This window comes from Solanum dulcamara, chromosome 8 (assembly GCF_947179165.1).
Source record: "Solanum dulcamara chromosome 8, daSolDulc1.2, whole genome shotgun sequence".
Classification (NCBI taxonomy): domain Eukaryota; kingdom Viridiplantae; phylum Streptophyta; class Magnoliopsida; order Solanales; family Solanaceae; genus Solanum; species Solanum dulcamara.
This window is the reverse complement of record NC_077244.1, coordinates 41,370,638-41,442,726: the sequence shown is the minus strand read 5'-3', so window position 1 is coordinate 41,442,726 and position 72,089 is coordinate 41,370,638. Positions and strand designations below refer to the sequence as shown.

At 35.3% G+C, this 72,089-nt stretch overlaps 2 protein-coding genes across 3 annotated transcripts; one reads left to right on the top strand and one right to left on the bottom strand.

Annotated features, from left to right (window-relative positions):
* Nucleotides 1-28,505: 28,505 nt before the first annotated feature.
* Nucleotides 28,506-44,172, top strand: LOC129901444 (uncharacterized). Of its 2 annotated transcripts, XR_008769837.1 has the most exons (5): nucleotides 28,506-29,009; nucleotides 29,892-29,961; nucleotides 30,037-30,129; nucleotides 38,887-38,982; nucleotides 43,844-44,172. XR_008769837.1 is itself a non-coding variant. In XM_055976620.1 (4 exons), the coding sequence occupies exons 1-3, from the start codon at nucleotides 28,614-28,616 to the stop codon at nucleotides 30,093-30,095; spliced, it is 525 nt and encodes a 174-aa protein (XP_055832595.1). In that variant the 5' UTR covers nucleotides 28,507-28,613; the 3' UTR covers nucleotides 30,096-30,129; nucleotides 43,844-44,172. The 2 variants fall into 2 exon arrangements, 1 of the variants encoding a protein (XP_055832595.1); XM_055976620.1 differs by lacking the exon at nucleotides 38,887-38,982 and having other exon boundaries at nucleotides 28,507-29,009.
* A 117-nt stretch (nucleotides 44,173-44,289) lies between these two features.
* Nucleotides 44,290-46,387, bottom strand: LOC129901443 (staphylococcal-like nuclease CAN2). The gene is made up of 9 exons (XM_055976619.1): nucleotides 46,132-46,387; nucleotides 45,928-45,983; nucleotides 45,708-45,822; nucleotides 45,526-45,639; nucleotides 45,250-45,437; nucleotides 45,121-45,177; nucleotides 44,875-45,034; nucleotides 44,728-44,796; nucleotides 44,290-44,655 (listed from the first exon to the last, which is right to left on the bottom strand). Exons 1-9 carry the CDS (start codon nucleotides 46,258-46,260, stop codon nucleotides 44,551-44,553), a joined length of 993 nt encoding a protein of 330 aa, XP_055832594.1. The 5' UTR covers nucleotides 46,261-46,387; the 3' UTR covers nucleotides 44,290-44,550.
* Nucleotides 46,388-72,089: the final 25,702 nt, after the last annotated feature.

Here is a 72,089-nt window from a genome sequence, read left to right as displayed (position 1 = left end):
TGGCATCATTCAACTTTCTGTAGTACATGCATATGCGCCACCCAGTTACTATTCTTGTGGGGATTAACTCATTCTTCTTATTAGTTACCACAGTCATTCCCCCTTTTTTTGGTACACACTAAACTAGGCTTACCCACTTGTTGTCAAAGATTGAGTATATTATGCCAGCATCTAGCCTCTTAATTATCTCATTTTTCACCACCTTTTTCTGATTGGGGTTCAACCGGCATTGTGGTTGCGCACTAGACTTATGTCCTTCCATGAAAATTCTATGCATGCACAAAGGGGGGCTGATACTATGAAGGTCAGCCATTTGCCATCCAATTTCTTTCTTTTGCCTTTTTAATACCTCAAGTGCTATTGTAACCTGTATTTCAGACAAAGCAAATGAAAGAATTATAGGTAAGGTATTATTCACTCTAAGAAAAGCATACTTGAGATGTGCTGGCAATTTCTTTACTCCAAGTTAGGAGCTTCTTCCAGAGATGGCTTGGGTGAAGCACCCAACTCTCTATTCAAAGATTCCACATTCATTTTTCGCATGCTGACATTTGGCATATCAAGCACACTAGCTAACTCTTTAGCTTTCATGTCTTCTTCAATATCTTGACCCATCACGACTCTTTTCAAAGGATCTTTTGCTAAAATACATTGAGTTGAGACTTCTTCATCTATGACAATTATAGCAGACACCTCTTCATAGACTGCAGGCAACTTCAGTGCTTGATATACATTGAACACCTCTACTTTATCATGTACTCTCATAGTCAATCTACCTGCAGCCATATCAATAAGTGCCCTTCCTGTTGCTAAGAATGGACGCCCCAAGATAAAAGGAACATTGGGGTCAGGCTCAAAATCTAATACGATAAAATCAATAGGAAAGATGAGGGATACCACTTGAACTAACACATCTTCAATGATACCATCAGGTCTACCTACAGAACGGTCAGCTAATTTTAACAAAATGGTGGTTGCTTTAAATTCTCCCAGACCTAATTTCTTAAGCATCGATCTAGGTATCAAGTTTATACTAGCACCTAGATTACAGACACCTTTTGCATTACTGTACTTACCAATAGTTACTTTTACTATAAAACTACCTGGATCTTTTTGTTTAGTTTGAAGCTTAACTTTGTTCAAGATTTGAGAACTACACTCTTTAGTGAGTGCCACTGTTTCAAATTTAGCTAACTTGCTCTTGTTGGCCACAATATCTTTGACAAACTTGGCATATTTTGGAATGCCCTACAACACATCAATCAAAGGTAAGTTAATTTGCACCTGTTTAAGCATGTCTATGATTTTTCAAAATATTCGTCCTCTTTCTTCTTTTTAATTTTTGTGGAAATGGGGTAGGTGGTTTTATTTTTTGCTCTTGGTCCATCTATGGTCAGCTAGATTCACTAGCTTTAGTTTCCACTACTTTACTTTTACCTTTACTATCTTTACTTTTTGGTGCTAGCTCGACTAATGCTCGTCCACTTCGAGTGCTCACAGTATTTACCTGCTTGGGATTTGGATTAGTGTTACCTGGTAAACCACATTGCGGGAGTGAATTATGTACACTAGCTAGCTATTCCACCTGTTTCTCTAAATTTTGGGTAGTGATTTGGTATTGACATACGTCTGCAGCTAGCATAGCTTGGTCATTCATGAGTATTTTAAGCATGTCTTCCACACTCATGTTTCCTGCGCTGCTTGATTGTTGGTTACTCTGGTCTTGCTGGTTATAGTGATGACCTCCTCTTTGTGGTCTATATGGACTGTGTCCTTAATTGTTGTACTGTTTCTCGCTCTCTTGTGGTCTGAATTGTGTTTTCCCTTGGTATTAGTTTTGCTGATTTTCACCCCATGAGAAATTCGGATGGTTTCTCCAATTTGGGTTTTAAGTATTTTCATAGTTCTGATTACCACCACCCTTTGGTACATTTCCCACTAAATTCACCGACTCAAGATTAGCTTTATAGTATTCTGCCACATGCTCACAACTGCCACATACCTCACACCACATGTATTATTGTTGAACCATATTCACTGAAGCTTGTTACTGTCCTTTTGCTAAAGTGTTGAAATGTGTTGTCATCATATTTTGCATTGTTGCAATATGTGCCATCAAATATGTTACCGCATCAAGTTCCAACATGCCTTCTTGTTTATGAACCACAGGAATTTCCTCTATTCCACTCAGGATTTCCTTGAGATATACGATTAAGCAACGTATATAGCTCATCATAGGTTTTATCCAATGCATGTCCACTTGCAGCAAAATCAAGAAGAATTTTTGTGTTGGGTTCCAACCCTTCGATGAAGGTATGGACCAACACCTCAGTATCTTGATGATGGTGAGGATAATTAATGAGTAAAGATTTAAACCTGCCCCAAGATTGGTACAAATTTTCTCCAAATATTTGCTTAAAGCTTAAAATTTCAGCCTTCAACTTAGCTATCTTCCCCGAAGGAAAGAACCTGATACGAAACTTACGCGCCAAATCATTCAACTAAGTGATTGAATTTGGTGGTTCCGACTTCAACCACCTCTTAACTTCCCCCAACAAATAAAAGGGAAATAATGTTAACCTCACATAGTCAAGAGATTCCCCATTAGGCGTATAAGTGTCGCTAATCTCCAAGAAGTTATGTGAACTTGGAGATATTCATGAGGCAAATCTGTAAACTTCCCATTAGAGTGCAACAGTTGCACCATGTTCTATTTTAGTTCAAATCTTTCTTCAGCTGGCAGTTTCTGAATATTGGAGGTGACGTTCACTGTGATTGGGACTGCCATACCTCATATTATCCTGGCTACCATTTCCATAAGTATCTCTATCGGAACTTTATTAGTATTACCCAGATTTACCTATGGTACAGGATATAGAGTAGTTGCTCTCCTTCATTGCTGATGCAGAAATCTTGCAGGCTCAGCGAGCGGCTCTACAATATTTCCACTTCTATCCAGTGTGCCTTTTTGAGTTCTTCTACCAGAGCTAAGATTAAGTTGTTAACACAAACTCAAATAATAAAGAAACTTCTCAAAGAAAACTATTTCCAAATTAAACGATGTCCCCAGCAATGGAAAAACTTGTTGCGTCCAGATGCACACACAAGTGTACGCGGTCTTAAAAGTAATATAGTGACCCTCTTTAGTACCAAGATATCGAACCCACAAGTAAATGCAATTAGGAATTAGTTATCTTTTCAATGAATCAAATTATACGTGTGTATTTTCAAAGAGTTGAGTTTATTTATGTCTATAAAAATAATTATAACAATACGATATAAAAAATGATTCAAAGATATTAGAGGAATTTTATCAATATGAAGAAGAGTCCTTGAGTTGTAGCACTCATAGATTTCCAGTCTAAAATCCTTTATCTTGGTATTCAATGGGTTTTTCAATTACTGATTTACAAGATTGATTATACAATTATGATCTTGCAATCTGTAACTGCCTACTCTTATTGACAATCTAACTACGTAGTTGAGCGAAGATAAGCATGAATCAACAAAAATGCATTAATCTTATCATCTTGTTTAGTAACCAAACATGGTGTATAGATATGTGGCACGGTCATTCTATACACAAATTATTCTAGGCAATTCTAGAAAAAACATGCTTCTTATATTTTAATGTTTTATCCCCTTTTCGTCTACTGAGTTCCAGGTGGACAACAATTTTTTTTCTAATGGTGATCAAGCATTAAAACAATTAAACCAAGAACATAAGAGTAATCACATACATAAACCCATTTTTAATCAAGGCAAACAAGATTCAAACCTTCATCTTTTGGCTGCAACCCAAGAACAAGGGGATTTAGCCACTCAAGGTGTATAACATACTTACATAAATCATTAATAACATCAAAACTTAGATTCAAAATAAAAGAAAAGAAGAAAATATCACCAAAAGTAACTCTTCCATCGTCTTCTTCAACTTCAAACCCAAGAATCTGATCTACTTTTTAATAAAATATGTAAAAGTTCTATTTATAGCACCAAAAATGCGGAATTAAAGTAGGTACACTGAAGTCCGCAATGCGGACTTGGTTTAGTTCAGTGTAATTTTTCATTTCCTATGTCGGCAAGAATTTGTGCTATCCAGAACCAGGTCCGTGATGCGGATTTGGCGCGCACCACACTGCTTCATCAAGTAATTTCCATGTTTTGGAATTTAAATCTCAGAAGCAACGTGCCGACATGGACTTACTTCCTTCTAGTGTATTTTCTTCACATTGTTTTCCCAACTTCTCCTTGAGCTCCACTTTCTATCCGATCATGTTTTAAATGTTTATTCTTTCTCAACCAGCCCTAAAAGTATTTAATCACATTGGTTGGTTACAAAAATACAAAAATGCAACAATATGAATTAAATTTTAGGAATTTGCTCTCGACTTGATTAATGAATTATGGATTTTATTTGTTATTAGGAATATAAATGTACCCAAGATCAGGCAGGGTGGTTTAAAAATTTATGGGTCGAGCTCAACCCACCCCGCACCTGCACCACCTGCCCTATTGCCACCCCTAATCACAAACATATTCAAATATTACTTGAACACCCAGTTCATCAAATCCATAAAAGCTGCAGGAGCATTCGTTAGTCCAAAAAATATAATCAAGAATTCAAAGTGACCATACCAACTTCTAAAAACTATCATTGGAATATCACATTTTCTTACTCGAAGTTGATGATAACTTGATTAAAGGTCAATCTTTATAAAGTAACTTGCACCGTGGAGTTGATCAAGTAAGTCATCAATCTTTGGGATGGGATACTTATTCTTAATTATGACCTTGTTCAATTACCAGCATTCAATACACATCCAGAGAGAACCATCCTTCTTTTTAACAAAGAGAACCAAAGCACCCCATGGAGAGATACTCAGTCTAATTAAACTATTATCCAACAAATCTTTCAACTGATCCTTTAATTCCTTTTAAATTTTGCCGGGGCCATTTGGCAAGGTGGAATAAATATAGGTTGGGTATCATGGAGAAGGTCAATACCAATGTCTATTTCCCTTTTGAGAGGGATACCTAGGAGGTCATCGAGGAAAACTTTCAAAAATGATTTAATAATCGAGATTGACTCAAGTGTAGGAGCTTCAGAATTGGTATCTCTAGCTCGGACTAGATGACGAATACAACTCTTGGAAATTATTTTCTGAAAACTAACATTTAAACTAACTCTATTGGAAATTATTCTAGGACTGGCTCATTAGGAAACTAAAACCTGGCCGCATGGGTTCTATAATATATAGAAGCATAACATACAAGAAACCATTCCATATCAAGAATAACATTAAAATCGGTCATATGAAGCTCTACAAAATCAACTAAGGTGATTTTATAAAAACTAAAACTGCAAAATTTCTATAGACTCTTTTAGCCACAACCGAATCACCAACAGGAGTACAGACCAAGAAAGGCTCTAAAAAGATCTCAAGACTATTAATAAATTTGATAAAAAGATAGGGAGTAAAAAATAATAGAGTATTATCCCGAATCTAACAATGCATAAACATCAAATTCAAAGACTTTTAACATACTGGTCACTACGTCGGGTGAATCCTCTAACTCTTGGTGAGTCTGAAGGTTATAAAATATATTTTGGCGCTGACTCTACTTGAAGTAGTACCGCACTGATCTAGTCAGACTGTAGTAATCTAAGTCTGGGCTAGGGTCAACCACCACCTCTACAATCCTTCACCTGATGACCCAGCTTACCACACCTAAAACATGTATTTGATCCTACCAAGCATTCTCCTATATGGTTCATTCTACACTTCTTACATGGAGGAATGAGTTGACCATTCGGAGCTTATTCTTGAACCTTAGGGTTTGATACCCTATTCTTGTCGAACTTTTGCAGCCAAGGTGTTTGAAGAATTTTGGCTGGAGAATTTGGCGAAATTGAGAGCGGCCACCATTTATGGATTTGCCGTGAGAGTATCCACCATTATCGGTTCAAGTCCTCTTAGACTCCCTTCTTGACTTCTCTTTCAAATTCTCCTTTTCTGTTTGTTTGGCATGTGTTATAAGCCTCGAGATGTCCATGTCCTTAATTAGCATGGTGGTTCTACATTCTTTGACCACTAAGTTGGAAACACCTGAAATGAACTTGGTCATACGAGCTCTAGGCTTGGTGATCATAAATAGAGCATACTTTGACAACTTAGTGAACTTGAGGGCATACTCCCTCACACTCATGCTACCTTATCCCAAATTTATGAACTTTTGCACCATCGCTTCCTTAAACTCCAAAGAAAAGAAGCGTCCAAGGAAAGTGATTTTGAATTCTTTTCAATCAACAAGACTATCATCTCTACCTCTCCCTCTCTTCCATTGATCATACCAAACTTGAGCCAACCCTTATAGTTGATACTCTGCCAATTTGTCTTCTCCACTGGACTAAGCCATGATCTCGACAATCTTACCAATACCCTAAATAAATTCTTTTAGATCTTCATTTACTTTAGAGCCACAAAATTCGAAAGGGTTCATATGGGTGAAGTCACAAACTCGGCTAGCAGACATACCCACATTTGGGTTCACTAGAGCTACCACCTCTCTGTTAGCTTGAGCCTCCATGGCTTTAGCAAGAACTTGGAAAGTGGCTTTGAACTCTGTATGAGAGACTTTCTCATTCAAGGGATTATTTAGAGGTTTTTTCTCCTCCTCAATATTCCTTCTCATAAGGATTCTTCTTGTAGAAATATTTCTGTAATCGCAAAGAGAAAGTGTTAGAGGGAGAAGCCTTAGAGTTCAACTCTATTGCACGATATTAGAATGATGACACAAATTATTTTTTTCCTAAAACAACTCATACCCTCCTATTCATATATGTGAAAAGCTTCACACTAATGAACAAGACTCTACTTTATATAACATGTTACACTCAATAGGACACTTCAAATCTTGTGCTTTGATACCAGGTTTGCCACGACCATAGCTAGAACTTAGGCTTGACACAATAGTTAGTATCTTGAAGGACTACAACCAAGCCTCTTAGTATATCATACCTAATCATACATAAGGTAAATAAACAAGAACAAGAAACATCATAACCATAGAATAAAGGTCTAAACATAGATGTCTCAATAAATGAGGAATCAAACTAAAACTCTAATAGAAAGAAGACAGCATAGACTTCATAACATCTAACATACCTCTACTATTCTAGATGGGGGATTAAGATAAGTTCGTAGCTCACCCATAATAAGAGATAAAGTCATATGAACAATAAAAGATAAATGTCTCATCCTCGAATCATGAGGAATCACCAACAAAGAGGAGAGTAGTAATCAAACTCTAGCCACGAGTGGGAGGTGCATGATCATCGAACCCTACAAAATGATATAATATAGGCAAAAAGTATGTGTTAGTACATAAAATGCACTAAGTTGTGAGATGCATGCATGAACAATGATAATAGGGCATGAAAAATATGAACGTAGGATGTATGATCAATATCTTGAAAATATGAGTAAAACTTGAAAACATTTGAAAATCATATCATCATGTGGTCAATGCATCATAAACATCATCATGAGAAGTTATATCATTTAGTATACCTTTTTGTGGGATAGGAATTTAACCGACATATAAGACCATGCAAGCTATAACATGGAATCTCATGTAACTTCCACATATAGAAAAGAGAGGCTACTTGCCAACGTAGATTCCGTGGGAATCTTCTTTAATATTGAAATATTTGTGGAATCTCTAGCAAGTCCATATTGGAAAACCTACGTGGGCAACGTAGTTAGGGACTAAAGGTTGCTACTAGAATTCTCTTGGGTCGCTACTAGAACTTCTACACCAAGCCCCACCTTAAAATTTTCTCTGTGCTTACTCATTATCCCAATGGAATTCATGAAAATATAGTCATTAACATCATTAAGAAAAGCTATAATAAATACCAATGCAATTATCATAAAATAGTCATAAGAGTAGTTCATTAACTTGATTAATTCATACAAGAATGAGAAAACCTTTCAATCCTTATGAATCTCTGAATCAGTGAGAAAATTCTTTCACCTCTTTAACATGAATGTGTGAGAATTACCTTTCACAATCATAGATACTTGCTTGAAACATCATTCATAACTTTTCATGAGTCATTCATAAGCCTTGATAATCATTCATAGAAACCCTTTATCAATCATGATCATAATTCCTTAAAATTATATTTGAAAATAGCATAAAGCATGGGCTCATGAAAATCAGTCTTGAAATCATGCAATTTAACTTAATTCATGTATAATTAAATCAGTGATAATAAATAAATCATAATTGAGATGACCCAATGCAATTTCATAAGAATTAGGGTTTAGAAGAGGAATTCATAAAGGAGAATTTAGAGAAAACCTTGGACTCCATGGATGGAAATACCCATGAATGAATTCTCACATACCTTAGATAATAAGAGCCCTAAATGCACTTGAATTGGAGGCTTGAGATTGAATTTCCTTGAATTTGCTTGAGGTGGAGAATGAACTTTTGAGAGAGAATTTTAGAGAGATGATTTTTGTTTAGGATGTTAGGGTGAAAATTAGGAAGTTAGGAGGGTTTAAAATAGTTAATATAATAGAATTTTGTACCTAAAAAGCATCTAAATACATTAATGAAAAATCAAAAAAAACACCTAAACACCCTTAAAACTTAACTGAACGGACCATTGGACGGACCAACTTCACGATCCGTGAAAAGCTCTACGAGTCATGGAGTGGTGCGTGGAAACTGACTTAGCCAAGGATGGCAGGGGAGACTTTGATAAGAGGGACTATGGTTTGTAAGGATCTCGACGGGCCATAAAGGCCCTCATGAAGTTGATTGTTTCAAGGGTTCTGAGGATTGAGTTCCACGAACCACTTTCCGGTCCGTGAACATTTCTATGGGTCGTGAACCCTACCTTATTCCTTATTTTTCTTTGTCACTTCCATGGGACACCTTCATGGGTCGTGGTTCCTTTCATGGTCCATAAAAGGGTCCATGAACTTGCTTCCTTTTGACATTTTTTCCAGATGGCTTCCACGACTCCCTTCCACGTGTTGTGGTTCTTTGTACAGCCCGTGAAGGGACTCGTGAACTTCATCCAGTGCAAATTTTTCTGAGATTTCCTTCTTAAACTCTATTTTTTGTCTTTTCAATTTTCACAGTCTTACATCTTCTCTCTAAAACTTTCTCTAAAGATTAAGGAAAGAAGCTAGGGTTCCTAGAGTTTCAAGTCTTCATTGATAGAGCTTGTTAGGGATTTGATTATTCAGGCATGTGGGAATTCACCAATGGATTAGAGAGAACTTATGACCTCGCGGATGGAGAGGGATTCGAACCCCCGGTATTTCAATCCTTTCATTTATTGGGTCCCAAAAGATCTCAAGTCTTTAAGTACAACTTCACCCAATATAATGCGAATTTCATGCCAATTCTTCATGGGTCTTTTCTATTTTGATTCAATTGATATTATTCCATATTATTATGCATGAATTTACTAAGATACATGATTTTTAATTAATTTTACATGGACCCATGCATTATGCCTATGATTTTCACTATGAACTATAAATTTATGATCATGAAATAGATGAAGGTTTTAAGAATGTTTTCATGAAAATAATGAATGATGTTTCAAGGATGTTTTCAAATATGTGGCAATGAATTGTGAAATTTTTTCTCATAGTATGAATGAAATCGTGATTTAGATGCATAGAAAGGTAAGTGTCTATATGAACGATGTTATGAAATCATGATTTAAGGAGGTACTTTTATATAATTTTTTTGATGTGTATTGGTATATGTTTATTGACTTTTTAATGATATGTTGATAATCGATTTTATCTATTTCGTTGGAATTTAACTTAGAATCGAGAGGGATTGAGATGGAGGCTTGGTAAGGGAGCTTCTAGTAGAAATTTCTAGTCCCAAACTATGTGCCCGTATAGGTTATCTTAAATGACTTAGCTAGTGGATCCAAAAAATTACTCATGATGTTAATGATACAGAGTCTTCCTTGGCAAGTAGCCTCTCGTTTTTTGGTCTAAGAGTTACACCGGACTCCATGTTATAACTCATATGGTTTTATTGTCTGTTACGGTCCATATCTCACAAAATAACTATGTTTTCTTACAAGATCTTAAATGATATTTTTTATGATGAATTGACCTTATTATATGATTTCATGATTTACTTTACGCCTTTCAAGATACATTTAGTCATGCATTTCATATTCATGCTTATTATGTCCTATTCCTCATATTATGCATATATCTCACATACTTAGTGCATTTCATATAGTAACACATACTTTTGTATATATTATTTTATAATATAGGCCATGACGCTCATGTCCATCCACGTGGCTAGTTTGAACATCTACTCAGAGTTTGCTATTTTGGTGAGTCCTCATGATTCGAGGGCTAACCTATTATGACATTTCCTTTATATTCAGACTATTTCACTTCTTATATTTTGGGTTAGCTAGGCTTGTCCTGTGACCCCATCTATATAGTAGAGACATTGTCAGACTAGAAGAGTATGTTTCATTCATTTCGAATACTATGTTTTGAATTCTCTTTTTTGAGATTATATGTTTTGAGACTATCTTCCGCATTTAAAGTTTACTTTCATTTTCATGTTATGTATGTCATGTTATATATGCTAAGAGGCTTGATTGGAGTTCCTTGGAATTCTAATCGTCGTGTCACGTCTAGGGTCTAGCTTGGGTTGTGGAACATTTACATCTCTTGTATGAGAGCAAAATAGGAAAAACTAGATTTGATTAAATCCTAACTGTAAATTCAGTTTGTAGAATGCTTCCTACTCCTCTTAACCCACATTATATCCTAACTTCCCTTATCTCGAGTTCCATTAGAGATTATATATTTATCATATTGGTCGCAAAGTAATATAATAGTAATAACAAGGTTAAAAGAATAATTTATAAGATAGAAAATACATAAAAAAATTCTATATAAATATATAATATTCATACTTGGACCTAACCCTAAAACTAGATTTTAGCATCTCATAATATTACGACGATAACAAAATATCATGTTTTGAAAAATAAGTAATGTTAAAGAAAAAAAAGGAGAAGTAACCTTGAAGAAATAAGTCCTTGTTCTTGCTCTATACTTCCATAATAACCAACTCTCCTAAAAATTGACTAAGACTAAATGTTTATAATAAGTGATAACACCTCATCTAGCCTACAAAAACATGTGAGAAAATATGCCAGATGGCCTTGTCATCATGACTACGCCCGCAAGGGGTACCTCTTAGCCCTGAGCTTGATGCTCGAGGCAATTTTCTTAGCCTTGAAATTCCTTGTGTATGTAAACTTTTAGGGGAGTGCAAATCTTTGCTCTCTTATAATATACTATACGATTTGAACTATTTTACCTTGTTTTGAGCTTGGCTCAGTGAGGCACTGCTTTTCATCCATACATCATTAATTTTTGAGCCTTTTTCCTACAATTCATAAAATATATTGGATTAGCTTCAACGCATTTAATTGTGTAATAATCAAAAGTATTTAGCATATTTAAACTCAGACAAGGTACAAAAATATGGAGAAATAATTTTTAAAAAAGCGTAAATACGCATGTCATCATCTAGCTCGATCTCCTAGGTGGTTGTCATGATTCAAACTATACCTAGTTGTGACATGGTGAATAAAATCCTGAGAGACTCTAAACAAACCACTTGGCATAAGCTTGACACTAAGATAAAGAACATAAGCAAGTAAATCAAAATGCAGAATATAAGTCTCAAATGATAATCTCACCATAACGTAAAAAATTTGTAAGCAAGACCATAACACAAAATCTAAAATCTGAAATTGAAAAAGAAGTACTAAAAAATAAAGATAACATAGTCCTCGAAATATGAGGACGCACCAACTCTTGTACTAAGCAAATCGATCTGTACTAACCCGGGTGTGAGAGGGAGCGTTAGAACCTATATTATGAAACAATATAGGTAAATGTATGTAGTCAGTACTATGAAATGTATTGAGTATGGAGAATGAGCAATGCATAATATGAAACATGATAATGTAATAACCAAGCTAAAAACATGACATAAATTCCTCAAGCATTTTTTAAAATATGATACATGATCAATACAATAATCATAATAATATAACTTAGGTGAGAGATACTGTTAATCAACATAAACCATGTGAGCTATAACATGGACTCCGGTGTCTTACTCCCACACCGAAAAGAGATTGTCTTACTTGCCAAGGTAAAGACCATAAAACATGAGCTAATGTGGATCTACTAAGCTAAAGTCAATTAAAACTTAAGGAGTCAAGCCTCAAATAATGGGTGACCCTTGAAATTGTATGGAGGCACATAGTTATGGGACAAAGAGATTGTTTCTAAAGAACTTCGCCTCTGCTAACGGTTGAGCTTTCATTCCAAAGTCCACTCAGTGCTAAGTAGTCTCTTAATGGAATATCATACATAAAACATATCATAGTCTTTCAAATAGTAAGAATCTAGTAATACCAAGTCCATCATAACATACTTAAATCATAAGAGTAGCTCATTTCAACATATCATGATTTCATACTAATAAGAGACACTTATCTAAAACATCTAGATCATAATAAGTTTTTCATAGGAAAATCACACTTCAATCGAAAGTGTCAAAATCATGGAAATATTTCATAATGAGAATACTTCAACCTGAAGCAATCTTATTTTTATAAAAATAATATTGATACTTCATTCAAAAACATCCTTAAATCATAGTTTCTTAAATTCATGATGCATGCTTAAAGTCTCAAAATATGATTTCAAAATCAATATATTCATATAGTATGGGTTCATGTATAAATTCTTGAAAATATGTTATTAAGATCAAATCATCCATAATAAGATCAATAGAAATAAATAAAATAATAATTGATTGAACCCATAGCATAATCATAGAAACCCTAGATTTTGGATGAAATCATAAAGAAAATTTGAAGGTTCTTGAGGACTCCATGAATGAAAAGGAAATCATGGAAGAATTTTCATTTACCTTGATGATTCTCCGATTTGGAATTGAAAGAGAAAACTTGAAGCTCGAAGAGCTCTAATTCACCTTGAGAGATTCCTTAGAGAACAAGACTTGAGATCTTTTGGCGTTTTTGAGTGAATGAGAGGAAATTGGAGAATTTTGAAGAGAAAAATTAGTTATAGGACTTAGAAATAGACTTAAAACGATATGGTATAGGTATTAAATAGGTAGAAAAAGACCCAAATACCTTTTGTTAAAAATTGTCGAAAGAGACTCTACGAACCCACTTTACGGCGCATAGGTCCTCTTACGGACTGTCTTGTTGGTCCATAGTCGAGATATTAGGGTCAAAAGCTAGCCAAGTTCCATGAGCCACTCCTATGGTCTGTAGACGTCTTTAACAGGCTGCAGGCCCTTTCGTCCTGCCAACCATTGTTTTTCAACTCTTTGAATCTCTTTTACGAGATCATCTACGACTCGTAACTCCTACCGTAGGGTCTTCTCGTAGAACCAAACTACTGAAAATCACGTCTAATACTTTATCCATGAGCCATGTCTACGAATCATAGACCCATTCACGAGCAATCTTATGGGCTTGTACAAAAACTTTTGAGACTTAACATATTTGTTTCCAACTTTTAGGACACATTCTACGGCTGCCTTCTACAAAATTTTTCTTTATTTTCTTTCCAACTTCCGAGGTGTTACACTTATTCAAGTAGATGATGTCTCTGCTACACCTTCATCATTGTTATCTATTTGGACCTTAACTTTCAAATCTATATGTTCAAAATACTTATAGGCTCCTCCTCGAAAGCCAATTTCTGATCCAATAGTAATGAATACTGTTGAATTAGACCAGAGTCATCAAAATGATACTTCTTCAATATAGACACATGAAATAGTGGATGCACAATTGAAAGACCCAGAGATAAGGCTAACTTATAAGCCATATCTGTAATACACTGCAGAATTTCAAATGGACCAATAAATCTTGGCTAAGCTTGCCTTTAATCTTGGCTAAGCTTGCCTTTCTTCTCGAACCTTATGACACCCTTCATAGGTGACACCTTCAGCAATACCATGTCTCTAACCATAAATTCCAAATCATGAACCTCTTGATATGCATAGATCTTTTGATTGCTCTGAGCTATAAAAAGCCTATCTTGAATCACCTTTATCTTGTCCAAGGAATCCATTAACAAATTAGTACTTGTAGTCAAACCTCAAAGATCACCTCACACTCATTTGACCATTGGAATATCAATACAAGAAAACCCATCCATGAACCACCTTAGTATCGTACCAATCCTATAAAGCTCTAAATCACAATGGGTAAAGTAAGCCTCATCCAATCTTGAACGACCTCAATCTTTGTCAGATCCACCATAATATGTAAGGATCCAAAAATTGGAAAGTTAGGACAAAGGAGAGATCTCAAGAAATGGAACCAATCCCAGGTCTACAACTTCTACTAAGGATCGTAGTCACTTCTACGACTCATAGGAACTAGTCGTAGAGTGGGTCCTTAATCCAGTGCAAGATAATTGTCAAGACAGACCCTACGAATAAACATGATGAGTCGTAGACTTATCAATAAGTCGTCAAATGGAGTCATAATAAAACTTCAGAGACTCTTAAATTTGCATGTTTTCAAGACCTGCAGGACGAATGGGTCTACGACCCGTAAAGACTTTCATGAGTCATAATTACGACTTGTAGGAAAAGATTAGGGGGCCTGAAATTAGGGTCTTCTCAGACTTGCAGGATGACTTATGACGATGAGTTGTAGGACTCATAAAGAATTGTAGAAACAAATCGTAGGTCCAAATTCAGTTTTTAATGAAAAGTAACATTATCTTTTTCCAAGTTCGGTTCAATGAACCTAGACACTATTATGGCTAAGTTCAAGCCTATAACTACCCAACCCTTCAAAATTCACCCTATTCTAATTCATTATTCTAAAAATATCTAAGGCAAGATAATCAAATTCCCTCAAAGATCTCTCAAGCTCTTCTCCAAATTCAAAGCTAGGGTTTCAAAAGCAATTAGATGCTTCTTCATTTTTTGAGTAAATTCCCCAAGGTATGTGGGAATTGATCCATGGATTCCTTTTACCCATGGAGTCCTAAGGTTTTCCTCAAAATATCACTCCAATTTCAATTGTTCTCTAACCCTAGACTAATGATATTGCATTGGGTTGTCTCAATTACATTTTTACTAGACTCCAAGGATTATTGTAAGCATGATTCTACCTTAATTGAAGAATTTCAAGTTGTTCTATAAGTGCTCATGCATGATGTTATTTTAAATGATGATTTTCATGAACTATGATTAGTTTCAAAGGATATTTCAATGAAGGCTTTTATAAATGACGTTTGAGACTTATGGAAAATTAGTGAAGATTATAGATGATGATTTCAATAATTTTTCTATGAATTTTCTACATTGATCTTTAGGGTTATGATATGCATTATGGTTACATTCAATAATGATTCAAATTGATGTCATCCTCATGAAATATGTGTGGGTTGATATAAAGTATATGATCATGCATGTTTTCTACCAAATTCTATGATATCAAGTCAAATTGACTATGTATGCATGCTTCACCTAAGTTACAAGTATAAGATATGATCTTGAGTTCTAAGTTATATTTGTACAAAAGCTTTATGAATGTTTGACAAGGTCTACGAATGAGTTTAAAGGTATTTTTTGCAAAGAAGTTTTATGGATGATATTCAATAATGTTCAAGCAAGTTAATGATAGGTTGAATTAAGGCCCTAAAGATATTTTACAAATAAATATATGTTATGATGGATGGTCTATACTCACATTATATGGGATAAAGTTAAGGAGCTATTCTATGATTATATTCTTATGAAGAGTGGACGGGTAGTAGATATGACCCCTCCCACATGATGTTGACTTTATGTCTTATGATTTATCTATTCTATGAAGAGCTTACCTAGCACCGAGTGGACCTTTGGATAGGCATTCTCTCCCGAAGTAGAGGTATGAGACCCGTAGTAAGATTTTATTATCCCATAACTGCGTGCCATCGTAGGATAAGGGATCACTCATAGAAAAGGCTTGATTCTTTAAGAATCACCCGTAGTTGAGGCTTGATCCTTAGTGTAGCTTAGTAGATCCACTTAGGCGTGACGGAGTCTACCTTGGAAAATAGTCTTCCCCTTTCTTTTGGTGTAGGGGTAATATCGGAACTCCATGTTATAAATCATATGGTTTATGTCCGTTAACGATTGCTCTCACAAGGGTACAAGGTCCTTTTCTCAATGTTTAAGGTATTTCTTACTATGCCTAATATAAGACCCCAGAATTCGAAAAGTTGGAGACAAGGAGAAACTACCCAAAATGTTGACTGGATGAGAGTTTAGGGCCTACTCCACGACACGTAGAGGTTTCTACGACCCATAGAAATGATTCGTAGAGGGAGCCTTTGTACTCATTGAGGACCAAACCTCAGGGGAGGTTCTACGACTCAATAGGACAAGTCATAGTCCTATTGACAAGTCGTAAGAACCCCTCGTAGTCAAATATTAGAGATTTAAAAAAGTTCTAGGTTTTGGGACTTACAAGACGGATAAAATCTATGACCCATAGATAGGTTCATGTGTCACAATAACGAGTCATTCCAAACTCCACAGACTCGATTTTAAGAACATTCCTCAAACCTGCAAGATGAGTCATCTTGAGGACTCACCGTTTCTTCTACGACCCATAGAAGGGGTTTCGTAGGTCTAAAAATCCGAAGTTTAATAAAGGATAATTATGTCATTTTTTAAGTTCAGTTTAATGAACTTAGACACAATTATGGCCAAGTTCAACCCTATATCTACCCAATTCTTTGAAATTCGCTCATTCTCTAAAGGTTTCTTCTTCAAGCTCAAGCTAGGGTTTCCAGATTTCTTCAAGGTTCTTCTTTAATTCTATGTGCATTCAGTCAAGGCATGTGGAGATTTATCCAAGGGTTCTGTTTACCCGTGGAGTCCCTAAGTTTTCTCAAAATTTCTTTCAATTTACAAGTGATTATGAACTCTAGTTTTGATGAATTATATTGGGCTGATTTAATTCCATTTTTAGATGTTATCAAGGATTATTATATGGATGTTTTTATATAAATTGCATGATTTTAAGTTGAATTATGAATACCCATGCATAAAGCTATTTCCAAGTTATGATTATGAAGTTAAAGATGATTTTCATGAATAGATTATGAGTTCAATGATTTTCAATGAAAGTTTTATGATTTAAAGATGAGATTATGATTTTATGATGAAAGTTATGAAGATGATATAAGTTAAGATCAAAGATGTTATTATGGTGTGATAAGTATAATTCTCACAAAATCATGTTAAAGATGGTGATAAGTACAATTCTCATCGAAGTTATAGATTCTTATGAATCACTAAGTTAATGAGCTATTCTTATGTTATTTTATAAAGATGGATCGATAAACAGTTACTATCTTTCCCCTATTATGTTATGATCATACTTATGAGTTTCCGTTGGGATATAGACTAAGCACCGAGAGGGCTTTTAGGTGGGGTTTAGTTCGGTAACGCAGTTAGTTACCCAAGGGAATTCTAGTAGCAACCTAAAGTCCCAAACTACGTCACTTGGGTAGGATTGCCTTTATGGACTAGATAGTCGATCCGTATATAGCACAGTTGAGTTGAGTTGAAATCAGTACCATAACAGAGTATACCCTGGTAAGGTATCCTCCCCCTTCTCGATGAGGGTTCCATCAGATTCCTTATAATAGCTCATATGGTCTTATATACCAATTAAATGTCTTATCTCACACAAGTTAAAGTTAAGTTATGAGTTCTATGATAAAGTTTTATGATATACACTAACCACGACTTTCATATATTTTCAAATATTTCAAGCTTTATTCATGTTCATTATGATTGATCATGCATCTTATGGCATATTGTTCACGTTCTTTCACTATGCATATCTCACATACTTAGTACATTCAAATATACTAACACATATTTTGCCTATATTATCTCATAATGTAGGAATGGAGGACACTCACGACCATCTTATTCATGGCTAGAGTTGATTATATATCAAGAGTTAGTCAGTCTCCATCTTATCAAGGGCAATGACTTTATTTCTTATTTTTATTATTTGATTTATTCCTATTATTAGGGTGAGCTAGGATCTTGTTCTAAGCCCCCATCAACGATTAGACTAAAGTCATGTTTAGATGTTATATGATGTAGTCCGGATTGGACATCTTTGAGTTCTTATCCCTTAGTCCCATTCCCTTTTTGATGATTACTTATGCTTACATTTCAATATATTTTGTAATCTCACGAATGCGATGTAAGATAAGATGGCTTAGTTGGGGTCCCTAGCATCTCGACCGCCGTGTCGCGTCTTGGTCCTAGTTTGGATCGTGACAAATTTGTTATCAGAGCATAAGGTTTAGAATAGTCCTAAAGAGTCTAACATGCTGAGTTAAGTAGAGTCTTATTCATTGGTTTGAAGCATGCCACATCCATGAATAAAGGGCTACGAAACATCTTAGGAAGGTTTCACTTCTTTTATGATCTATATCTTATATTAGAGTGGTCACTAAGTCTTTTTCCTCTAACGCATGTTCTTTGAGATTTTCAGAATATGCCTCCACAAAGATACTCCGCTAGAAGAAATGTGGTTGAAGAGGAGCAAATGGCTTCGAATGATCCTTTATATGATAAAGTCTCCAATTTCAAGTTTCGAACGACCTGTCAAGTACTTGCACAAGCAATAACAGCGCAAGCCAATTGTGAGATAGTGGCTCCCGTGAACCCAGGTATGGGTGCAATGGTGACAAGAGTTCGTGATTTCATGAAGATGAATCCTCCGGAGTTTTGAGGTTATAAAGTTGAAGAGGATCCACAAGAGTTCGTTGTTAGTATCCACAAGATTGTGAATATCATGGGGATTAGCCTAGTTGAGGGGGCAGAGTTGGCCATGTATCAATTGAAGGGTGTTTCTCGTATTTGGTATGATCAATGAAAGAGTGAGAGGCCTAGATAGGCAGATCCCATAACTTGGGATGAATTCAAAAGGGTATTTCTTAATCACTTTTTCCCATTAGAGTTGAGGGAGGCCAAGGTACAAGAGTTCATCAACTTTAAGCAAGGTGGTATGAGTGTGAGGGAGTATGCCCTCAAGTTTACTCAATTGTCAAAATATGCTCTATTCATGGTTGCCAACTCAAGTGCCCGTATGAGTAAGTTTGTGTCAGATATGTCGGATATGGTCACAAAAGAGTGCAAGACGGCCATGTTAATTCGAGAGATGGGCATCTCTAGACTCATGACCTATGCGGAGTAAATCGAGAATGGAAAGCTAAAGAAGAAGAATAGGGAGTCCAAGAGGCTAAGAACCAATGGTGTTGATTTCTCACATGATAAATTCGGAGATGGTGGATGTCCACATTTTCACTAATGATACTCAAACCAAGGATCTTCTAATGCCACTACTCTAAGGTTTGACAAGGATAGGGTTCCCAACCTTAAGCCTCAAGAAGGTGCTCCTATTGGCCAAGTTACTCCCGCATGTAAGAAGTGTGGTAACAACCACAAGGGTGAATGTCTAGCCGGTTTAAATATGTGCTACCGATATGGTAAGTCAGGTCATCATGCTAAAGAGTGCAAGGTCAAAGATAGTCATCCTCAAGGCCAAATTGCTCAGTGTGCCTAAGTGCAACCAAAGGGTGGTCAACGAAATAGTAGGTTTTATGCTCTCCATGGTAGGCAAGAGGTGGAGGGGACTCCCGATGTTATTACCGGTATGTTACGGATCTTTCATTATGATGTTTATGCCTTACTTGATCCGGGTGCAAATTTATCTTTCATTTCTCCTTATGTGGCCATGAGATTTAATGTTAGCCCCAAAACATTGTTAGAGCCTTTCTTCGTCTATACTCTCATAGAGGAGTCGGTTGTCGGTAAAAGAGTCTATAGAAGTTATCTGATTACGGTCTTCCATAAAGTTACTCTATATGATCTAGTTGAGCTTGAGATGACCGATTTTGATCTTATCCTTAGTATGGATTGTCTATATGCATGTTATGCTTCTATTGATTTTTGAACTCGAGTGATTAAGTTTCAATTCTCAAATAAGCCGATCCTAGAATGGAAAGGTAATAATACTATGTTCAAAGGTCAATATTCATTTCATGCCTTAAAGCTCAAAAAGTTATTTCCAAGGTTTGTATTTATCATCTTGTAAGGATTAGGGATGAAAATTCTGAAGCCTTTATTCTAGAATCGGTCTCTATTATTAATGAGTTTCTCGATTATCTACCTTATTTCCCTCCCGAAAGAGAGATTGATTTTGGTATAAACTTTTTTTGGGGTACTCAACCTATTTCTATTCCTCCTTAGCGAATGGCCCCGGCGAAATTAAAGGAGCTAAAAGACCAATTGAAAAACTTGTTAGACAAGGGTTTTATTAGACAGAGTATATACCCATGGGGTGATCCCATTCTATTTGTTAGAAAAAAGGATGGTTCACTACATATGTGCATTGACTGCTGGCAATTAAGTAAAGTAACCATCAAGAATAAATATCCAATTCTAAGGATAGATGACTTGTTTGGCCAATTGCAAGGGGCAAGTTGCTTTTCTAAAATTGATCTTCGTTCCGGTTATCACCAATTGAAGGTGAGGGAGTGTGATATTCCCAAGATGGCATTTCAAATAAGGTATGGCTATCATGAGTTTCTAGTCATGTCATTTGGTTTGACCAATGCTCCCACGACTTTCATGGACTTAATGAATAGGGTTTTCAAGCAATATTTGGACATATTTGTGATTGTGTTCATCGATGATATATTGGTTTACTCTCAGAATGAGGAGGAGCATGCTAATCACTTGAGGATTGTGTTGAAAACTCTAAGGGACAAGCAATTATTTGCTAAGTTCGATAAATATGAGTTTTAGCTAAGGGAAGTGGCTTTTCTTGGTCATATTGTGTCCGATGAAGGAATTATGTTTGATCCTAAGAAAATCAAGGTGGTGAAGAATTAGCCTAAACCGCTACCCCTTCAGATATTAGAAATTTCTTGGGCTTATCTGGATATTATAGGATTACCATTGACTAAGTTGACACAAAAGAAGGTGAAGTTTCAATGGTCGGAAGCTTATAAGAAGAGTTTCCAAGAGTTGAAGGATCGTCTCACTACCGCTCTTATTTTGACTCTACAAAAAGGGTCTGACTGTTTCATTGTGTATTGCGATGCTTTAAAAGTTGGTTTTGGTTGTGTGTTGATGCAACATGGTAAAGTGATAGCCTATGTTTCTAGGCAACTTAAGGTACATGAACGGAACTATCCAACCCATGATCTTGAACTAGCGACGATTGTGTTTGCTTTGAAGATTTAGAGAGACACTATCTTTATGGTGTCCATATGGATGTGTTCACCAACCTTAAGAGCCTACAATAAATGTTTAAGCAAAAAGACTTGAACCTTCAAAAAAAGAGATGGCTTGAATTATTGAAGGATTATGACATGAGTGTGTTGTACCATTCGGGTAAAGCCAATATTATTGCCGATGTACTAAGTAGATTGTCCATGAGTAGTGTTGCACATGTCAAAGAAAGCAAGAGAGAATTGGTTAAGGATGTTCATACATTGGCACGTTTAGGTGTGCGTTTGGCCGATTCTAATAATGGAGGTATTCTTATGCATATTGGTTCGGAATCATCTCTTGTAGCAGATATTAAAGCCAAACAAGACCATGATCCAATGTTGGTTGGGTTAAAGAAGTTGGTTGCCGAAAAATCTATTGAGGCTTTCTCCCAAAGGGGAGATGGGGTGCTACATTACCAAGGTCATTTGTGTGTACCCAATGTGGATGAATTAAGAGAGTTGATATTGAATGAGGCCCAAAGTTCTCAATATTCGATTCATTCGGGTTCCACCAAGATATATCGTGACTTGAAACTTCCAACAAGTCAAAGTTGGGTATCAAAGACTGGAGGTTTAGCCCAAGATATCGAAATTCCTACTAAAAAGTGGGAGGATGTGAAGATGGATTTTATAATGAGTTTGACTCGTACTAAGAAATAATATGATTCCATTTAGGTTATTGTAGATCGGATGACTAAGTCAGATCATTTTCTACTGGTTAAGGCTTTCTATGGTGCCGAAGATTATGCTAAGTTGTATGTTCGTGAGTTGGTAAGACTTCATGGTGTGCGCTTGTACATTATATCGGATTGAGGTACTCAATTCACTTCACACTTTTGAAAGTCATTTCAAAAGGGTCTTGGTATAAAGGATAAGTTAAGTACCGCCTTCCATCCTCAAACAAACGGTCAACCCGAAAGAATAATTCAAACTTTAGAAAATATGTTGAGGGAGTGCGTTATTAATTTTAAAGGAAGTTGGGATGAACATTTGCCATTAATTGAGTTTGCATATAATAATAGTTATCACTTTAGTATTCAAATCTCTCATTTCGAAGCATTGTATGGGAGAAGATGTAGGTCACTAGTGGGATGGTTTGAAGTAGGTGAGATGGCCCTAATTGGTCTAGATTTGATGATAGATGCTATGGATAAGGTAAGACTCATAAGAGAGAGGTTTAAAATGGCTCAAAGTCGTCAAAAGTCCTATTCCTATGTTAGGAAAAGAGACCTTGAATTTGAGGTGAATGATTGGGTTATTTGAAGGTTTCACCTATGAAGAGTGTAATGCAATTTGGAAAGAAAGGAAAACTAAGTCCTAGATATGTTGGACCTTATAAGATATTGAGACATGTTGGCAAAGTGTCTTATGAGTTAGATTTGCCACTTGAGGTTCACCTGGTGATTCATGTATCTATGTTGAGATAGTTTGTGGGTGATCCAAATTCCATTGTGCCATTGGAAGATGTAAGTGTCAAAGAGAATTTGACTTATGAAGAAGTTTCGGTGGAATCCTTAGACCAGCAGAAGTTTCTATGGAAATCTTAGACCAGAAAGTTAAGAAGCTAAGGAACAAACAAGTTGCGTTCGTCAAAGTATTGTGGAGGAATCAACAAGTAGAAAGTGCTACTTGGGTAGCGGAGGCGAATATGGTGAACGATACTCGTACCTCTTTCCCCTACTCAAGTCTAAAGTAGTAAGTTATTCTTATTCAAAGTTAATCGAAGTCTTGCATATTCAATTCCTCCTATGTCATTCATATGCATGCATGTTCATGAAAATTTGATTTTAAAGTCATGGTTTTATGTTAAGTTAAAGTGTTAATGTTCCATGCGTCTTAAGGTGTCATCATGTTCATATTGTGTTGCTAGTCCTCCTCTTTCAGTGTCCTTCCTATGATAATTTAATCTCACTCGAGGTTGAATGTTCCCAAGGGAGAGATATTGTGAGACCCCGAAAGTCAGAAAGTTGGAGCCAAGGAGAAATTTCCAAAAATGTTGACTAGATGAGAGTTTAGGCCTACTCTACAACACATAGAGGTTTCTACGACTCATAGAAATGAGTCGTAGAGGGAGCCTTTGTACTCGTTCAGGACCAAACCTCAGGAGAGGTTCTACGACTCAACAAGATAAGTCATCATCCTATTGATGAGTCGTAAGAACCCCTCGTAGTCAAAGATCAGAGACTCTTAAAGTTGCAGGTTTTGAGACCTGCAAAATGGACTAAGTCTACGATTCGTAGACAGGTTGGCGAGTCGTAATAATGACTCGTTCCTAAACTTTAAAAACTTGATTTTAAGCCCATTCCTTAGACCTGCAAGATGATTCATATTGACGACTCATCGTTTCTTCTACGACCCGTAGAAAGGGTCTTGTAGGTCCAAAAATCTGAAGTTTAATAAGGGATAATTATGTCATTTTCCAAGTACGGTTCAATAAATCTAGACACAATTATGGCCAAGTTCAACTCTATATCTGCCCAATTCTTTGAAATTCCCTCATTCTAAATTCATTCTTCTAAATTCCCTAAGGCAAGAACTCAAAATCTCTCAAGGTTTCTTCTTCAAGTTCAAGCTAGGGTTTCCAGATTTCTTTAAAGTTCTTCTTTAATTCTAAGTGCATTCATTCAAGGCATGTGGGGATTTATCCAAGGGTTCTTTTCACCCATGGAGTCCCTAAGTTTTCTCAAAATTTCTTTCAATTTACAAGTGATTATGAACCCTAGTTTTGATGAATTGCATTAGGCTGATTTAATTCCATTTTTAGATGTTATCAAGGATCATTATATGGATGTTTTCATATGAATTGCATGATTTTAAGTTGAATTATGAATGCCCATGCATAAAACTATTTCCAAGTTATGATTATGAAGTTAAAGATGATTTTCATGAATAGATTATGAGTTCAATGATTTTCAATGAAAGTTTTATGATTTAAAGTTGAGATTATGATTTTATGATGAAAGTTATGAAGATGATCAAGTTAAGATCAAAGATGCTATTATGGTGTGATAAGTACAATTCTCACAAAATTATGTTAAAGATGGTGTAAGTACAATTCTCACCGAAGTTATAGATTCTTATGAATCACTAAGTTAATAAGCTATTCTTATATTATTTTATAAAGATGGATTGATAGGCAGTTACAATTTTTCCTGTAATATGTGATGATCATGTTTATGAGTTTCAGTTGGGATATTGACTAAGCACCGCGAGGGTTTCTAGGTAGGGTTCAGTCGGGTAACGCAGTTAGTTACCGAAGGGAATCCTAGTAGCAATCTAAAGTCCTAAACTACATTGCCCATGTAGGATTGCCTTCATGGCCTAATTAGTGGATCTACATATAGCATAGTTGAGTTGAGTTGAGATGGGTACCATGATGGAGTATACCCTGGCAAGGTAGCCTCCTCTTTCTCGATGGGGTTCCATCGGATTCCATGTAATAGTTCGCATGATCTTAGATGCTGGCTAAATGTTTTATCCCACACAAGTTGAAGTTAAGTTATGAGTTCTGTGATTAAGTTTTATGATATGTATTATCCACGAGTTTCATATATTTTCAAATGTTTTAAGCTTTATTCATGTTCATTATGATTGGTCATGCATCTTATGTCATATTATTCACGTTCCTTTATTTGTTCATGCATATCTCACATACTTAATACATTCAAACGTACTAACGCATATTTTGCCTATATTGTATCATAATGTAGGGATGGACGACACTCACAACCATCCTATTCGTGGCTGGAGTTGATTAGATATCAAGAGTTGGTCGGTCCTCATCTTATCGAGGGCAATGACTTTGTTTCTTATTTCTATTATTTGATTTCTTCCTATTGTTAGGGTGAACTAGGAGTTTGTCCTAAGCTCTCATCAAGGATTAGACTAGAGGCATATTTAGACGCTATATGATGTAGTCCGAATTGGATATCTTTGAGTTGTTATCCCTTAGTCTCATTCCCTTGTGATGATTACTTTCGCTTATATTTCAATATATTTCTCTACCTTATGAATGCGATGATGATAAGATGGCATAGTTGGGGTCCCTCGCATGCCGATCATTGTGTTGCGGCTTGGCCCTAGTTTGGATCGTGGCATCTACTAAGTCTCTCACAAAGTAAAGTATGTTTTCTCACTTATTGTTTTGTGATTCACAATTTGACTTAATATTCTTACTACTACTTATGAACTTACAAGCCCTGTTATGATTTCTCATTATGACTAAGGATTATCTATGCGTTGTACAAGTTCTCTTTATCAGATTGCATTATGGTTTTAAATGACATTAGCCTTACTCATTATTCACTATTATGTGTAAATGGTCTACTTATTATATGTTCTTACCTTGATCATACGCTATTGCTTTTATGTCATGTATTGATTGCATTGCTCATATACTTATTACATTCAAAGTATTAACGCATAATTTTTTTGCTTGCCTACATTATATTATAATGTAGGGCTTGACGATCACCCTACACACTCTCGTGGCTAGAAAAAAGACTTGTTCACTTGATTTGGTAGTTCACTTGATTTGGTAAGTCCTCGTACTTTGGGGACTACCTATCGAGCTTATTTCTTTTCTTACTACCTCTAGACTATGTTTGTATTTTTGAGATGTTTCTTTCTTGTTTGGGGAGTTAGTGACTTGTTCTATGCCCCCACCTATGTTAGTATGATAGAGGCATGTTTAGACATAAGAGTTGATGTAATCCATTTGGACATATGACTTGAGATTTCATTTTCACTTCTAGACTTCCATGTTTGAGATTATTCTTCCGCTTGTTTTTATTAAGATTTTACCTTACCTTATAAATGCGATATATGCTAAGAGGCTTGGTTGTGATCCTTTGGATTCCCAATTGTCGTGTCACAACTAGGCCCTAGTCTGGGTCGTGACATAATAATATTGTTGGATGCCACGTATCTTAAGAATGCCATAGAGATGATCCAAAATTCACACTAAGAAAATTTAGCATACAACTGCTCATCCTTCAACTTTTGAGCACAATCCTCAAGTGTTGCCCATGCTCATCCTCACTATTTGTGTATATCAAAATATCATTGATGAACACAAGCACAAATGAATCCAAATATGGCTAAAATACCTCATTCATCAATTCCATAAATGTTGTTAGAGCATTAGTCAATCCAAAGAACATAAACAAGAAACTCATAGTAATCATAAAGAGTCCTAAAGGTTGTCTTAGGGACGTCTGATGCCGTAATCTTCAACTGGTGGTAGCCTGGCCTTAAGTCAATTTTTGAAAACACCAAAGCACTCTGTAGTTGGTCAACTAATTCATCAATGCACATAATATGATATTTATTCTTGATGTTCACTATGTTCAACTGTCTATACAACAACAACAACAACAATCCAGTAAAATCCCACAACGTGGGGTCTGGAGAGGGTAAAGTATACGCAAACCTTACTCCTACCAAGGTAGGATAGCTATTTCCGAAAGACCCTCAGCTCAGTTCAACTGTCTATAATTAATACTTATTCGCATAGACACATTCTTCTTATTCACCAACAACAAGGGAGAACCCTAAGAAGAAACACTGGCCTATTAAATCCTTCGCTCAATCAATCATGTAATAGGTATCAAGAGTAGAAGTGTGCAAGTTAAGATCGAGTGTATGATATCAAGAAGTTGAGCAATTTGTTCTATAGAAGAGATTTCCATCTATGCAGAATTTTAGATTTTCAGCTATGTAATACAATTCAATTCTTTGGTGCACCGAAGAATCGAAGCCCATAAACCGAATACCAAATTGAATACCAAACTTTTTGAAAAAATATAATCCCACCCATACCAATAATTTAATTAGTTTGGTCCGATTTAATTTTTTTGGTATCGGAAAAGGGCTAAAATTACCCTTCAACTATTTGAAATAGAGAACATATACCCTTAAACTATATTCTGGCTCAAAAATACCCTTTTCTTCATACTATTGGCTCAAAATACCCTTCACGTCATACTACTGACTCACTTCTACCCCTCTATTTGACGAAATAAAATGTGGCATCCCATGTGTATTAATTTACGCCACGTAAGATCTTTACATAAGCACCCCATCCCACCTCACCCCATCAATTAAAAGACTTAAATCCATCCATTAAAAGACTCAAACTCATCCTTGACTCTAGTAGTTATGGTTTCCTCCACTCCTGTAGTATGGTTGCCAAATTAATTTGCAGCAGTTTTAAGCAAACTATTAATTAGCTATTTAATTTGCTAAATTATAGTTTTCATTCAGTAAACATAGCTAACAAAGGGTGATATGTTTGATTTTCCAAAATGGCAATTAAGCAAATGTGCTACCTGATCAAGAAGGTGCTTTTCTAGAAAGAAGATGGGTGGGGTCGGGCCTGAAGTGAGCTGTAGAGCAACATAATCGTACGTTCAACGTGATCAATAGATGCTTGGAAAGTAGCCAAAGTGTTCTTCCTAAAGCTAGGCCAACAAGCAGGGGTGTCTGACTGCCGCAAATTGTTACGGGAGTTGCTTAAAACTGCTGCAAATTAATTATGGCAGCCATAACTACGAGAGTCAAGGAAACCATAACTTTGGGAGTCAAGAATGAGTTTGGGTCTTTTAATGAGTGAGTTTGTGTCTTTTAATTGATGGGGTGGGGGTGCTTATGTGGAGATCTTGTGTGGTGTAAATTAATACACATGAGATATCACATTTCATTTTGTCAAATAGAGGAGTAGAGTGAGCCAATAATATGACGTGAAGGGTATTTTTGAGCCAATAGTATGACGTAAAGGGTATTTTTGAGCCAAAATATAATTTAAGGGTATATGTGCTCTATTTCGAATAGTTGAAGGATAGTTTTGATCATTTTCCGTTTTAGTTTTATAGATATCAAGACATATTCTATTCCATTTGATTAGCAAAATAAACAAAAAAAAATTAAAAATAGATATCTCATCAGTGTGGTCCCAAGTCCCAACATTTAAGCAAATATAAATCTCATCAGAAAAAAAGATAAAGATTTTTAAAAAGAAAAAAAGAGAAGAACATTAGATCTAATTTCTAATTTTAAATCAATTCTATGTGTACCCAAATATTCTTTTCTTAGGCGCACTACAATTACTCAAAATTCAAAAAGTACTGGCCTAGTGGTTTTTTTTTCCTGCGACGTTTTATGGGGAAATCGCTTCCTTCACCAAATAGAATTCAAGATTTTGCCAGAATAATCAGCTCCAACAGAATCCAGCGCCCGACCCAAGTCAAACCCGCATCCAGAATTAGGTCAGTTCCATCTCCCGTGACCGCAAAGTCTAGGGCGGTGGTCGACGGCGAGTCATCAGAGCGGCGGCTGAAGCTGAAGAAGAACATGGAAGAAGCAAGCTCTAACTCCAATTCCAATACTTCTTCGTCGAACCAGCGGCGGCTACCCCTTGCCGACGTGGTGGCTGACTGTGTCAAGCGGTGGTTCCACGATACTCTCAAGGAGGCTAAAGCCGGTGACGCTAACATGCAGGTCCTTGTTGGTCAGATGTATTTTAGTGGCTATGGTATATCCAGAGATGCACAGAAGGTATTTGATTTCTGCTTCCTGTGATCTGCTTCCATTTATTCCTTGTCTTAGTTCACTTATAGTTGCTCATAGTTTTCTAAGAATCTAGAGCAGTAGAGCTTGGTGATTTATAAATAACCTAGTGTAGAAATTCTTGTTTTCCATTGACAAAAAATGAACAGAGATACCCCCATGAAACGTATAGTTGAAAGGGCACAGTCTGAGCTTAGAACTGCTCTTACACTTGAACTTTTGACACTCTTTTGTAGTTATACAGTGAAAAAAGAAACAACTGCGTTGAAAATTACATATTTTTTATTTTGTTAGAAGAATCCATGCTACTATTTTCGTCTTACTTTAGTTTCGATAACAAGGGTGAAAATAGTATAGACGGCCGAGGACAAATGTTTATCATTGTCAAGCACATGAAATATCTTCCAAATTCAAGCTCGTGTGTGCCTTATAATACTACTATAATAAATCCTTAATTAACTGAATGTGCCCATCATGTGAAGATAGCAGTCCAATTGAACTTGAACTCTTTAATAATTGAAGATACGGAGAAGAAAAATTAGTGTGCCTGCATAATTTAAGTGCTTACTTTATTCTCAATCAAGATACACATAATTAAGAGGATGTACTAGCATGTACATGGTTATTTATCTTCTCTGTAATCCAAGAAGTGAGTAACCATAGTGTGCCTGCTCAATTTCATATATATATTTACTAAAAGTTTCACAAAGTTTTCAAGGAAGTCAAAGAAAATAGCTCTGCTCTTTCCTCTTCCCAGAAGTAGAGTCATAGGTTTGTTTGAAACATCAACAGTTTTTTGGGTTTCTGTCTCTATTTGCTGTGTCTGAGGATGTGGGAAATGCTAATAGTGATTGATCATTTTGGGTTCAGGGAAGAGCTTGGATTAGCCGAGCTTCAAAGAGTCGTTCATCGGCATGGAAAGTGAGTGATAAACGTCCAGGTATGTAGACTTTCTGCTTACTGATTATATTTGTTTGTTGTTATTGTATGGTGTTCATCTTTTCTTCCATTTTAGGCTACAACGCCAGCGATTCTGATTCTGATGATACTGTGGGGGACACAAAGCAAAATTGAAGCTCTTTTCATGGGTAAAACAAGCTGTGGCATCGTAAGTCCCATTGCATTCATTTCAACAATAAAAGGAGGGTCCATTGAATTCTTTTCTTTCACTTTTGTTGTGCAATGTCTTGTTCTATTTCTGATCTAAGTTGTTTGAAAGTTGTTGCACTTGCTAGGATATTGAACTCTGCTTATAGTACAGTATGACAATGCCACTACTATGTAGATTCTTTGATATCTTCTTTAGCAGTAAGTGTTTCTGTGACATGATGAATCTGCTAAAGATCATAGATTTGAGTTGTTTTATCTTTCGTACAAAAATCTCTATGATTTGAGAGATTTTACAGATTATGTGGGGTTGATGTTTTTTTATTTTTGGGGGGGTGTATGTCAAGATGTTTTATTAATATTAAACTAAGATGGTGTCAAATTGCATGCAATTGTAAATACATCAAAACTCTAGTACGGGAATTATTTTTGCACCAAAAGTATAAATGGAAGAAAAAATAACTTTTAGCCCCCTCCTTATGTACTTTTCCCTCAACAACATACTAGTGTAATCCGATAGGTGAGGTCTGGGGAGGGTGGAGTGTATGCAGACCTTACCCCTACCTCGTGGAGGCCTTATGTTCTTTTCCATACCTTCAAAATTCTGCTGTTTCTTATTTCTCGTGGAATCAACCAAAAAATGCAAGAAGGAGCTACATTCCACTCTTTCTTTCTGGATTTCAGCTTTCTTGTCCAACTTGCAACAGCTTCTGCCATTGCCATAGGCTGTACCTGTGATAAATTAAATATATTAAATATTGTAAGTATCATTGCAATTAACTGATGATCCTCCCCTTGCTTTTTCGCCAAGCAACATCAATTCACTACTATGCAATTTCACCCCATGAATTATGTCTTTTGAAACTGTTAACATTGTATCCTTCAACATACCTTAATGCTGGAGACCCCATAAATATTCAACCAGAAAAACTAAATACAAAAGAGAAGTTACAGTGAACTTAAATGATCAATTGTTTGTTCTACTTCATCTATACATTCCTCGTTACACCAAAAGTAGAAGGATATAATACAATTTTAAACCTATCCTCAAAACATCTTCTATTTCTCTCTCTATACTGTCCACCATGTGCAAGCTGGGATTGTTCTCCACCACTTGTTTTGACTCTTGCTTCTACCTCTCCTAATCCAACAACTTAATAGATCTGCAACAGTTCTGACATTGACCATATGTTTATGAGACTTAAGAATAGGGACCACATTTGTGCACTTATTTTGCAGTGCAAAAACAGATGGCTATTAGTTTCGTCTGCTTCATTACGTAAGCATCTAGATACTATTGGGAACCGCCTTCTTTCAGAATTTCCTGTGTAAGATATGCTTTCCTGGCCGCCAGCCAAGAAAAGCACTTAACCTTAGTTGGTGCCGAAAAGCATTTAGCCTTAGTTGGTGCAAGCTTTTTCAGATCTGCTTCCATGGTTCTATCCCACATCCTGGTTGGTCCCTTGCTTCTTTTTTGTAGTGTCAGTTCACTGAGAATTTTACCATCATTAACTTGTTTCCATATGATTGTGTTGAGGGTTGGAGTTGTGCCTTTGAAGCTGTTGATTTCTTGTAAGAGTTGAGCCAATCTATCCAGAATATCTCCTGAAGGAGATGTGTAACCTGATTGGACCAATTATCAGCACTAGAATGGTGCAAAAAGAGAATAGATTAGGATAGGAGTTATTCAATGCCATCTGTCCGTTCCATGTATCTTCCCAAAAAAGAATTTTGTTTCCATTGCCCACCTTTTAAGTGACATTATCTGAGAATTTTGGTCCACAAGTCCTTTATTGATCTCCAAATTGGGACACCAGAAGTGTTAGTGACGTATGGTGCACCATGGCCTGTTCTTTCCATACTTGTTTGGAATGACCTCTTTCCATAATGTTTGATGTTCTCCCTTATATTCACATATCCATTTCAGTATCAAGAAGTCATTCTGCATTTTCAGGATTCTTATACCTAGTCCACCTGAAATGTTGTTAAACTGAGCAACTTTCCAGTTTACTAAGTGAAAATCTTTTGGCCCCCTTATGTCCTAGCTATAAGAAGTCCTTTCTCAGTTTATCAGATTCTGCACTACTTCAGATAGTATGGGAAATAATGTTATAACAGAAGTTGGCAAGGAATCTAACACAACATTTATCAAAATTAGTCTGCTCCCTTGTGACAAATATTGAGATTTCCACCTAGCTAGCTTTTTCTGTCTTTTCAACTATCCTATTCCATATTTCCAGATCTTTGGGTTTATTGCCCAAGGGAATGCCAAGTAAACTGTTGGCAGCTGATATGTTCAGCCCCTGCATCTTGGGAATGGGCTGCTTCTTCCTCCAATCCACAAAATCTAAAACTACTTCAAAGGTAACAAGAATCACCCTGATGTATCTAATTTATTCTGCTTTGGCTTCACAAAAAATTAGCAGATGATAGATTTCCAAATCCTCACTTTGCCTGATGCTAAGCGTGAAACCTTTCAACCACTTATTTTGAACAACAACCCTCATCATACTATTAAATCCTTCCATGGCTATTATGAACATGAAAGGTGAAAGAGGGTCACTTTGTGTAAGACCCGTTTTAGAAGGGAAAAACCAACACGTTCTCCCTTCATTGGAATTGTGAACCTAATAGTTTTGATACAAAAGTCAATCCATTTCAGCCACCTATATCCAAATCCCATTTGCCTGAGTATATTAAGGAGGAATTCCCAGTTAACATGTTATAGGCCTTCGTTTTATCTAACTTTTACATGATGCCTGGATCTTCTCCTCTCAATCTAGCATCCACACATTCGCTGACTTTGACAGAAACATCCATGATTTACCTTTCATTTATGAATGCCATCTGGTATTTGTTTACCAACTTGTTCACTGCCTTTCTCATTCTTTCAGGTAACAATTTTTACAATGACTTTTTGAACTCCACGGAGAAGACATGGTTTAAAATCCCTCAATTCTGAGGCAACTTTTTTTTGGAATGGGTGCCACATAAGTAGCATTGAGACTCATTTCAACAACTTGCTGATCATGAAAATGCTGCATAGTCTTCATAATGTCCTTTAAACATCCCCAAAAAGATTGACAGCAACACTTTGGAAATCCATCAGGTCTTGGTGCTTTGTCATTTGCACATAATCTGAAACATTGACGAACTTCTTCGTCTTGAAACTGTCTTTGCAACCATTCCTGCTCCTCTCTGTTTATGCCTTTGATCTGTTGAAGATTCAAGTCTGGCCTCCAAGTCTTTGTTACCTTGTAAAGAGTCTGATAGTAGTTCTGACTTTTCAGCTTTATAGAATCTGGATCAGAGATGGTAGCCCCATCATCACCTGAAGAGTCAACACAGTTAAATCTCTTATGCGCTATAGCAATTCTGTGAAAATATTTGGTAGTCTTGTCTCCACTTTTCAACTATTGTACTCGAGACCTCTTCCTCCATGCTATTTCCTCATTCTTTGTTACATCAGACTTCATAGCCAAATGACCTCATCATTAGTAAGTGATCCCTGCTCCAGGATGCTTTCTAGACTTGAGAGTTGATTGAGAATATCCTCTCTCTTCTGTCTCATGTTATTCCTGTTAACACCCCCCCACTCGTTAGTGTCATTCTCCATGCTGAATGTCCAATCAAAATTGCATATAGCTGCTTTTATCCACCGAAAAGCCAAATGAACTTAGAGAACTCTTGCTTCCCTTTTATGATTTCTTTGCACAAGCATTTCTCATATGTAGTATGAGAGTTAGTTGTGTTCTCTACATCCATGCTTTGCCTGAAGCAGAACAACGCTCATCCACATGATATGTTCCTTGATGCAAATCTCCGCAGCAATTTTCTCATCACAGTTTGGTCTAAAGTATGTGCTTCACAAATGCTCATTCTTCTGATTTAATTGGGGCCATGGTCTGATCTCATCCTAAAAATGCTCTCTTCGTTCTCCATTAGCTCCACTCCAGAAAACGTCATGTAATTTTTCAGACCTCATGCTAATCGATGCTAGAATTGTGAACAATGACATGAAGAATGTGGGAATAGTTGAAAGTGCCGCCTTTAGAAGAACTATTTCGTCGTCCTCTAACAACGAATGTGTGGTCCACCCTTCCAACCTCATTTTTGATTCTCTGTATCACTGGTAGTCTTAGTTCAGACTTCAGTCTACCTAAATTTTCCTTCTGGAGATAGGCCCATATATATGTAGCTGGAATGTTAGCCAACTTACACCACAAATCATTTTAATTCTGGAGTGCTTTTTTACTTCTCCAACCAGTAATAATTCTGCATTTTCCAGGCTTACATGTAGTCCTGATACAACTTTAAACTGCATCATGCTCTGCATGAGAATCATAGCCGTCTTATCTGTGCCTTAGATGATGAAACATCACCTGCTATTGAAGACTGATATAGAGGTGTCTTATCGTTTTACCACTCTTTAACTCACTGCCGCTCAAGAAACCTCTAGCTATGGATTGTTCCACCTATCTATCGACGCTGACAAAAGGTCTAATACATCTACTCTAATCGATCAATAAGTCTGTATTTCAGCTGCTAATCAGCTGGAGTCGGCTATATGAATCATCTATGTTCAGCCATCCACCTTTATTTAGCATATTTTAATTTCAAGCTAAATATTTTTCTTTTAAGGAAGTTCTGGTACTCTAAAATTAGAATTCTCTTAATCTCACACTTGTCCCTACTCAAACATGCAAGTTTAAACCAGAGTAAAAAGATTCTTTGCAGACATATGGTTGAATGCAAATCTAGAGAATCTCTTAGTAGATATTCAATGATATTTTCACCTCTTATATTTTTCCCAATCCTTCCCCAGACCCCACGATGTGGGATTTCACTGGGTTGTTGTTGTTGTATATTTTTCCCAATCCTTCCTGAAAAGGATGTATAATCAAAAACTCCAATGCAATGGTCATAGACCTTTTTGATGTTAAATGGTAATGCTGGTGTATCACATCTCAACCTAGAGCCTATTCTCTCATTAGCAAGCCTACTTGCATCCAGAGTTTCTCTCCTTCACAAAAGAGCATTCTGGTAGCTAGATGTGAGCTTATATCCATCACCGACCTCAATTTTACCGACAACACCTCTGTCACAATCTTCTACATCCCTACCAGAGTTCTAAGTTGAAAATCTTTAATAACACGGCACCTCCTCTCCGTGGAATCACGATTATATATGAGTAACTAAGCTTCTTTCTCTCCAAGGGTGCCAGCTTTTGAAAGATTCTTTTATGAGGAATAGTACTTGTGAGTTAACAATATTTATCGAATCTGTTCCTATCTAACGGAGTTCTATGGGATCAACTGACAAAGATATTGTTGAGAGAATGGATTTTTCAGGAGGATTGAAAATAGGATTCATGTAAAAAATAATTCCTATTCGTAGCCGGAAAGATACGTGGCCATGAAAGTGGGATTAAGGATCCACATTGGTGAAAGTGATCCTTGCACTTCATTGCGTCAATGTTCACCATGTCTAATCATATTTGGAAAATGTATAACCAAGACCATTTGGTCTAAGTGCTTTATAACCCAGGCAATCTCTATTTTCTCAAAAGACTCAAAAAGAAATAAAAATTTTTAATGCTCAAAAAAATAAACCTAAAAGTTTTTTGAAGCTGTTTTCTTCATGGCTAATGCTCTGCAATTCAACACCTCCATTCCCAGTCAACTGCTTCGAGCAGCGTCTTTCCTAGGTTATCTTTGATCTCTTCTTTTTGTTAAGCAGGCAACATATATGTATTATTATAAACTAAGAACTACTCCAAGAAAGTAGTCCAGTAATAGTTACAAATAGTAGTCAAAATGAGCAAAACCTACCACCTATAAATTAATAAGAAGTCAAACACTTGGAATATCCTCTGCTTCTTGAGAGTATTCATGAATACACCAGAAGTAAAAATTGCTAAAAAAATCATCTTTATCTTTGGGAAAGGATTGCTCTCGTCTTCAAAGCATCTCTGGTTTCTCTCCTTCCATATTGTCCACCATATCCAAGCTGGGACAATCTTCTATCTCTCCCTGTGTCCTGAGAGATTACCATCTCTGTTCTGGCTAGCAAAAACTTCCTGTGTACTCCTTGGCATAGTCCACTTGATTCCCCTCAAGTTGATGAAGATCTTCCCTAATCTGTCACTTAAAGTGTGAAAAGAGATGGTTTTATTGTCTCTTTCTTCTTTCACACCACACAGAGAATATCTGGAACTGAAGACCCCTTTCCATAAGCTTATCTTGAGTTAAGACAACTTGCCTTGCCAATAACAATATGAAGCATGCTATCTTGTGTGGGATTTTGACTTGCCATATCATCTTCAAGGCCAACATCCTTGTGAATAGGTGTTCTGGAAACAGTTATAAACAGATTTAACAGAGAATCCTCACAGCTTTTTTCATCTAATTAAGCCGTCTTCATTTTTGGTGAGATCTCGGACCTGTGCCTGAGTCTTGTAGAATTCTCTCAACCTATCCACTCCCCAATCATTAAGAAGTCTTCTGAAATTGAAATTCCACGGGGTTTTCCCTTACCTCCATAACTATGGAATTCTTCTGCTGGCTCAAAATGTGAAGGTTAGGAAATAAAGACTTCAAAGAGTGTTGCCCAAGTCAGATATCACCCCAGAAAAAAGGTCTTCCTTGCCTACTTTAATCTTGTAATTTTTGATAATATTGGACCGCTGATTCATGATGGATCTCCATAAGCCAACACCATATGGAGTCATAGGTGCCTTGGTGATCCAGTAACCAACCCCCATACCTTGTCATAATGGTTTCTTTCCGGAGAGATTGATCCACAGTTGCAAATCTCCATAATCATTTTAATAGGAGGCTATAGTTTTGTGATTTCAGATTTCTTATTCCCATTCCAGCTTCCCTCCTTGCAAGTTATAATTGATTCCCACTTAACTAAGTGAATCTTCCTGTTCTCACAATTTCAGAGAAAATTCCTTCTGATTGCATCCAGTTTCTTGATAACATGCCAGTATTCACTGGTATGGGGAATAAAAACATCAAATAAGTTGGTAGTGTTGATTAAAGTCAATCTACCTCCAAAGAGAGATATTGACTCATCCGACTGACAAGTTTCCACACTTCTCTAGGATAGCATTCCAAATACTTTGTGACTTACTCTTAGCACCCAGGGGCATGCCAAGGTAAGTAGTAGGCAGTTCTATTCTCCCTCCCAAAATTTAAGCCAAACTGTTAATTCCATGAACCTCATTAATTGGGTAAACAAAAAACTTTCCCAAGTTGACTTGAAGTCCAGAAATAGCTTCAAACAAAATGAATATAACTCTCAAATATTTCATTTGGTCACTATTTGCATCACAAAACACCAATGTATCATTTGCATACTGAAGGTGGGAAATAGACAGTGACAGACCAAGACTGTCTCCCGACTTAACATTGAAACCTGTGATCCAATTATTAACCTAAGCTGTTCACTAAAATAAAGAGAAAAGGGGAAGAGAGAGGATCCCCTTGTCTTAGGCCTCTCTTAGAAGAGAAAAAACCAGATGGTGAACTATTGATCAAGAATGAGAATTTTTACTGTTTTACAACAGAACTTTGTCCAATTAATCCGTCTATACCAAAACCCTTCTCTAGTGTCCTCCGTAAGAATTCCCAGTTAAGATGATCATAGGCCCTTTTATTGGTAATTTTTCTCACATTCATTATCTATTAAAATGGCATCCATAGATAAATGCCAGCTGCTGGCCATCCACCAACTTCCACACTACCTTCTTGAGTCTTTTTAGTCAGGATTTTTGAGATACTTTTATAAATGCTTCCTATCAATAGGTCTCAAATCCTTCTAACTCTTTCGCCCCCACTTTTTTGGTATCAATGCAATGAAAGTAGCATTGTTTTTTTTTCCTCCAGAGTAAACTTGGTCATAAATTCTGACAACAGCCTCCACTTCACTACTCACTACCCTCCCATCAGTGAATAAAGAATGCCATGGAGAAGCCTTCAGGGCAAGGGCCTTGTCCCCAGCACACACCATTACAGTCTTTAATTTTCTGTTCCCCAAACTGACTGAGGAATATTATTATCTTCCTCATTGATTATAGGCCCTGCACTGGTATTATAGATTGGTCTCCATGCCTTTCTTTGTGTGTAAAGATTCTGGTAAAACTTGATAGTCTCCTTGGATCTCTTAGGGTTCTTCGAAGGTAGTCCCACTAAACCTTTTGTGACATTTTGCAGTTCTATGAAGAATTTTGGTTTTTTTGTCTCCTTTAAGCCACAATGCCCTTGATCTTTGTCTCCAGGCCACTTCCTTTTTTGCATTAACCTCAAACTCCACTGTCAGGGCAGCCCTTAAGTAAGCCTCATCATCTGTCAGTAACCTTTGGTCTTGAATCTATTAAAGATATGGCTCATTACTCTCATGAAACTAGATGCATTAGTTAAGCCAAAATGCATCACTAGCCATCATATAAACCATACTTGGCTTTAAAAGCAGTTTTTCTTTCATCACGAGGATTTATTATAATTTGATGGTAACTACTCTCCAGATTAATTTTGGGAAAGATTTTAGAACTATGCCATTGATGATTGATGTAACATATTATAAAGAAGAGGAATACGATGAAAATACTTTTAATTATTTTATTGATAGCGCATCCGTCCACACATCCTCCAAGTTCCGCTCTTTGCATCAATTGGACTAATATATAATATGTGCTCATGTTCCTTTTTTTTCCTAACTTTTTTTCAAAAAGCTCCTCAACTTGTCTCTGTAGTTCTTTAATTTTTTCAGGATTGCTCCTATGGGTAGGCCTATTTGGAATTTGAGATACTGTCAAAATCAATTACATGTTCTATTCCTCTTAAACTCGGTAAATCCTTAGGAAATACATTTTCAAAATTGTTTCAAAATTGTAGTTCTGCTCATTGTTTATTGCCATTTGATTTCTGCATTGTATTGTTGTTTATAGGTGTGGGGCCGTTGTACGTTGATTATCTTATTTATTTATAGTAGTTAATGCCTCTTTCTTTCCGTACTATTCTACCATGACTTTCTCACTTTTGCCTTTCCTTGTTTTCATCTTGTTTTCGATATGTTTGTCCCCATCTGACCTTTTATCTTGTTTTCATCTCTTGAGCCGAGGGTCTTTCGGAAACAGCTGCCCTACCTTTCAAGGTGGGGGTTAGGTCTGCATACACTCTACCCTCCCCTGACCCCACATGGTGGGATTATACTGGGTTTGTTGTTGTTGTTGTTGTTTTTATTGGAAATAGAAGTAGGCAATGAAGAAGTTAGATCATTAGAAATTAGAATTAAACAAAATTTCTCTACATGTAAGGAGAATTTTGACAACCCTCTTTTCTAGCACTCAAAAACTCTTGGTTTTTATATATAGACTCTTTTCTTTTTTTTGGTTTCCTTAGCCTATTTACCTTTTTGTTCGACTGAAATTTTCTGAATTTTTTTGTACTCCTTTAGGCGACCTTACCTATTTACCATTTTTGAGGTCAAAAACATCTTTTTGCCCTTTCCCGTTAGGGGTTTTCGATCAAATGTACCTTTTTTGCCTTTTCTTTATCAAGAACACATGAAAATCTTCAAGAACACTTCAACACTCAAATTTCCAACTTCAATTTTGCTCGAAATCATCTCAAAATTCAGAAGTTGCTTCCCCTTGAATTAGAGAACAAACTCCAATAGCCTTTAAGCTCCAAATCACACTAAATCTCCAAGACCTATTTTCAAGTTCTTCAAACTCAACAGTAGAACCTTCTTCCCAACTCCAAACAACTTGAATGCTTGGGTTTAGACTCAAAAAACTTTCAAGTTCTTCAAACTCAACAGTAGAACCTTCTTCCCAACTCCAAACAACTTGAATGCTTGGGTTTAAACTCAAAAAACACTAGAGAACACTAATCTAGTGTCGAAAACACGAATCAAAGTAAAAATTTCAAAAATTTTGGTGGAATTTTCAGGACTTTTTTTAAATCTTTTTTTTTCTGTCAATCCAAGGCTAGATTTGTGGGAACAATCTATTCTTGGCTCTGATACCAAATGATGTTATATCGAATGATGAAGAAGCTCTAAATATAAGAATAATAAATAAAGATAGAAGAAAGACACAAGTAAAGGTATTAATTGACAATTAAAGCTATAAAAAGTGAGAACTTCTAATTAATAAATCAATACAAGCATCAAATCTGTGAAGATACCTTCAAGAGGAATGAACCGTCAAGCAATGTAATCAACATTGTCAAACCAACGAAGGCCTTGACCTCACACCCAACTGTCTCAAGAGTGAGCTCAATTTGTCAATCAACATAACCTTAGAATAATGTACATTATGAAAAGACTAGGTATTGTATTTATACTAAGCTAGGCTAAGGATGCAGACTAAGGATGATTATTACATAAAATACTCTTAATGGCATAAGGGCCTTCATAGTCTTCTTAGTCATGGGGCTTGTGTTCTAAGAATAGCCACTTTGCATACATAGCTCCTTTTCTCCCTTCCCCCTTCTCCACTGTACTTCCATTTGAGCATGTTGTTAAGTCTTCAAATCTTCATTCCAAACACCCTCCTATGTAGCTACTCAAGCTCCTTAGCTTGGCTTTGTGTGCAAGGTTTTGATGAAATTTGGCTTGCATTAGTTTGCCAAGAACAAGGTGGGGTAAAGATAATATTTTTTTGACGTGATATGTTCTGAAGTGCGACATTCCCTTTATGCTTAAAAACTATTTATGCTTCCTATTTTGCTAAATTGTTTGTAAAAGAAGTTGAATTGCATGGTAAACCTAGAACTATTGTTAGTGATTGAGATGCTAAGTTGTTGAGCCACCTTTGACGTGTATTTTGGGGGTAATTGGCACCAAGTTATTTTGTGCTACTTTTTTGATAAAAGTAGTTATTTTCTATTCGCTCTGTCCCATATTTGTTGTCCACCTTACTATAAATAGTTATCCCAAATTACTTGTCAATTTACAAAACCAATATAGAATTAATTGAATTTTTTGCATTTTACCCTTGCAAATAATTTTTTTGGAACGTGTAAACAAGTTTGTAAAGTTTCAAAACAAGTTTCTTAAGGGGTAAATAGGTAAAAAATACCCTTCCTATTTATGATTTCTTAAGGGTGCGTGTAAAGGGTAAAGTGAACAACTAATATGGGATGGAGGGAGTACTTCTTATTATGCATAAAATGAGGTAGTTAATAGAACCTTAGGAAATATGTTAAAGGACTGTTTTGAAAGATAAATTAACTTCTTGGGAAGATCACTTGCTTAGAGTTGAATTTGCTTATAATATGAAAATCCATTCTTCTACAGGCATGTCTCCATTCCTCCAAGCTATTATGTGAGGTTCCTAAAAATCAGCCACAAATCAAGGAGCTTTCCTCCACTTTAGAGGGGATGTGGGTGTCAAACTTTCCTAGTTTGTTAGGAGGAACATATTTAATGATTTCCTTGGTGGTTGGGACTTATTTCCTTTTGCGTAAGGTTGCTGGATTTTTTTCCCGAAATTCCTTCGATCTTTATTTTCTTGTTTTCTACCTAGGCTGAACCGCCCCTTTAGGCTATAAACAGAAGTGTCTTATATTGTTTTTCCATTCAAGACTATTATTAATAAAATTGGGTCGTTCTCAGGTTTGTCTTGCAACCTCACTAGAACATTCTTTTAGGAGGTAAGATATTTTGTTTTAAGTGATACTTTTGTCATCTGTAGAAGGTAATTAGCCTTAAACTAATTATTGTCTCTAGTTTCTCAATTCGAAGTCAAGATCACTGAACTAAGCTCTTAATTTGTTTCTCTAGTAAAAGTAATTAATTTCACCAACTAATAGTTGCTACTAGGCTCAAATTAAGGGTTCTTAGGATCTTTTCTTGACATTCCTGAACTCGTTCTTGAACTTCTGTCTTGATTTGGCGTGCCTTAAATTCTTGTTTTTAGCTTCTACACCCTATATTACCCAGGTCAGTTGCCTTGTATGATATACATTTGCCAACTCCATGACTTGTGTTTGGTTCGAACTCTCCAGGCTCTGATGTATATCCAGTTGTAGCAGTGAAAAGGTTCACACGACTGTTATGCAACATAGTCTTAGATGCCCACTACACGGTATTAGGTTTTGGTGAGAGGGACTAGTAGGTATAAGCGAGACACTGTTGATAGTTTGTTTCGCACTACATGTGACATGATTATTAATAAAGTGAATCTGAACTTCAGACCACAATGATAAATACTTGAAACAAGAAAGTTATTTAAGGTACTTGTGGAGATTCATGTATGGAACTTAGTGCTGAATGATCTTTTCCTAGATTGCTTTGCGTGAAGCCTAAATATGATTACGTAAAGTGCATGCTCCATTAAGCACATATCACACACTTACTTATCTGAAGGAAATAGAAAGAAAAGTATATGCCACACATTACACAAATACTGCTTGAGCTTGTTTGATCTGATTGCATTGTAAATGTTTCTTGTTGCTGATGAACTGCCACAGTCAAAGCTCCTTTACGATACATAAAGAATGTCTAATGGGATGATTCTTCGACATGTAGGCATGCTACATCTGTGGATCCACACATAATCAAAGTTGCATTTTATTGTTGAACACCACGTGGTGAATCATATGTATGGTGGTATAGTTATTATTATTAAATAAAATTTACAAAAACTTTCTTCAAATGTAGGGAAAAAGGTCAAATATACCCCTCTGCTTTTGTCTATTAGTAAAGTTTGTCCCTAGTTATACTATTGGCCAATGTACCCCTGTCGTTACCAAAGTATTCAAAATTACCAATCCCCTCAAATCAACCAAAGTAACCCGATTTCAATTTAATTTCTCTATTTTGAATGAATCCCCCATTAAACCTGACCCGCAGAACTAAAACCCAGACCAAATACAAGTGTATATGTTAAAGGCTATAAATAAAGTTGCTTGAAAGGCATTTAAGATGGAACAAACTTGACAATTATGTCCTCCAGCGAGAGATTCATTTTTAAGTGTGGCTATTTTTTCCTCCACCCCCTTTGACAATTTTTCTATGCTGATAAAGTAAGATATATAATTTGCTCATTTGCAATTTTAGTGAAGTCCACACTAGTTTCTCAATGTCTTTTGATGCATTTTATGCATCTCCAGTTTGCTCCCTCTTTTGGGAAAGCAAATGGATAGATTTTGATCTTAAGGCATTTATGAGATTGTTGCTTTACTGAGTAAAACAAGAGCAGACGAGCTTATTTTTACAGTTGTAAAAAACAAATAGAGCTTGCTTTTTCTATCTTTGTGATTTCTGTTGGTCATTCTTGGTCTGAGCAACTCCTGTTGGTGAAGTATCATTTATGAGTCACCATCAAGTAATGCAGAAGGGGCAACTGTTGGTGGTATTTTCTGTTGCTTGTGTCAGAACAAATGATATCCTAATACATGTTGTCCTAATTGGTGGAAAGACAACTATTGCCTGCCAGTTTTTAGAGGGCTAGGGAAGCTACCTTTTTTTTTTCTCAGCTGTGTAGCTTCTTTTCTTTTATGGTAGTCTTTTGCGGGGTTGATGAGGGACAGACTGGTAGCTTACCAATTATCTCGGTGGAAATGGAGCAACATGTTAAATTGTACTCGCAACATGTTTTAGCATCCTCTTCAAATATTTTCTGCCCACGGGCACACCATAATTTTCATGCTCGGAACTTTATATCCTACAATACATTAATTATAATTTGTTTTATGCAGTGTATTTTTGTGCTATGCATATGCCAGCCGCCAGTACCTTGCAGTTTGGTAACAGATATTCAACTGGACCCGCTGTTCTAATCTCCATGATATTTTTTTCTTTTGAAGTACTCCCATGTCCATAGTTCTGACTGGACTGTTAGCAAATCACATTATTTATCATTAGTTGATTTTCTTTGTGTCATGGTGGTTTGATCTTGTAATTCTGTCTTAACTGGGAAGAAAACTGAAAAAAGGTGATTATTCTTTGTTTAGTTCGTCAAGCCAGCTTCAGTGGATTTTGCCTTTCAAGTTCATGATGTATGTTGAATGGACACTTGAAACCTCAAGTTGCCTTTTCTGTTTTTGCATGCAAGAAAGTTGTCCATTTGCAGCTATAACATTGGTATATTTTGTAGTTTATCTTGAAAGAGGAACCTAACTGTGAAATGATGAGGAATAAAAAGTGGAAGAGGAAAACGTTTCGATGGTGATAGACATAGAAGCACCCGAGAAAGAAATATACATATACAACAAGGAATGCACAATTACACACTAAGTTTGGCTTCCATGGATTTAAATTAATAGATGTGGCTTCTTCACTGCACCTCATCTATATCAACACAATTTGACAATTGAATATAGCGTTACTGTTACGCTTATGCCTACAATGTGTTAGGGCAATTATTTTTCAAGAAAACCATAGCTCTGTTGAATTAGTTGTTATTTTATGAGCGTTGGTTTTCACGTTTCTGTTTCCTCCACTCCCATGGCATTTCAGGATTTCTGGCTGCCCACAAGCCAATTCGTTTTGCTCGAGCTTCTTTCTCCCACTAAAACCATAGATAAAAATATTTAGAAAAATTGCTTTGGTCAGACTATACTGACATAAAACTGCAGATTACCTTTTCTAACTCTGGACGCTTGTCATACGCGTTATAGTGCCAAGCCAAGCCCTTCTTCAACATCACTTCCTACATGAGAAGCCAACTTAGAACTGGAAGTCTTAATTAAATAACTGGGAGAAGAAAGAATTGTATCCATTTCAATACCTGTGCAAATATGCCATTGCAGTATATATCCCCTACACAGCGGCCATAACGATCCTCATCAAAAACTAAGACCCTTAGACTCTTACCCTGGAGAACTTTAGTCAGTTCTTCCTTGGCCTCTTTACCATATGGCATTGCACTTTCTGGTGCATCTATCCCCCTGATTTTTTCTTCATTCCTTATTTACCAATTTGATTTTTATAGCAGAATTATATATATAAAATTTCAAGTAACTGTCTTTCATACCTTAATCTGATCCTATATTTTCGAGCGAGAATTTCCTCATGGTTCACTGGTATAGCCCTGTGACAGAATCTCAATGAATTGGGTGAATGAAAATTAAAAGGAAACGATGTTATGCTTTATGCAACTGACCTGTATCCTGAATCAATGATCTGTTTGTGCAGTTGATCTGCTTTTGCATAATTCTTCTGAGCTCGTGCTTTTGATCTTTGAATAGCCGCAGCTTGCACTTCTCTTGGGAGACACGATGACTCTCTAGGATCTGTTGTACTAACATATACAGTTACTGTATCTCCGTCTGCCACAGCCTTCGCATCCACCTAGCACATACATACATACATATTAGGATATTACACTAATTTGAAGATTCGGAGGCTAAGCAAGTTTCGAGATAAGTAATTTCCTTACAGGGAGAGTGTGCAATTCAAACTTGAGTCCTTGTTGGTGTGATGGAGGAGCGCCATCACTAGTTAGTTCTACTAGGGTGTGAGGATGAGGTAGACCATAGAAAGCCAGTAGCCCCTGAAACCAAATATGTCAATTTTGCTAGATATTATAACAACTAGTAAGTGTTAGTACAAAGTGACAACCTCAACATCTGCTTTCTGATGCCTCTTCAAGGTCTGAATGACAAGCCTTGAAGCTTCTTCGGGTGTTTTAGGGGGAGGCTTTGTTTCTCTCCATGCATCTGAAAGTTTCTTATACCTTCATTTATCACCAAAAATGTACAAGTTAGGAATAAGATCAAACTAGATTACATAGAACAACAACTATTCTTAAACTACTACTCCCAATTCTGTAAAGTTTTACCAGTTAGCTTGCGCCTTCTTGGATGATACAACATGCTTACTCAGTCCTTGAGGAACCTAAGGGGAAAAAAAAGTTCAAAATTTTACACAGAATGAAACAAAAAACTGAACAGCCTAGATCTTAAAAATTGGTTGAGAAAAATCTAAAATTTGGAGAGCAATTGGTAGAAGAGAAAATTGAGGTTGAACGGAGAGTAGCAATTACCTGGGAGGTGATTTCAAAGTTGTAGAGATCGTGCGCTAAAGCAGAAACGCCGGGATGATGGCCGAGGGAATCAGAGTCTGCTGAAGGTTTGCAGCAATTACCATACAAGAATCTTAGAGCGTTTCCCATTCTCAGGATCTAAATTATTCTTTTCTGGATATTATTATGTGAAGAGGGATTTAGCTTTTAGGTTAGAATTTAGAAGATGGTAAGGAATCTTTCGTTAGATTGGAGCTGAGATCAAATTTAGGGACCAATCAGGTAAAGTAGGCAACGTATTGTGTTATAATTGGTTTAAGGATACGTAGTATCTACACTTCAATCTGATGTGGCTCCTGACTTGTCGGTCAACGCCTCAGCGCTCCTTTGCCTTTGCAACATTCCGCGTCCTCGCGCGTGTATTTTTTTATTTCAAGTTTAATTATATACACCTTATTAATGTAAACTTTTACATCATGAATCACCGCCGGACTTATATATTTGATCGAAGTAAGTCATTATTTAAAATTAATTTAATAAAATAGTGTATTTTTTTGAAATTTTATAAAACTAGTATAAATGTATTTGTCAGTAACGTTTTAGGTATTACTTTATAAAAATAAATCAATGACAAAAAGACAAATGTCTGACGAAGTAAGTAGACACATAACGTTATTGCCAAATAATTCATTACTCACCGACACATTTTAAGAAAAAAATGTTACTAATAGTACAACTCTTTAGTGAATGTAAATTTGTCTTTATTTGACAAATTTGATTTGTCTTTATTTGATTGCCCTATAACTTTTGATGATCTTTTGTGTGTATGACGATAGACATTTTGATTTTTGTGTGGTTTTCTGCGTGTTTTTCTCTCCTTAATTTCTTAATTTTTTGAAGCTAGCATGGCTTATTAGAGGTTTAATAATGTATTATTAGCTATATAATAAAATCTTAGATTGTATTTTTGAACTTTAGTTTAGGTATTTCATAATGTTCTTGTGGTTGAGTGGAGTGTAATGGGTCATTTTCTCTCCCTTTTTGTGTCATAATTATGTGGCTTTCTGGGTTCTATGTTTCCTCCTGAATTTCTTGATTTTTTTTAAGCTAGCATGGTTTAATGGAGTAGCTATATGACGGACCATATATGCTTTTGCGCCATGACAATATCACTCGCAACAAAGAAAACGAAAACAACGGTCAAGATAATCATCAAACGATGATGATGAAAAAAGCATGAGGAGAATTCGGGAATTAGAAAGGGTCTCAAAAATCCAGCGGGCGGGCTTTTGGTTTTCTTTAGTAAAGGAGGATTAAGCCAGAAACCTTAGAATCTATTGTTGAACTTTGGTTTTGATATTTCAGAATGTTCTTGTGGTCAAGGTAAGTGAAGTGATCTGGGTGATTCTCTTGCACCTGCCTTTTTTAAGTAGTCGTTACTGCCGGTAACGTTTTAGTCTTAAAAGGTGTCTATGAGTAACGAATTAATAAAGCGTCTTTGACAATAAATTTTAATGTTTGCTTACTTCGTCAGACATTTATCTTTTTGCCATTGACTTTTTTTTAATAAAATAATACCTATAACATTACTTTCAAGAACATTTATACTAGTTTTGTAAAATTTCAAAAAAATATACTATTTTGATAAATTGATTTAAATAATGACTTACTTCGGTCAAAAATTCTTGATTTAGGTGGGTTCAGCTTCGTCTAAAAAATATTTCATATAATTTAGCTCTTCCTTGATCTGTATTGTGATGTAGTTGTTTTCAGAATTCAATGAGATTGAAAATATTTGGGCATTCATATTTTAGTGGAATGTCCTAGCCACATATTAGATGCGCCATTGAGAAGGTGTGAGAGATGGACATGATAAGAACGAGGAGAGGTAAATGAAGGTTGAAGAAGAACTAGGGAGATGTGATTAGATAGGACATAATACAACCTCAACTTACTCAGAACATGACTTTAGATGATAAATTATGGAGGTGGAGTATTAAGCTAAGAAGATTAGTAGGCAGTTTTGTCGTACTTTATGTACCTCTTGTTCTCTTCTTCCTTTTGTAATTTCATTTTGTTATAACGTAATTTCTTATTCTTCAATGTGTATTACTATATGTTGTTGCACTTATCCGCTAGTTTTCTATTTTGTGGTTTTATTTTTCTTTTCCCCACAAAGATAGGAGTAATGTATACTTCCTACCCTTCTTAGACTCAACTTATAGAATTACACTCAATATATTCAAATTATTTGCTAAGAAATAAAATGTATATAATTATTCATGTTGAACCCGTTTGGATTAAGGTGAGGCTGAACAAAGTGGTTCAAGTGGGTGCACTATGTGTAATTGTTATGGATCAAATCAATGCTCATATACTATACAAGTAGGGGTGAGTACAATTCATATGTACTCAGTGGGTTTGACCGAATGAGTATAAGGACTTAATCAAACATATGCAATAAACTAAGGAACACTTCCACCTGCATACAAAAAAGTTTCATTCCGACATCGGTGCTACCAATTTGTATAGAACGATGTGATATTCAATATCATATATGATCAGATAAGTCAAGTAATCCAAATAGCAATGCAATACAATGCAATAAGATAATACAATTATGTGGTGGTACGATGGAATCAAGGTTGTCGCACAACCTATCGAGCTAAGACTTCCAGACAAGGATCCATAGGAGACTCGCAGTCCATATACCAAATCACAATCTCAATATCTCATCAACTTGCCACCTAGCTCGTGATCAAAGATATAAAAAAGTGTTACATTTTCTTTCTCAAAGAGATTTTCCACATTTCTCAACTTTCCAAGATCAATGATATAATGAATGTGGATGAATGCATCACGACACCTATGGCAAGGAGGCTCTATTCAGCTTAACATGTAATATAAGGTTTAAAGTTCTGAAAACTTAACCTAACCATGATATACACCCTCAATAGATAGTAATGGGAAGAAAATATATTGAAATAAGTACCCTTGTTGACAATGTTTCGATACTCAAGTACGCTTAAAAACCCCCAACTCAACCCCTCCGCCGGGCATTACAAGTCAAATAGTATCACACACCTCTCTCACAGGAAAATCATGAATCTCAAGCTCTCAAGCAATTATTATAGCAAATAAGGCCCCCACATGGGCTACATAGTACAAATAAGCCCCACCACAGGCGTCACGATACAAATAAACTCCCACACGGGTATCACAATGAAATTAATAGTCCCAAATCATATTACAACCCCATCCCCAATTCTATAGCATATGAATGACTAATTACCCAATCTCAGTCTCAAAGAAGGATAGCCAAACCTATCTCGAAGGCCAAAACTTTGCACGGACGCTCTAATCGGAGCTCAACTCACGAAAATCGACTCCAAAATGATTGTCCATTATCAAGAATGAAAACATCCCATCAAAAGAAGTATAACAATACCCATATTGCAAGATTTTAGAATCGAGGTCAAAATTTTCCAAAATCTACTTTGAAAACTACAGGGGAAAATCTAGAATTTTTATTTTAAAATCATGTTCTAACCATCAAGGGGAATTCGTGGTTGAAAAAACTCATTAAAATTGCTCAAGAATCGAATTAGAAATCATCAAATCTTTAAACTTAAAATTGGGAAGAAACACCTCCTAGAACCCATTTAAAATCTAGATTTTACAATGATTTAACAAGATAAAAATTGATAGAAAATGAATTATGGATGATAGGAGAGCTTATCCTAGCAAGATTTTCCAAGAAGCTACTTTGAAATTGCGTCTCTTAGAGATCCAAATGAGTATCAATGGTGAAAAAAGAGAAAATAGGACTGATTCCCGACTAGACATTGTTCATGCCAAAAATGATCTTCGTAATCATGGGCCATTAACCCCAGGATCACGGAGGGCAGGGAGGAAACTCTTTGAAAACATAGAATGAAAGCCGCGAACACAAAAAAAAAAATGCAGACTGCCTATCACGAAGTGAGCCCACCAGTAGCGATCGCGAAGCTCTAAGAGAGGGACCCTTCGTGAACGCGGGCGTGGCCACTGCGAACGCGAAGAAGAACAATACCTGCACTAGAACTAGCAACTTCCCAAACTCAAAGTATCCTATCGGAGCCTTAGGATCCATTCGGGGTCCGATAAAAATGAACTGGATGTGCTACTACACTGAATTCAATATTCCAGGCTCAATGGAATCGTCAGATTTCCAAAAAAGTCATTATGATACCCTCCCAAACCCCTTTTAGGCCTAAAATTCAACTTTTAGCCTAATTTTTTAAAATAAAAGCGAGGATCTATGGGCTCTAAGTCAACACTCAACTAGATCAAACTTGACGTTCCGAACTCAAGAGAACTGAAAAAATTCTCATCCGACTCTCAAGTCTCAATATATTGACTAAAGTCAACTATCTCAATAAAACTTTCCACACAATGCCTCAAATTTTCAAAGTCACACCCGATCGCATCAAAAACCATGGCAACCATCCCCAAATCACAAACAAAGTATGAAAATACTAAGGGGAAGGGCAAAAGGGTCATTTTTCAGAGAAAAAAAGTTTCTCAATAATAGGGGTGTTACACCATCTCACTCAATAGTGGAGGATCTTAGGATCCTAGGTTCATCTTCCAAATGGAAAGTTCCCAAACTAGTGTCTTGATTTATGATGAAACATGTATCAACTTAATTTAAAATTACCCATCAAACACAATTACTTTGTTTATCGAATTGAAATTTGGGAAAATGAAAAAATACACCTCAAAGCTCTATAATTCCCTAGAAATTTCTAAGCTCAGATCAAGTTTTGAAAGGAATAAGAAAGATGAGGGTAGTGGAATAGACTCGGTAACTCACCGAAAGGGCTTAGCAACTGGCAGAACTGCACAAGAGCTCGCCTAATTTTTTAGAAAGTTTGGTTTAGGTAGCAAGCATTTTTTGCGAGAAGAAGGAAGGTTTGTTGAGCTAAGGCACCCTGCCAAAAAGATCAGAAAATTTTACTCAGACTCGAAGCCAAGTTAGTGAAACAGGGTAGAAATAACGACTTGTCAAACTTGTAGGTGAGCTGAATGTAACTCTCCAAAATTTTTGGAGAAAATCTTTCTTGAACCCGAACAATTTGGCAATATGAGCAGGAGATAGGTGACCCATCGATCAGGATGACGAGCTCGATCGATCTCGCCAACTAGTCTTCCTGAGTTATTTAATAGGGTTAATTCAATTCTTTCTGACTCATTTAATTCCTAAATTATGTCATTTTAGAACCTATTTCTAAAACATATAATTATTCAAACCCTTCAAATTATCCACATTCCCTCTTCAATCACTCTATACAATAATTCTCTCTCCAGAATTCTCTCCCTAGGATCAATCTTCTCCTCCAAGCTTGGGTTTCAAGATCAAGCTAAATTCTCTCAAATTTCCAAGTACAGTTAGGGATTTGATTAACCAAGTTATGTGGGAATTCATTCGTGAATCCTCTCTCATGCATGGAGTTCCAAAGGTTTCTCAATTATCTCTTTTATGAATTTCTCCTAAGCCCTAGTTTTGATCAATTTGCATTGAGTCAACTCAATTACAATGATTTATTCATGTATCATTTAATTTCAATTACCTGTTTCCAATGAGTTTTGCAAGGACCCATTCCTTATGATATGAATTTCTAGTTTAAACTATGGATTTATGATCATGAATTTTATGAAGTATTATGTATGATTTACAAAAGTTATGAATTATGATCCAAGTATATTTTCAAACAAGTAAATATGAATAATGAAAGGTTTTCTCACAATATGAAAGAAATCATGATTTAGATGTTTAGAAAGATCAGTGTCTATATGTTTATGTTATGATCATGGCTTTCAAGGAGCTATTCTTATTATATATTTTATGATGTGGAATGGCTGATTATTGCCTTTCCTAATGATTATGATTTATCTATTCCATTGGAATTAACTTAGCATCGAGAGAACTTTGTGGTGTGGTCTCCATAAGGGAGCCTTAGTAGCAACACCAAGTTTTAAACTTTGTGCCAATGCAGGTGACTTAATGGCCTAGCTAGTGGATCCACATATAGCTCATATTCATAGTTATACGGTGTCTACCTTGGCAAGTTGTCATGACTCGAACTAAGGCCAAGCCTTGACATGACAATCGGGATGTGAGGGACCCCAACCATAATCCATCTTAGTATACATCGCATATATAAGGTAAAGAAGCATATTAAATGTAAACGGAAGAAATCAACTCAAGGGGATGGGACTGAGGGAATTCAACTCAATAGATATCCAAACTGGACTACATCATAAGCCCTCTAAACATGCCTCTAGTCTAGTCTTTGATGGGGGCTTAGGAAGCGCTCCTAGATCACCCGAAAAATAAGAAGAAGTTAAAATGATAGCAATAAGAAAACAAAGTCATTGCCCTCGATAAGATAAGGTCTCACCAACTCTTGATATCTAATCAACTCTAGCCACGAAAAGGATGGTCGTGAGTGTCGTCCACCCCTACATTATGAGATAATGTAGGTAAAATATGCATTAGTACATTTGAATATACTAAGTATATGAGGTATGCATGAACAAATAAAAGAACATAATCAATATGCCATAAGATGCATGACCAATCATAATGAGCATGAATAGAGCTTAAAAGCATTTGTAAACATAGGAAACTCATGGTCAATGCATATCAAAAAGACTTCATCATATAACTCATAGCTTAACTTCAACTTGTGTGAGATAAGACATTTAATCGATATCTAAGACCATGTGAGCTATTATATGAAATCTGATGAAACCCTTATCGAGAAAGAGGAGGCTACCTTGCTAGGGTATACTCCGTCATGTTACTCATCTCAACTCAACTCAACTGTACTATATGTGTATCACTAGCTAGACCATGATGGCAATCCTACGCGGGCAACATAGTTTGGGACTTTAGGTTGCTACTAGGATTTCCTTGGTTAACTAACTGCATTACCAGACCGAACCCTACCTAGAAGTCCTCTATGTTTAGTCAATATCCCAACAGAAACTCTTTAAAACATGATCATAATATAATAGGGAAATATAGTAACTCCCTATTAATCCATCATTAAAACATATTAGGAATATCTTATTACCTTAGTGATTCATGAGAATCCATAACTTTAGTGAAAATTGTACTTATCACCATCTTTAACATGATTGTGTGAGAATTAGACTTATCACACCATAATAACTTCTTTAATCTTAACTTTGATCATCATTATAAATTCTTTGATATTAACTTTGATCATCATTATAAAATCATACATCTCAACTTTTAATCATGAAAACTTTCTTTAAACATCATTGAACTCATGATCAATTCATGAAAATCATCTTTAACTTCATAATCATAACTTGAAATTAGCTTTATGCATGGGCATTCATAATTCATATCAAAATCATGCAATTCATATTAAAACATGCATTTAATGATCATTGATAACATCTAAAAATAAAATTGAATTAGCCCAATGCAATTCATCAAAACTAGGGTTCATAACTCAATTGAAACTGAAAGAAACTTTGAGAAAATGTTGGGGCTTCATGGGTAAAAGGGGCCCATGAATCAATCCCCACATAACTTGATTGATTTCACTTAGAATTGAGAAAAAATCTTGAAAGAAATTTGAAATCCTAGCTTGAGCTTGAAGAAGAAGCCGCGAGAGAATTGAGATTTCTTGGCTTAGGAAATTTAGGAGAATGAATTGAGTAAGAGAGGAATTTGAAGAATCGAATATATATAGAATTTGAAATTGGCCATAAAAGTGTCTAGGTTCATTGAACTAAATCTTTAGAAAAGACACAATTACCCTTCATTAAACTTTGGATTTTGAACCTACGAGACGACTTCTACTGGTCGTAGAACATATGATAGGTTGTCTAGATGACTCGTCTTGCAGGTCTGAGAAATGGGCTAGAAATCGAGCCTCTAAAGTTTTTTAACGGGTCATTATTATGACCCGTCAATTCTTCTATGGGTCGTAGACTTAGTCCATCCCACAGGTCCCAAAGCCTGCAACTTAAGAGCCTCAGGACTTTGGTTACGAGCCATTTCTAGGATTCGTAATAATTCCTATGAGTCATCTTGTCAAGTCATAGACTTGACCTTGAGGGACTTCTAATACAAGGCCTCTGAACTTTTGTTTACGAGGGGTTCTTACGACCTGTCAACAAGATGATGACTTATCCTATTGAGTCGTAGATCCTCTCGTGAGGGCAACATTCTACTTTGCCTGAGGGATCACTCTACGACTTACCTTTATGAGCTGTGGAGTGACTCATAATCATGGGTCAATTTAAGATTTTGAGATTTTTCTCTTTGGTTTCAACTTTCCAACTTTCAGGATCTTACAGTATATCCCCTTGGGAACATTCTTCCTTGAATAAGGTTAACTTATCATATGAAGGAAATGAAAAGAGGAATAGCAACCCAACATGATCATGATGAAACCTTAAATTGCATGAAACATGAAAACTTCAACTTAAAATAAAATCATGACTCTTAAAATCAACTTTCTTCATGAACATGTATGCATATGAATGACATAGGAGGAACTGAATATGTAAGGGTTCAATCAAATTTGAATAACACGTAACACTTTCTACTTGTTGATTCCTCTATAACACCTTGACGGATACAACATCTTTGTTCCGTAACTTCTTAACTTGCTAGTCTAAGATTTCCACCGGAACTTCCTCATAAGTCAAATTCTCTTGAACACTTACATCTTCCAATGGCATAATGGAAGTTGGATCACCCACGAACTTTCTCAACATAGACACATAAAACATCAGGTGAACCATAGCTAAATCAAGTGGCAAATCTAACTCATAATCCACCTTTCCAACACGTCTTAATATCTTATAAGGTCCAAGGTATCTTGGACTCAATTTCCCTTTCTTTCCAAAATCCATTACACCCTTCATGGGTGAAACCTTCAAATAGACTCAATCATCCACCTCAAATTCAAGCTCTCTTTTCCAAACATTGGAATATGACCTTTGATGACTTTGAGATGTCTTTAACCTCTCCCTTATAAGTTTTATCTTTCCCATAGCATCTATCACCAAATTTGGACCAATCAAGGCCATCGCGCCTACTTCAAACCATCCCACCGGGGACCTACATCTTCTCCCATTCAATGCTTTAAGAGGAACCATTTGGATGCTAGAATGGTAAATATTATTATAAGCAAACTCAATCAATGACAAATGTTCATCCCAACTTCCTTTAAAATCAATGACACACGTCCTCAACATATCTTCTAAAGTTTGGATCATTCTTTTGGCTTGACTGTCGGTTTGAGGATTAAAAGCGGTACGTAACTTGACCTTTGTACCAAGACCCTTTGTAATGACTTCCAAAAGTGTGAAGTGAATTGTGTACCTTGATCCGATATGATGGACAATGGCACACCATGAAGTCTTACCAACTCACGAACATATAACTTAGCATAATCTTCAGCACCATAGGAAGTCTTGACTGATAGAAAATAAGTCGACTTAGTCATCTGATCTACAACAACCCAAATGGAATCGTATTGCTTCTTAGTACGAGGCACACACGTTACAAAGTCCATATTCACATCTTTTCACTTTCAAGTAGGAATTTCAATGTCTTGGGCTAGACCTCTAGACCTTTGATGCTCAATTTTAACTTGTTAGCAATTTGTTCACTTAGCTACAAACTCTGTTATGTCCTTATTCATGCTATTCCACCAATACACTGCCCTCAAATCACGATATATCTTGGTGGAACCCGGATGAATCAAATATTGAGAACTATGAGCCTCATTCAATATCAACTCTCTTAACCCATCAACATTAGGTACACACAACCGACCTTGATAACGAAACATACCATCCTTCCCTTGGAAGAAAACCTGAATGACTTTTTTGGCAACCAAATTCTTTAACTCAACTAACACCAGATCATGGTGTTGCTTAGCCTTAACATCCACTACAAGAGATGATTCCAAACCATTTTGCACAAGAACATCTCCATCATTAGAATCAACCAAACGCACACCTAAATGTGCCAATCTATGAACATCCTTGATTAATTCTTTCTTATCTTCCTCAACATGTACAACACTACTCATGCACAATATGGTTAGTGCATCGTCAACCACATTAGCTTTGTCCGGATGGTATAACACACTCATGTCATAGTCCTTCAACAGTTCAAGCCATCTTCTTTGCCAAAGGTTCAAATATTTTTGCTTAAACACATATCATAAATTCTTATGGTCGGTGAACTCATCCACATGGACAGCATAAAGATAGCGTCTCCAAATCTTCAAGGCAAATACAACCACCGCTAATTCAAGATCATGGTTGGGTAATTCCGTTCATGAACTTTAAATTTCCAAGAAGCATAGGCTATTACCTTACCATGTTGCATCAAAACACAACCAATACCAACCCTTGAAGTATCACAATACACCACAAAACCATCAGACCCTTTTGGTAGAGTCAAAATAGGAGCGGTAGTGAGACGATCTTTCAACTCTTGAAAACTCTTTTCACAAGCTTCCAAGCATTGAAACTTCACCTTTTTATGTCTACTTGGTCAAAGGTGAAGAGATTGATGAAAACCCTTCCACAAATTCCTATAGTATCCGTCTAGGCCCAAGAAACTCCTAATATCCGAAGGAGATAATGGTCTAGGCCAATTCTTAACCGCCTCGGTTTTCTTAGGATCAACCATAATCTTTTCACCGGACACAATGTGATGAAGAAAAACTACCTCCCTTAACCAAAACTCATATTAGTTGAACTTGGCAAATAATTGCTTGTTTCTTAGAGTTTGCAACACAATCCTCAAGTGATTTGCATGCTCTTCCTCTTTCCGAGAGTAAACCAAAATGTCATCAATGAACACAATTACAAATATGTCCAAATATTGTTTGAACACCCTATTCATCAAGTCCATGAAAGCCACAGGGGCATTGATCAAACGAAACGACATAACTAGAAATTCATTGTTGACACCCAATTTTGGCTCTCTATGCTCAAAATTAACATCTTTAGACTTCTTGATTGTTAAAGAACACAAAATATAATTTTTTACACATTTTTTAGTTTTAAATTTTTTTATTAATAATTATCCTTATTTTAGGATTTTCATGAATTTATTCTCATTTTTTTTCCTTTTAATAATTTATGGATAAACATTCTTAGTTTCGTAAATAATAAGATTCTTATCAATTTTTTGTCATTGTAAATTTTAATAGTCACACTATTTTTACAGTCATCTTCAAACGTACACAACATAGCATTGTAATTTACGAAATTCAAACATACATTCAATCCAAGATTTTTTTATTTATAACAGCTAACCACACATAAGCTCGAGAATTGGGCAAACGTATCACAATTTGGCATACATTCTACTCAAGAATTCACAACACATGATTTTTAACAACAACTCCATCCATTCCCCATACTATCCAACTAGGGCTCTAGTTCAAGAACTTCACACCATAAATATTTTCCACAATTACTCAAGTTCATATCAAAATCTTCATACCTACAACAATTAGAATCCAAAACAAGGCAAGAATCAATAATAGGAAGACAAAATTCAAAACCCATGAGCTTACCCATATGAAATTCAACTACCCACATCATAAAAATAGTGCAAGAATACATAACTTGTGGTGCTGAAGAAGAAAAGTTAATAAGAAGCTTTCTTGAATCTCAAGGGGCGTCGCAGATTTGCTAGAGAAAAAGAAATCTTTGGCAGTGGGGAGAGTTTAGATTAGTTAAGGGGAATGAAAACTAAGGGTTACAGGGAATTTTGATGGTTAAAAGGGAATGAGGTCGAGTTAAAATAGTTGAAATGGGTAAAACCGTCTTTAATTAAACGTGCTTGATAATTCACTCAGGTCCACGACGTGGAGACGTCGCGGATTCTCCTATTAAACATTCCAAAATTTGTGAAATTAAAATAACACAGGAATTAACCAGGACACAGACCTAGCGCACACTTGACTTAAAGCATAATTTCATCAAAAGTTTGCGAAAACATACCTAGGAAAAAATGAACATGGAGGGACTGGGTCTGCAACATGGACCTGTCTCGTGGATTAACTTTATTAAAAATATAAATTAAAAATTATTAAACAAACCTAAAGCACACTCTACCCTAAATAATATATTGGAAGAATCCCCACCCCACACTTGAAAAAATGTTGTGTCCCCAAAGCATTAATTAAAATTTAAAAACAAGGGTTAGAAAAACTCCTTGAGGCCTCTTGGCCTAGCTAGAAGCATATTCTCTCAAATTTTATCAAAGGGTCGTACGCACCCCATACTTTAGCTCAAACATGCTCCTTTGCTTCAAATCTTAGGTACTCTGACTTCCCCTTATCTGCAAAAATAAAAACACAAAAGAGTGACTCTAAAAATATAAAAATAAAAATAAAAAGTTATACTACAATTGGGTTGTCTTCCAATAAGCACCTGATTTAACGTTGTGGCATGACACAAGTCACCACCTAATTTTCTCTCCACTTTGAAGATATGAATTGTACCCCCAATTTTGCATCCATCTTTTTGCTTCTTTTATAGTAGGGGTGCTTATCGGGCGGATTGGACGGATGATTATGCTTAACGGTTTGACTTAACGGTTATCGGCTTTTAAAAGTACTAATCCGCTAGCCAACCTATAAGATATCAGTTGGATTGGTATTGAATTAGCAATTATCGGACGGTTATCGGGCGGTGTATCGATGGTATGATAACATGTAAAATTTCTGCCACTTACTTCAATTCCCCTTCACAATAGGCATGCACAATGTAATTTAGGTAAGCAGATAATTAATGTCATATGTGAAGTTGTGAACAGATTAACAACAATATATAGGCCTACAGGCTACAACCACTTAAACTTCACACTTTCACAATATATTCTCAATATACAGGCCTACAGATCAGCCACCAGTCCATGTCAGTCAAGATTAAAGAAGAGTTCACAGTTGACACTACACAACTTGACAGTCTCTTGCTCCTTAAGTGGTGCAAAAGATCATTATCTATTGGAACTTTTCATCAGAAATGCATTGAAGACAACCTAAGTCATAAAATCACTAACATATAAAAGCAACTGCAACTCCATTACTGATTAAAATCAACTCAAACAGCTTTCTGCTCGTCTTTCTTTTCTTGTGGAAGCACATTCTTCTTTAGTTCTCCTGCATTCAACAAATGAATACAAATTATATTAAAGAGACAAGCATGTATGCGCATACACAAGGAGTGAGAGAGAGATAGATAAACTCGATATTTAAATCTACTGTACTATATTTATTCCATCTTGCATCATACCTTCAGGCTTCAGCTCTTGTAACTCATTCAACTGCAACCAAATATGGAGGAACGAAACCAATAATTATGTGATATATTAGAAAACGAAAACATCTTTAAAGCAGTTTAAATCTGGACAATAATCTTTGAAGCAGTTTAAATAGAAATCAAATGATCGACAATAATCTGGACATTTATACCAAATGATTTAGAGTTTAAATCTGGCTCAAATGGAATTTAAGAGAAAGATACATTGAAAATAAACTAATCTAAATTACCATGATCATTCAAACAAATAATTGCAGCATGCTCAAAATGATAAGCCTAGAAATGCAATAAACATCAAAGACTCAAATACAGTAAATTTTGGCGAAAATATAACATGCAAGCTGCCTAAATGTGACAATTATTCAGCCTCGAATCCATCCTAGAAGACACAACTATTGACAAATAGCAACGATATAAGTAGCAGGATCCCAAACATAGCAAATTAGCAGTATCTAAAAGTCCCACCATAATCTATCATCTATTAAATACCATTCAACTAGAGCTAAATTTTTTTCTAGAAAGAACAACGTATAAAACTACAAATAAAAAAATGCTAAAAATAAGAAGAAAACTTCACGAAAGTATTTGTTTAATTATTTATATTGAAACAGATAATGCCAAACACTTGTCAAATGAACAAAACAATAACTAAAAGCAAACAAAAATGCTGAAATAAAGAGAAAATTACCTGGTTCTGGGCAGCGAACCTGAACTCGACCAGAACGATGAGAACATATATATTTATATGTCAACTATAGTAGGCGTAGGGTATTTTCCAACACTGGCTAAATCTGAAGAGAAAATTATCATAATGAGTCATGTAATAAGTATAAACCATGTACAACAATAATATACAATAAATATAATAAAAAATATCATTACCTTGTTCAAGCTGTTCGAGATTATCAAGATCTTCCTCAACGCTAACAGATTATTGCAATTTTTCACTTCGAAGCCAATCTTGAAGACACACTAGAGCTTGCACTAAATTAGGAGTCAATGAACTTCTAAATGAATCAAGAAGACGTCCTTCCGTACTAAATGCAGATTCAGATGCTACACTTGAAACTGGTACAGCTAATACATCACGAGCCATTTCAGCAAGAATAGGAAATCTAGCTGAGTTCATTTTCCACTAGTTTAGGATGTTAAATTCTTTACTATCATCCTCAATTTCTTCACCCAAATATTTATCTAACTCCGTTCTAGCATCCACACCTCCATTCGCTATTTTATAGTTCTTTAGATATTTCATGAATGATTCTAAAAGTCCTGTACTTTAGGTACTTACTTGACTGTTAGAAAGCCCGGAAGTAGAAGTGTCCAGTAAAGAGCAAGGTGAAGATTGAGAAAGCACGCTGCCTTTTGAGTTGGATTTTACATACTCGCTAAATAATGAAGTCATGTACTTCTTTATTTCTGCTTGTATAGATGGCCCTTTTTCCCCAAACATCTTTACAAGTGCATAGCTAACTGATTCAAGCTTGTAATGAGGATCCAAAATACACGAAATGAAAATTATCTTGTTCATTTTTGCTGGATCTCCCCAATATTTATTAAATTTTTCTTTCATCTTTTTTGCCATATCGCTTAAACCAGTGTTTTCGCTTGCCATCAATTGATTCAAATAAACAGCAACAACACAAATTTTAAGAAAATGAATATTTGATGTAACATAACGTGATCCGAATATTTTCAAAGTAAGAAGATAAAATATCTCAAGAAATCTCGTAATTCTTTTCACATGGACCCAATTACTACTCAAAAGATCACCAGCAGTGATTCCAATTTCAACATAAGAATTTTCAAGATAATATTTCAGGCCAATTTCACGGGAAGCATAATTTGAAAATGCATTCTCAAATTCAACAGCCCTACTCAACATCAAATAGGTGGAATTCCACCTAGTTGGAACGTCTAAGCATAAAGATTTTTTGCAACTGAGTTGTTCATCGCCACAACTTTCTTGAAATCTTTTCAACCTCACAGGGGACTACCTAACATATCTAACTGCATGTCTAACACGTTCTATAGACAAAGAGAATTCTTTTAAACCATCTTGAACAATAAGATTCATGATATGAGCCATACACCTCACGTGAAGGTGATTACCGTTCATCAAATTAGTTTCCATTTTTGTTAATTGCTTAGACAATTCTTTCACTGTCACATCATTGGAGCTTGCATTATCAACTGTGACAGTAAAGATATTATTTATCCCCCACTCACGTAAGCACCTACTAATACCATTTGCCATATATTCACCTTTATGGCTAATAATAGGACAAAAATTAAGTATTTTCTTGTGCATGTTCCAATCACTATCGATCCAATGGGCAGTGATACACATGTAATTGATCCTTTGTATAGAAGTCCATGTGTCAGTGGTAATACAAATTCTCTGTTTTGTTTTTATAAAATACCTCCTCAACTTTTGTTTTTCTTCGTTAAACAGATTAAAATAGTCCCTAGTTACAGTACTACGGGAAGGGATCCAAAAATGAGGTTGAGCCATTTTCATAAATTCTTTAAAATCTTCTTTTTTGACAAAGCTAAAAGGAAGTTCATCAACTATTACCATACCACATAAAGCCTTCCTACACTCTTCTTGGTCAAATTTCCAAGAGACAACAACTACATCACCTTGACTACCCCCAGAATAGATTTAAAGCCTATGGTTGATTGTTTTTTTTATCAATAAGAGGAGTAGAAAGTTTAGGACATGTCAACAAATGACCAAGAAGAGTCGGCGTACCATCTCTTGACTTAAAATAGTACAACTTATACCAATGGCTACATTTTGCTTTCGTACCTTCGAAAGTTTCAACTTCTGTAAAATGATCCCAAGCAACAGACATTTTTCTCCTTCTTTTAGCACTAGCTGACAGAGTTATCTCAGCATGACTTGCTGCATTTGAAGCTTCACTTTCACCTATCACCTTATCACTTTTTTTAGCCATGCTAGAAAATTAAGAGTTTAAGACTTTGTGTCCCTGTATTCATAGATAGTCGAGGGCTCAAGATATTAAAGCACAACAGAAAAATATTTTTCCAAAAAGAATTGAAGAGAAAGATGAAGCTTTAACAAACACAAAATATGTAACATCAATCTTTTTACTGCGAGAAAAATAAAATTATTTACTTACTTAATATGATCTCCATAGTTTTTGGTTTCAAAATTATACAATAATGTTTGAAGGTCATTTCAGATAAGTAATAGTTTTAGTAGTTTTCACTAACAAAACTTCAAATGTACTATTTTCATGTTCAAACACAACTTTAACTTGTAGACGTTTTTTCAACTTAACTTTAAATACCATTTTTTTTCAAATATAAACCATTCATGTCCAAACGCCTACAAACCATGATGAGAAATTTCATATTTTTGATGAGTAAAATCATCCCACATCATGGAGAAACAGGGGAAAATTAAACAATCTTTACAACTACATAAAGATATCATCAACTCTATCAACTCCAACCTCAATGGTAGCTCTACCCTTTGACTTCATTTTGCTATCAACAGATGAGAGTTTTAAGAGTGCTTTGAGAAAAAGTTGCTTATTTCATGCATTATAAGTAGTCGAGAGTACACAAAGAACAAGAAGAAAGCACTGCAGTTTCCAAAGCAGCCTTACAGTTATAGATGTATAAGAGTTGAAGAAGCCTTACTACAAATTCGGCGGCCTAAAGCTCTGTAGAAGAGTTGAAGACATATCTAAACCTAAACTAAAGAGGTGGAAGATGGAAGTAGACAAGTTTGTAGAACTCTGTAGAAGAGTTTAGGGGCTTAGGGCTTCTGCCTTCTAATTTCCACTTTAAAAGTATAAATGGGCCTGCCTATTTAATTAAAGTAAACTTTACCTAAATCCCATAGTGAAAAAGCTCAATTACAATGTATCCCTCATTTTTCTTAAATTACCCGATTTCCCTTTTTTTTTCAAATTTCTGATACATTACTCACCTTCCTGATACATCAGTTTTTGGGTGTAAAATAATTAATGCTTGTGAGTTATTTATGGATAGTAACGTAATTTAAGTTATGATTGATTGTTTCAATCAATTAAAGTGCTAAATAAGGTAAAGAATCCTTTTAAGAATAAAATAGTTATGAAGATCAAGGAAAATTCTAAAAACAGAGCATCAGTGCGAAAAAAAATTCAATCAGAATCATGAGATGTATCAGAATCTGATACATAAACATGATGTATCAGAATCATTATATTTTGATACATGAGAATTTTAATACATAAACAAGATGTATCAGACACATTAAAGGTTGATACGTGAGGTGTTGATACATAGACAAGATGTATCAGAAACATTAAATATCGATACATGATAATCTGATATATAATCAAGATGAATCAGATTCATTAAAGCTGATAAATGAGATTCTGATACATAAATAAGATGTATCAGAATCACTAAATCTTGATACATGAGATGCTGATACATATACAATATCAGAAGAATTCAAGTTTGATAAATTAGAATCTGATACATTAACAGTATGTATCAGAAACAATCAAGTTTGATAAATTAGAATATGATACATTAACAGTATATATCAGAAGCAGTCAAGTTTTATACATTAGAATATGATACATTAACAATATGTATCAGAAGCAGTCAAGTTTTATACATTAGAATATGATACATTAATAGTATGTATCAGAATCAAGAAGCAGTCAAGTTTGATGCTTGATAATATGATATATAAACTTTCATCTTATATTAGAGTTTCATACATGAGAAAAACTTAAAAGTCTGGTAATTGTACATTCTTCTAATACAAAATTCAAAAAAAAAAACTACTCGACGTCCATCGGTTCTCCTTGACTAGAAGATATGAAATCTCTCTTAGATTTTTTAGGATCTTCGGTATCGCTAACATAACCATCCTTGGCCTTTCGACAACCAAAATTCCACAATAGTGTGGCATATCTTGAACGGAAGAATTCGGCATGTAGTCCAGTATTTGGAATAGAAATTCCATCTTAAATAACTTTATACCTTCTTCACCTATTGATGATTCAAAATCATCAAGAAAATTAGCCCTATATGCCGTTCCGAATCTCAATGGGTGGGACGGGATCTTCTTGATGACGTATTTCATTCCCTGCATTGGCATGAAAATGGTTAAATACAACTTGAACTTTATACATAAATACGATGTATCATATGCATTAAAATATCTGATCCATGAGATGAGATTCTGATACATACAGAAGATGTATCAGAAACAATTATATATTATATTCTGATACATAAATGTAGAAGTATCAGAATCATTAAAACTTGAAACATCAAAAAATGACACTTACACATGATGTATCAGAAATGGTAAATCTCCAAAAAATTGCATTTGAAAAAATATTATGTATCTGATACATAAATGTATATGTATCAGAATCATTAAAACTTGAAATAACAAATACTGAGACTTAAAGATGATGTATCAGAAATAGTAATTCTCAAAAAATTGCATTTGAAACAGACATTATGTATCTGATACATAAATGTAGATGTATCAGAATCATTAAACTTGAAATAACAGAAACTGAGACTTAAACATAATGTATCAGAAATAGTAAATCTCAAATAATTGCATTTGAAAAAGACATTATGTATCTGATACATAAATGATATGTATCAGCTTCATTAAAACTTGAAACAACATAAAATGACACTTAAATATGATGTATCAGAAATAGTAAATCTCCAAAAAATTACATTTGAAAAAGACATTATGTATCTGATACATAAATGTATATGTATCAGAATCATTAAAAATTAAAACAACAGAAACTGACACTTAAACATGATGTATCAGAAATAGAAAATCTTCAAAAAAAATTCCTTTTAAAAAGACATTATGTATCTGATACATAAATGATATGTATCATAATCATTAAAACCTTCACAAAATTTTCATTCTAAAACAAAAACTTAATTGAACACATACCTTTGGGAGATTAGGGCATGTTGTAACCCCTTCAATCTTGTTGTCTATTTCTTTGGGTGCATGTTTAACTGTAGCTTTCGACTTCAATTTCTCACGTAGCTTATTCATCACTGCTGGATCGTTACGATGTTTGGATCTAACTTCGTCGTAACCTTCCCAAGACGAATCAGAACCAGGAGAAACAAGAATTCGTTGATTTTTATTGGACTGTTTGAGACCATGAACGGATTCCATATGTATCATTGAAGGTATGAGAAACAAAAATAGAAAGATTTACAGAAGAAAGCAAATGATAAAAATTTAGAAGATTTTTCAAAGATTTTCAGAAGAAATCAAAATATACAAATTTTAGGAGAAATCAGATTGAATGAGGATGAAGTAAAATTCCATATAAGGGAAGATTGAAATATACCTTATTTGGAACCTTGAAATTGATTAACAGTTGAAGAATAACAAATTAACTAGAGCAAATTAGGGCAAGGATGAAGGAAGAAGCGGATGTATCAGTGAGGTATAGAGAGAGAAAGGAAAAAGAGGGAATTTGGAAATTTTTTGATGTATATGGGAATAAAAGTAAATATATTAGGGGAATATGTGTAAAAGGGTAATTTACCCTTAATTAAATTGGTTAGGCCTGTTTAGTTAAATGGGCTTGACCCTTATTTTAGGTTTACAAATAAAAATTATCAATATTATACATATTTTATATGTTTAGGGATAAAATATATTAAAATATAATAAATTCTTAATGGATTAACGGTTTACCCAATAACAAAATTGAGTAATCCATCCCCCACACCGATAAGCCATTAATTATAAAATTTAAATCCATTCCCCACCCGCTAATCCGATAACCCAATACCAATAAGCCAATAAGCCAATTTTACGGTTGGGTTATCGGTAGCGGACGGTTTTGAACAATCCTATTTCATAGGGTGGTGTACAAAGATGGTGGAACTAAGTAATTGATTGTGCATGTAGGATTTCTTGTCTCTAAAATGAGGAATGCCATTTTGTCTCTTTTCAGGTGCAAAGTAAAGAATGTAGGATTCTTGTTTCTCATCCTCACACTCCTCCATTAGTTCAGATGACTTGAAAGACATGTCATCATCTAAACATAATGTCGAAAAGTAATTTGAATGGGGTCCAATACATCCCTCTTTCAAACTTACACCATATGCAACATGCTCACTTTTATACTGCTAAAAATGACCTCTTTAAGAAAAGTATGATTGCATAGCATCTCCTCCTATTTTAGCAACTCAATTTGAATTATAAGTGTTTTTCCAGTATCACATAACTCATAACTATATTGTTTTGCGTCTAATGCAACAACCTTTACATTCAATTCATTGATTAAGTTGTGAATATGTAAGAAAAACATATCAATATCTTACAAGAGCTCTACTCATTTCTCTATAAAGTGTGTCATTCCATATTCGATTCTCCTTGAGCACTCTCCATACTCCTCTAATAATTTCCTACAAAAATCTGTACTATCAAAGGAACAAGGATTATTAGAATCATCAAAAAAGGATTCTAGGGAAGGGTAACAACACTTGGGGCAATCAAACCATAAATCACCAAAAATTCAAAAGGTAGAGATGGTGCACAAAACTCGCCCTAGGGAATATATTAAAATTGTTGCCAAAAGTGGGGTCCTTTACAATAAGGACAAGGGTCCATCCAATAGAAATATTTATCACTCCACACTTTTTCTTGCGAAGATTTCATCTCAAGAAGAGTATTAATTAGTGAAAGAAAATAAAATAATAATAATTAAAAAAACTCAAAAAAAAACTTATGTACAACTCAAATAAATAAGAAGAAAAAGTATAACCTAGAAAAGTAATTAATTTATAGGTCCCTGGCAACTGCGCCAAAAACTTGTTGCGACCAAAGCACAAGTGTACGCAGTCTCAAAGTAATACAATGACTCTTTTTATAACCTAATTGTCGAACCCAAATAACTTTAATTAGGATTGTGTAGGATTTTCAATCAACTAGATTATTCGTGTGTATTGTAAAAATTTGAGTTCAATTATATCTAAGACTAAACTATTAAAAATACTATTAAGAAATGACTCCCAAATTTTAGTAAGATTTAATCAAATTAATAAAGAATTCCAGGGTTATAGCATTAATAGATTCCAGGTCTAACATACTTTACTTTGGCATCTACTGAGTCTTTCATTACTGATTTACAAGGTTGATTTTACAATCGTGGTCTCTCGACCTCTAATTGCCTACCTTTATTGACAGACTAACTACACCGTTAAGTGAGGATAAGCATGAACCAACAAGATGCATTAATCCTATCATCATGTTTAGTAATCAAGCATGGTGTATAGGTATTTGTCACAGACATCCTATACACGAATTATCCTAGGCAATTCTAGAAGAAACATGCTCCCTATATTCTAGTGTTCTATTTCCATTCCGTCTCTCGAGTTTCAGGTAGATAACAAATTTATTCTAATATTGATTTGACATTAAAATAGTATAAATGAGAATATAGGAGTAATTGTATGACAAACAACATTTTTGACAAAAGCAAATTATATTAAAACATTTATCTTGTGTCTACAATACTAGAACAAAGGATTTTAGTGTTATACCCTATTTTTATCGAGGTTAGATAAAGCACAACTTATAGACTCTAAAAGGATTAATTATTGTATAGAGTCGCCACCTAATTTATTAAGGAAAATAAGAAAAGCCTAATTGATGCATGACCTGTATGACTCATGTTTCAATCTGCGAAAAATCAATTTAGATTCTAGGTAAGGGTTTATATTATTCCAAAGGAAAGGTGTTAGGCATCCTTTGAAATCCACAAATGTGGTACCCGGCTAGACTTAATTTATCAAAAAGAGAGGAAATAAAATTGTTATTTGCAAGTATAACACATATATATAAAGAAATATGTACTAAAATTATATAAAAATATATGTATAAAAGAGTATGTACCAAGTAAGTAATATATATTATCATCAATTATGTATATGAAAATATGAAAAAAATGGTATAAATGTATATAAAAAAGGGAGTAGTTTTTATGCAATATTAAAAATTATCCTTTATTAATATGAAAAAAGGAACTCTTTTAAAAAAACCTTTTGTAATGTGTGAAAAGAATAATATTTCTTTTATAGAAGAAAAAGAAAAAGTATTCTCAAATAATATTTTTTAACTTACAATATCAACGAGAGGATAAATTATGAAAAATATTTTAAAGAAAAAATATTATTTAATATTATCTAAAATTGTGAATTAACTGATTAAATAGTTAAAATCAATTAAATTTCTTTATGTAAGTATTTACGACCTAAGTTTTGTCTAAGATCAATAATACACACAATAATAAATTAAAAATAATATTCGAACTTCATTAAATTCGAATAGCTTCCTCGAGAAGCAACTCTAGGCTAGGTACCTGTAAAGACACTTAGTAGAAGTATTAGTAAGGTATAAATAATAATAATAATAATAATAATAATAATAATAATAATAATAATAACAACAACAACAACAACAATAATAAAATCTGTTTTATAAACATGAGAGGCCTTGAAAATCGATGATAATTTCTTCATCGGCCAATTTCAACTTATAATATATAATATATAATGTAAACTTAAATTAATTGTTTTTTCATTTAAAATGGAGAGGCCTCGAAAACCGATGGAGAGATTTTTTCATTGGCCATGGGACCTGAAAATAGTTTAAAAAGGAAACAAACAAAATTGAGGTAAAAGAATAACATTACATACGTTCAAATTAACTAAAAATATTGAACAAAATGACCCAAACAAAAATAGTAAATAAAACTTAACGGAAAATCATTAATAATGACTGGAGAACATGAAAACACAGAAAACAATGACTGGAGTTTGAACCCCTCGGTCCAGAGCATGAAATGGAAAAAATATACGTGGAAGTGCAACAAAATATAGCAACAAGAACAGCAAAATTATAAAACAAAGTGAAGATACATTTATGTCTAGTTAGATTTGGGAGCGAAAGCTCAAAGCTCACAAAAAATGAAGTGTTTTGGCTGAAAAAGAAGAGGATTTTGGTAGGCTTGGTGATTGTTGGTTGGTTTTAATGAAGAAATGTGAAGGAGAGGGATAAAATAGTGAAAAAGAGTTAAAATTGGTGTTATTTATAGCGAGGATGAGGGAGAGAGTGGAAAAGAAGAATAAATATTATGAGTGTTTTTTAGGAAGAATTAGAGATAAGGAAAAAAGAGTTTGAAAATTATTGTATATGTGTAGGAAATTATAGTGTATAGGTATTGGACTTTTGTTGTAGTTGTTGATTTGTAATTACCCTGAAAGTCATTTTTGGAATTTTTGTAAAATGACCATTTTACCCCTCCCTTTAGATGCCCCGAGTCGTTTTTGATTTTTACCGGGTGTTGATTTTTAGAAAAATCCTATGAAAAGTTAAATCTTTGGAAATTTTGAGTTTAATAAGCTTTAAGTATTAAAAAGTGGTATTTCGCGTCAATCAAAGCTACGGGTCTCGGAATGGAATTCCATCAATTCCAGCAGCTCCAAAATGTCAAAATTTTCTTAGGAGACTTTATGAAATCAGTTTTGGAGTTATAACGAAGTTTTGAGGCCTTGAGTTGAGAAATTGAGGAATTTTAAGCCAAGGTTTGACTTTGGTCAACTTTAGAAGTTCCAATGCTCGGAATGGAATTCCGATGACTCCGTTGGATTTGAGAGATGGTTTTTGGTCTAGAAGAAGTGTTGGTTGAATTTTTAGAGGCCCCGAGTCCATTTTGGTATTTTGAAGGACCAAGTTGGTTTAGTTGTGATTTTTTGAGTTTTGGGTCAAAGAGATCTCGAATTCAAATTTTGATGGTTTCATCAGCTCTGGAATGACCAAATTAAGCTAGTAGCACTGTTGGAATGACTATCGAGGCAATCGATACGAGCTTGGGGCCATTTGGCGCTTTTGACTTTGAAAGTTAACCTATGATTGACTTTGGTCAACATTCTTGAAAAACGCACTCGAATGAAAATTCTAACAGCGCGGTTAGTTCCGTAATGTCGATTTTGGTCTAGAACGACCCTTCGTTCGCTTTTTGAAGCTTTCGGTCTAATCTCGCGGCCCATTATGGAATGTGGCTTAAAAGGGCTCTTGGGTGTGGGACCCATTTTTTATGAAAATGATCTCGTATGGAAATTCTGAATGCACCATTGAGTCTGGAACATCGAATTTAGTGGGTTTAGCATATTTAGTTTATTTTTATCGGATTCCGAACGAACTCCGAGCACCCCATCGGAGATTTTGGATTTTCCTAAATCTGAAAAAAATTACAGCAGCAGCAGTTTTTTTGGGGACATTTTCTCCAACTTTAAAACTCCATAACTTGAGCATTAGGGCTCCAAATTGGGTGATTCAAAAGGAAAACTTGTGAGATTTTTCGTGGAGAACGCATTGGAGAGATTGAAAACTGATTTGGAATATTCAATTCAGGTAAAAATTGTGATTTTATTTGCTGTTGTGTCCATTTTTAGATTGATTTTTTTTAACAAAGTTGAGTAATTATTTCTTGACCTATATAAACCCGATTTTGGTGATTCAAGGGTCTAAATTCAAGAGAATTTCGTGAGGAATCTCGTGGTGATCTCAGAAATATGAGGGGAAGCTTCTTTGAGGTAAACATGCATTTTTAGTTATTGATTTAGTCATATTCGGAATAAAATTTTGTGAAATTTTGGAAGAGTGTATCTGTGTCAATATAACTCTATTTTGAGTGATTCTTGAGGCTAGATTGTAGATTTTTTCATAAGGATCGTCATAGTGCAATTATTTTGGGTTGAAAGAGTATCATGTTTTTAGAATTTGCTGATTTTGATGCTGCCATTTTTGGTTCTTTAGTCGGAATTTATGAGTTTTGGTTTCATGCTCGTCTCACATAGTTTTTCACCCCGAATTATGTTATAAATCTGATTTGTGAGCTCGAGGTGATGTTTGGAACCTTTTTTAGGGGGTCAAATCTAGAATTACATATGCGGGTATCACAATTCCCATTTTAGACCCCAAAATTGGTCTGTCTCTAAAAATTATGAAATTAGTGTCTAAACGACCGTATTGACGTCGTGGTTATGTTTTTCACAGTGTGGCAACATTTTGAGGTAGTTCGTAAGGGAAAAACTCTAGTATAGTGATTTGGAGCCCGCATGTTTAGCCTATAGGTAGGCTACGACTTACCTTTTTTTAGATTGAGATGAAATGTGTGAAAGCATGCTGAAATAGTAGGAATTTGGGTTGGGTAGTTTTTTTTTTTTTTTTTTTTTTTTTTTTTTTTTTTTATGGGAACAGACCCTACACGAGGCTCCCACCTCTCGTGCACAGTCAGGGGTTAAGCAACACCCCCAAGCCTTAACATAAATAATCAAAATAAAAAATACAAGGAGGGGGACATAAACCTTACCTCCGATCCTATGGTGGTTCATAAGTCGACTAACCAATTAAGGTCGGCTAACTCATCCCCGATACAAAAAAGAGACTAACTATAACTAGAAAGCAGTAAACCTGTGAGAGGACTCCTCCCGGTACAATTCAACTATGAAAGCATAAATGAGGGCGACTCTCCCCTTCCATGAGA

Excerpts from the sequence above, each read along its gene's own strand:
- LOC129901443 (XM_055976619.1), bottom strand. The coding sequence starts at position 46,260 with ATGGGAAACGCTCTAAGATTCTTGTATGGTAATTGCTGCAAACCTTCA. Across the intron at positions 45,640-45,707 it reads ATCAGAAAGCAGATGTTGAG|GGGCTACTGGCTTTCTATGG; the intron begins GTTGTCACTTTG and ends ATTTGGTTTCAG. Across the intron at positions 44,656-44,727 it reads AGCGTCCAGAGTTAGAAAAG|TGGGAGAAAGAAGCTCGAGC; the intron begins GTAATCTGCAGT and ends CTATGGTTTTAG.
- LOC129901444 (XM_055976620.1), top strand. The coding sequence starts at position 28,614 with ATGGGGAAATCGCTTCCTTCACCAAATAGAATTCAAGATTTTGCCAGA. Across the intron at positions 29,010-29,891 it reads TATCCAGAGATGCACAGAAG|GGAAGAGCTTGGATTAGCCG; the intron begins GTATTTGATTTC and ends TTTTGGGTTCAG. Across the intron at positions 29,962-30,036 it reads AGTGAGTGATAAACGTCCAG|GCTACAACGCCAGCGATTCT; the intron begins GTATGTAGACTT and ends CTTCCATTTTAG.